The sequence below is a fragment of the Emys orbicularis genome, chromosome 1 (assembly GCF_028017835.1).
Source record: "Emys orbicularis isolate rEmyOrb1 chromosome 1, rEmyOrb1.hap1, whole genome shotgun sequence".
In the NCBI taxonomy this organism is placed as follows: Eukaryota; Metazoa; Chordata; order Testudines; family Emydidae; genus Emys; species Emys orbicularis.
Window position 1 is genome coordinate 173230469 of NC_088683.1, and position 72089 is coordinate 173302557.

At 43.5% G+C, this 72089-nt stretch overlaps 1 protein-coding gene across 1 annotated transcript; it reads left to right on the top strand.

The window, feature by feature from the left end:
• Positions 1-4871: 4871 nt before the first annotated feature.
• On the top strand, positions 4872-35439 carry PLCXD2 (phosphatidylinositol specific phospholipase C X domain containing 2). Its single transcript, XM_065423817.1, has 4 exons — positions 4872-4956; positions 25707-26167; positions 27636-27877; positions 35277-35439. The coding sequence occupies exons 1-4, from the start codon at positions 4872-4874 to the stop codon at positions 35437-35439; spliced, it is 951 nt and encodes a 316-aa protein (XP_065279889.1).
• Positions 35440-72089: the final 36650 nt, after the last annotated feature.

Sequence of the window (72089 nt, forward strand, 5' to 3'; positions counted from 1 at the left end):
ACAGAACAAGAAAAAGAAGTCCTACAACATACTTGCTCGAGCATATGGGTCCTGCTGCATGAGGAGTTAAATCTGTCAGATTTGCCAAATGTGCATCTCTATGCAGATTTGCCAAATATGCATAGAGCAATAAATAAGTAAATAAAAAGGCAGAGATGAAGCAGAATGCAAGTACTTCACAGAAGACAGGCACCTGGCTGACCGCCAAGATGCCATGACCAGCACCAATGAAAAAAATGTAATCCTTGGGGTTCAGAATTCAGGCTACATGAGGCTTTTTAGGAGCCTCTGTGGCAACACGTGAGACTACGAAGAAGAAATGGTGACAGATCTCAAAAGTTACAAGCATTAAGTGGAGGAACTGCAGAATTGGCCTAGTGTCTGGAATATAGAGAATGTGAAGCATTATGTAAGTATTTTTAAGTGCACCTCAACTCCCTCCCATGATGATGGGTAGGTACACACTATATCAGTGATACAGGCGCAGAAAACAGTGATTTGTCTGAGGTCACACAGCAGTGGGATAGTAGAAAAGGCATTAGAATCAACAATCGGTGAATTCCAGACTCTGCTTGTTCCCTGGAGGCTATGCTGCTTCCCATTTGACAAAAGGATAAGTTCTTGAGGGGAGAGCAGGAGTCTACTTAGATGACTTGTATAGTGAGGAATAATACAATACTTAGGATTTGCCTCTTGTTTTGGAAATAGTTTGCTTTATCACAGGCCCAAGAGAGGCTCTGGGAGGACAGCCAGGAAGGGTATTTAAGACATGTTGCAAGAACTCAGTTGGATCTGAAAATAACCGGGATGGCTAACAAGAAAGATATTTCTTTGTTACCTGGCTTATACAGCACAATACTCTAACACAGACTCATATTAACAGCTGCTAAGAAAATTGCTAAGGATTTAAATTTAGCATGTACTTTAACTGATTGCACTATGATCTGAGTTATCTGGAGGTATGTTTTATTGTGCCCACAGAAACGAAGGCTTTCTTGAAGTCTGAAAAGATTTATTGTGGCTGAGGCGGGGCTTGAAATGGACATGGAGGCCTTTGTGACCATATAAGCCTTGTTTTCATTATTAAAAATGTATGCTGTTAGTAAACAATTATGAAGAGTTGAGTTAGCCAGCACAGTGCTGATCATGACTTTGGCACTGTAGACAGTGTTGTCAGCTAGTTGTGCTGCATGATACTAAACACAGGTTAGCCTACTCTATGCTGACCACAGAGTCCTGATCAGTATCATGCGAGTTGATTCAACTTTGCACAGTTGTGTTGTAACCATATAAAATTTTGTACTGAGGACAAGCCAATAGAAATTCTATAAAATGATTTGCTATGTGCTTTTTCTTATAGGTTTCCCATTCCCCCGCCCAGCTGTGTAGCAGGTGAGTGTGGTTTGAGAGAGGCTCTGAAAATGGAAAGTGTGGAAGGCAATGTTAAGAACATAAGAACGGCCGTACCGGGTCAGACCAAAGGTCCATCTAGCCCAGTATCCTGTCTACCGACAGTGGCCAATGCCAGGTGCCCCAGAGGGAGTGAACCTAACAGGCAATGATCAAGTGATCTCTCTCCTGCCATCCATCTCCACCCTCTGACAAACAGAGGCTAGGGACACCATTCCTTACCCATCCTGGCTAATAGCCATTTATGGACTTAACCACCATGAATTTATCCAGTTCTCTTTTAAATGCTGTTATAGTCCTAGCCTTCACAACCTCCTCAGGTAAGGAGTTCCACAAGTTGACTGTGCGCTGCGTGAAGAAGAACTTCCTTGTATTTGTTTTAAACCTGCTGCCTATTAATTTCATTTGGTGACCCCTAGTTCTTGTATTATGGGAATAAGTAAATAACTTTTCCTTATCCACTTTCTCCACATCACTCATGATTTTATATACCTCTATCATATCCCCCCTTAGTCTCCTCTTTTCCAAGCTGAAGAGTCCTAGCCTCTTTAATCTCTCCTCATATGGGACCCGTTCCAAACCCCTAATCATTTTAGTTGCCCTTTTCTGAACCTTTTCTAGTGCCAGTATATCTTTTTTGAGATGAGGAGACCACATCTGTACGCAGTATTCGAGATGTGGGCGTACCATCGATTTATATAAGGGCAATAATATATTCTCAGTCTTATTCTCTATCCCCTTTTTAATGATCCCTAACATCCTGTTTGCTTTTTTGACCGCCTCTGCACACTGCGCGGACATCTTCGGAGAACTATCCATGATGACTCCAAGATCTTTTTCCTGACTCATTGTAGCTAAGTTAGCCCCCATCATATTGTATGGTAGTTGGGGTTATTTTTTCCAATGTGCATTACTTTACATTTATCCACATTAAATTTCATTTGCCATTTTGTTGCCCAATCACTTAGTTTTGTGAGATCTTTTTGAACTTCTTCACAGTCTGCTTTGGTCTTAACTATCTTGAGCAGTTTAGTATCATCTGCAAACTTTGCCACCTCACTGTTTACCCCTTTCTCCAGATCATTTATAAATAAGTTGAATAGGATTGGTCCGAGGACTGACCCTTGGGGAACACCACTAGTTACCCCTCTCCATTCTGAGAATTTACCATTAATTCCTACCCTTTGTCCCCTGCCTTTTAATCAGTTCTCAATCCATGAAAGGACCTTCCCTTTTATTGAGTGTGGGGTTGCCTGTAGCCAACTCTGACCTCGAGGATGCAGGTACTGCTGTGTGAGGGCTCAGGCTGCATTAAATAACTGTTGTGTGTAAGACAGTGTGGTCTTGCCTCATTCATTCCCATTCTCCTGAAGCTACAAAATGATAGTCCAAACAGCCCTATTACTGCACATATGTACCAATGTACCTGTTTGATATCTGAATAAAGTACATTTGAATTTTATACGAGATGGACTATTTCCTGCCTAGTAAGTTAATCTATGCACATTTATTCCATCTCTGTTAGGTTTTTGGACTCCTCAGATAGTTGAGTGGGTTTCATTGTTGAATATTCAGAGAATAATTACTGTGGGGGGGGGATGACAATAAAGGGATGAAGCTTTTGGTGAATGATGGACCAAAGGCCCTTGGCATATAGTACTTGTAAGTGATTCTCATCCTGATGTCAGTATCAATAGGTATTTACATTATGGCAGCCTGTGGCTATGCCTACCCTAGATTGGGAAATTTAATTCCAAAAGCAGTGTGAAGCTATATCAGATGCTCTTCCATGAGCTAGATGGATATGCTCACTTCAGTTTGTATCTTGAATGTGTCTGCATCTATTTCACTATTTAAAAGAAGGATTAATACTTTATTATTTGAAACTGCAGTGAAAGTACAATTTGACATGGGACCATGTAATTTGTTTTCCCTTGTTATGATGAGAGCTGGGCAAGATTTTCTATCCTGCAAAAATCTGAGATTCCAAATATTTTTTCTTTCTGCAGTGGGATGAAAGAAAGCCCTCTTGAAGTTTGTAATGAAAAATGAGAGATGGAGGGAGGGAGGGAGGGAGGAAGAACCAACCCACCCCTGAATAGCCAATCGCTCAGGGTTAGGCCGTTCATTTGGGAGGTTGGAGATCCAGACTCAAATCCCTGCTTCACATCAGGGAACTGAGCTTGAGTCTCTATCCTTCCTCCTCCTACCCTCTATGAGTGCTCTAATCACTGGGTATTGGCCAGGGATGTAATCCCTATTATTTTTGAGAGCAAAAGAGTATCCTTCAGGATGCATAAGTCCCACAATGCATTCCAGCCCCTACCTTGTGGCATTGACTATTTGGTGTTTCTCTGACTCTCCTGTTAGAACTGTTCCACTTTGTATAAACAACCAAACAGAGCCTGACTCTATAGCCCAGTGGCTGTGTTACTCAAACAGGCACACAAGGGACTTGAAACTCCTCCCACACCCCTGGGGAGTGTCCCAATCATGGGCTACTCTTGGGGGGAGTGGAAGGAAGGGATTATTTTTGTTTATTCTTTCTTTTTAACCAGAAATGCCAGCCTGTACCTGAGAAACATTTCCCCTCCCTTCCCCAACCCTTCAAAAAGAAAAAGATGGATTGAAATTGCCACATTCACACATAGTTGCAGTATTGACAAATAAAGCATTTTCTTATGACCACCCCCAGGACCGCTCTGCTGACGTCTCAGGTTTTCCTAGGTTTGGAGATTTCTTACCAACGTGGTTTTTATTAGATGTGAAGTTGTGCTGTCAGAGCTACTTCTTCCCCTTTCTTCCTTAAATCTCTTGCTTGTACTTGTCGGTCGATCTACAAGCGGTTCTTTTAAAAAGGGGAGGGGGGGGGGCTGACACCACGTCTCAGGCCCTCCTGCCGCAGTCGGAAACCGAGCCAGCTGCTGGGCGGAGGCAAATCTCCCCCCTGGCGTTCAGTCTGACCTTGACAAATCGTCTCTAACTTGTCCTGCAGATCTGATCTCTGCGCAGCCAGAGGGCAGCGGGGCTGCTCGCGCCTTCTCCCTGGTGCTGGGCGGGGGCTCGAAGCTGCAGCCCGGCGTGCCCTGGACAGAGCCAGAGGATGTTTTCCAACGGGGCTGGGCGCTGGCAGCGGGCCCAGCGGCTTTATACCTAGCCCCGGCGAGGAGCAGAGCACCTGTTACATAAGCCGGGAGCGGGCCCCTCTGCCGTGTGATTCCTCTCCAGGCGGGGAGGCGCGGGCAGGGCATGTCCGCCGGCTCCTCTGCCCTCTCTGGGGGGCGCGGTACCAAGTTGCGCGCAGCCAGGGCGGCTGAGGGAATTGGTGCCCACGCGGCGGCAAGAGCCGGACGCTGCCCCGGGAGAGGCGAAGGGCGGGCGGCCCCGGGGGAGCTGATGGCTGGCAGCAGGCGAGCCCCGCGGTAGCCGCGAGCACGCAGCCCCGGCGAAGCGGCGGGAGGATGGCAGAGGGCAGCAACGCGGACTGGATGGGCTCCCTCGCCCCCGCCCTCAGCACCTTCCCGCTGGCCCATCTGGCCATCCCAGGTAACGCGTCCTTCTGCGCGCCTGGCTCGCCGCCGCCGGCCGGCGCTGGGAGCCAGGGAAGCTCGGCGCGGGCACGAGCCCCGCGGTGCAGCCAGGGGCGTGAGGTGCCCCGGGAGGGACAGCGCGCGGGTTAAGGCCACCAGAGTTGCCCCCTCCCCCAGTCAGTAACGTGCCCATGTCCCGCGCTAGCCAGCCAGCCACGCGTACCCGGGTGGGGGATGCTGCCCCTTGGACAGGGATGTCGGTCCTGTGGCGGGGCGGGTTGCTCTGGGGCGCGCTCGGTGCTGCACAGGGGGTGACCAGGAGAAAAGGCAGCGCGGAGGAGGGAGCCCATTGCCGGGAGTGCTAGCCCGAGACTGGCTGAGAACTGCTCAGCGCAAGTGGTTCGGGGTGGGCTGTTCCTCTCGGGACAAGTTTCGGCGCCCGAACTGGTTGGTTGAAAAGAAACACTTTGCAAAGCTCGGGGCTGGGCGCTGGGGGGGGGGGGGGGGGGGGCGTGTGAACGCACCTGCGGATTGGTGGAGGGGGGCTGATTGTTTTGGAGGCTGACCCCAAGACAAAGCCCCTGTGCGAGTTGCACTGTTTTTATCACCCAGGTCTAGGAGATGTGAGTACCCCCAAATTACCTTCTCTAGACTTGGCTGGGGGTTGTTTCTGTTTGTTTGGTTTGAAACAACCATACCCAGTGTTGGTTGCCACTTACTGCAAAGTGTGTGGTTAGCTAGGGTAAAATTTAATTTCCGGGGTTATTTTACCACCTTCTGCTCTGGGGTCAGCTGTTCACCAGCTGAGGTCAAGAAACATTCTCTCCTCCCACGCACCTCTATGGTGTATTATTACACAAGTGAGTAAATTATTGAGGAGGGAGTGACCTTCCCTCAGAAGCATCCAGCACCGGCTACTGGTGGAGCCAGGATGCCAGACTAGATGAATCATTGTTCTGCTCTGGTACTGCCTGTGTCTGAACACCTTCCGGAACTGAGGAACCCGTAATCTATGAGAGCAATTGACTGAGTTCAATCTGGGATCTATGTGTCATCTATAGGTAGTAAAATAGGAATGAAGCAGTCTAGCACTTGAGTCTTTCTACTGAAAGCTATATAGGAATTGTGGAGACCACTGTGCCATCAAGTCCAGTACATATTGCTGATCATAGCCAGTACCACCTGCTTCAGAGGATTGTCATATAGTAACATTGGCGTTTACTCCAATCCCCCCAATAGTTAGAAGTTGGTTTATGCCCTGAAGCATGAGTTTGTATCCCTTGCAATGTTATTTATTGTTCTGATATTTATTATGACAATTCTGGGATATTCTTGTTATCCAAGTAAAATGTACTATGTGCGGGTGGGATGGGGTGGGGGAGAAAACTACAGTAATTTGCAGGAAAACACTAAATCTTCCCTCAGTTTGTCAGAAATAGAATTTCAGCAATGTAAAGCAAGTTTTTCTGTTTTAAATAAAGGTTTTACTACTTAAATTTAAGTGAGGGATAAAAAGAGATTTGATGTCTATTATAACAGGAGTTATATTTTTACATGGTTTAAGCAAGATTTGTTTTTTTTTTCTTTTGGAGGTAAAAATTGTGTCTGAATTCTGTTTGTGTGTGTATATATATATACACACTAACAGACTTTTTTAAAAGTAGCATGGGGGAATCTGTCTTTCTGGTGGGATTTGCGGGATCTATGGTTTTTGCAGAAGGGTGCAGGATAAAAATGCAAGAAACTGTGAGCATGGGTGGGAGTGGGTATTGCAGGGTGGGACAGGAATGGGATTTTAAAAAAATAGTCCTGTGCAGGGCTCTGGTTGGGTGCTCGGATCCTGTGGAAATTCAGTGAGATTTGGCAGGAGGCAAGCTTCCTTAAACTGTTTCAGAAATCTCAGCCTGACCTTAGTCCCTTCTAGTTTTGTGAAGAGTTCATGAGTCAATCCTGGCTTTCTTCAAATTTATCAGTCATTCGTAAGGACTGGCCAGACACTTGGCCCAAATAACTTTAGGCTTACATGTGAGGTCATACAACATTTGCTTCCACTAATCATATTGTGTGTTTGGCTGCCTAAGTCACAAGTTAGTATTTCTGTTCCCGAATGACCTGAAAGCTTTTAAAACAGGAGAACAACTAATAATGTACTTTTGTGAAGTATTTTTCAAATGAATTAATCATTCATGCTAAAAATAATGAAACCTGGAATTGAAAAACATTTTCATTGATGCTTGGTGGCTGTGCAAATACCTCTGAATGACAAGTAATATAACCCCATCTGTCACAGCGAACTAGAGCTTAGACTTTTATATAAACAACAGTGCATCTGTCATCTTCCTAGCCTTTGACCAACTCTAGTCCAAGTGAGAGATGTGGCTCCTGTTTGTAAAACAGAAAGAAAAAAATCGAGAAAGAAACCACAGCAAACACCATATTCAGGAACTAAACCTTTCTAGTACTGGCAATGTCTAAAATGGAGTCCAAATATTTAATCAAGTCAGGTTTTGTAAAGGTGAATTCTAGTATTGATATCCGTTTCAGATATGGGAACAGGTGTGAATTTCAAACAGAGATTCAAGCTCTGGAAGAATTGGTATTTATCTGTACTGCCTTCCCTTTCTTCTCCCATACTCTAATACCTTTAATGTTACTTTTGAAATATATTTCTCATGTTGCTAGGTAGGGCTGGAAGCAGGTGATACTTAATTATTAATGCTTATGCTGTTCTTAGCCATGGGCAATACTGATGAGTAATGTAAAAATCATCCCTACTGCATATATTAATTAGTCATTCAATATGAATGCTTTATAGTAGAGACTACTTATGTTGTTCTGTAGAGAAAAGGTCACAATGTAATTGTAAGTCAGCTCACTATTTTTATATTCAGCAGATTCAAGTATAGTGGTTGCCATTAAAATATTGTCTCTTATGCCTATTTTACAGTTTCACAGTCTCATTGTACTTAATAATCCAGTTCTTATATAGCACTTTTCATCTGTAGTTGCCACAGCACTTTACAAAGCGGGTCAGTATCATCATCCCCATTTTACAGAGGGAGAAACTGAGGTTCAAGGAAGGGAAGTGACTTGTCCAAGGTCACCCAGCAGGCCAATGGCAGCCAGGAATTGAGCCCAAGTCCCCTGAGACACAGTCCAGTGCTCTATCCACTAGGCTGCACTGATTATGGAGAGCCTTTCAGCAACATTTGTTACCTGCAAACATCAGCTGTGAAGATTTTAGTGGTAACTGCTATAGATTGTTCCTTATGATATTTCATTTTTGGACTCTGCTCAAGTGCAGCACTGCCAAGTTCCTTGCAATAGTCTCCTAAAGCCATCATAATTTCCCCGGTATGCATGTTGTGGCAAATACATTGACGTTCTAGACATTTTCATGGGAAGCCACTGGGACATGAGGCACCCTAACTGCAACTCCCATGAAGCACCAGAGCACCTCAGCTAGATGCAGTTCCCTGATGAACTGACCCAAAACAAAACATTTTGGTTCATGACTGTCACAATGTGTCATTTTACCAAAAACCTCCAAACAAAATATTTTGACACTTCCAAATCCATATTCTCTGGAATTTTCTATTCCACAAATGTTTTCCCCAAAATTTTCACCCCAGTAACTGACAAAAACAAACTTAGACGTTTCTCAGGAGACAGAAATTCTAATTTTCAACCAGCTGTAGCAAGGGTAATATGCGATAATAATACTAACAACAATAAAGATGCTGCTTAGATGTGTTCGGCACATGTGCCTGCCAAAGGTTGCAGGCAGGATGTGCACCTGCTGTGCTATTCAGTGTATTGGATATGTTGTAACTGTCTATTAATTTCAGTCAAGTGTTGTGAATGGATATTGGCAGCATGGTAGTTGCAGCAGAGGAACCAGAAAAGTTAATGATGGTAGGCTTGGAAACCCCAACATGCTGTACGTTTCCTGATCATAAGACAGACTTTCTGTCTTTCTTGCAACCTTCACATTGTGGATTTGGTGATGAAAGTTGACAGCTAGACACAGTTGCCTGTCATGTAGCCTGTGAATACAGAAGACAGGGAGGGAGTGTGAAGGGAAGGGAAGAGTGGAAAATGCAAATGGACAGCAGCACTCAACAAATTGTTTGTTTGTTTGTTTGTTTTCCATTTCCATCCTACCAAACTTTTGTATGAAATAGAGTATTGGTGTAATCAATGATAAAGCAGCCTGTAAAGGAGCCAAGGCAAGTCAACAGCAGCATGTAAGAAAAGGATCACTTCATGGATCAACATTCCAGCAGTTTACAGCAATGATTGGGTTCATTAAGGAATATTGACTAAGGACTGTGACATGGAGGGAGGCTTTATTAATCTAAATGAGAAATACACATTTCTGCTCCATGTGGTGCTGATGAGGAATAGCTGCCTTGGAAGAGTAACTCTCCTTTTTGGAGAGATGGGGACAAGGGTCTCTGACTATATAAGGATTTGGACCTATTCAGCTCTTGTTTAGTATGTTCAAAATAATGTTGCATTTTTTCACAGAATCATGACATTTATTTAGCAAAAGAGACTCCATTGTTTGGGACTTTTCAAACCAGACAGGACAAAATGCTGGAAAATGTCTGTGGGGAACAAACCTGCATAGACTTGGAGTGGGGTAGATAACTGAAAGATCTAAGCACCTTCAACATATATTAAAAATAAAATCATTCCATTAAAAAATAAATTAGTTTCTAACAAGAACAACAAACCAAACAACCAATACCCTAGAAATCAAGCCAAACAGTAAAGTCCAGGGCTGTTCATGGAGTATATGCTACCAGTAACCCTTTGATTTTAAATCAAGGGGGTACCTAATTTGAGTGCATTTGCTCTTCCCCCCTCTGCCCCCAAACACCCTAGCTTTTGGGACTGCTTGTATTCAGCATTTTAGAGAAGGTAGATGGAAAATTTCTACAAGAACAAAGGGATGTTTAATTAAACTGATAGCTGGAACATTCAAAATGTATAAAAATAAATACTTTTACACACAACACACAGTTAGACAGTGGAGCTCAATTCTCAGATACTTGACAGTATTCAAAAAAGGATTAGACATTTATACAGAACACAAAATATCCAGAGTTTTAACAATAAATACTATCTTTAAAAATAGAAAAGGTTTAAGGTGGATTAACCCTGTTGCTTCAGGGCATGAGACAGCCTCTAGCTATTGAGTGGGCTAGGAAGAAACATTCCCCGGGTACAGGTTATTGCCTGGTTCTGCCTCTGAAGCAGCTGGTAATGGTAATTACATTTTGGAGATGGACCAGCGGTTTGATTCAGTATGGCAATTCCTATGTTGATTTAACCTGCAATCAAGGTAGAACGGACCTTTGAGACATTTGAATCCAGATGTGGATTTTGACCTATGCTGCACAGCTTAGCTGTGTTCACCTCTGGAGTTTCGCTTTAGGCTCTTCTCTTGCTTTTACTAAATACGGAATAGATCTGAAAACCATAAGCATCAAGAATAAAATGCAGCACAATCTAGTATCATCCAGACATAGGTGTGAGATTCCCCGTTATAGTTCATTCCAAGGAAGATACCACGATACCTTTTCGTAGAGAGAGAGAAAAAAATTCAGCCATAGATTAATTAACTCACCATTTTTAATCTATTTTGTGTTATACTCAAGTGGGCTCATTTTGCTGAAAAAAATTATTAATTTAATTAAACTAATTCCCTTGAAAATAAGCCCATTTTAGTAAAAAATGCATCTAGTCCACACGAAGGTGGGTTCAAAATTGGCGTTTTTGAAGGTTAACGTGAACACAAAATATAAAAGGGTATTGTACTGCACAGAACAAAGTGACAAATGTTTCAGTGCAAATATATATATAAAAAATACCAGTTTTGTACACTTCTGTCCCCTTCTACAGCCTCCTAACAAAAATAATTTAACTTTTGTCTTTATTGGTATTCTTATTTTCTCCATTATAAATGTGAGAAGTGATGTATCTGACAAAGTTTTGCTTGTGCTACATTAGTATTCACTGAGCTACTATTCTAGCACAGTAAATAAACCTCCTTTTAAAAGAATTTGCTGAGAATATCTAATCATTGATGAGTTGTTCATTTTACAAAATTCAAAGCAACAGTGGGCATGATTTGTGGTGGTTGCACTTCCAATGAATTGTTTTTCTAAACAATTTCTCCAATATCACAGTTCAGATCTGACATACTGGCTGCAGCCTAGGATCTTTGTTGGTATCTGTGGAATGGTTTAGCTGGATATAGCCTTGCTTCCCAGTTTCATCAGACTGACACAATTCTTTTTATTAGGACAGGCTGAACTTTCTGTTTATTCCCTGACACTCAAGTACTCTCTCCCCCTGCAGTCCTAAACACTTACTCAGATCATGATAAGCTGCTGTGTCCCCATTGTTCAAGGAGCCAGCAAAGCAAGCTAGCAGATGTTCACTTGAAACATTATTGAGCGGTTGGTTAGTCCAGTCTTCCGCACATTGGATCATGGTAATGAGCAAAAGCATTGACTATTTCATTCCTTAGATTAGGGGGATTCATTGAGTTTGGGTGATACCTTAGACTAGAGAATGAAGCACTAGGGCATTAACTTTGTTCTAGCTATTATGTTTTGGCTCAGAAGCATTCACAGCAGGTAGACTTGATTTCACAGAAATTACAAATGGAGAAGACCTATTGTGCCCTTAGCCCAAGTCCCACTGTGATTATTAACTGCAATATCTTTTTCTATTGCACTGGTAGAATTTTAGCCTAAAAATTACATTCCTGATCATTATTTACCTGCTTTCTGAATCAAATTGTGGCTTCTCTAGCAGGGATGCTGTAAAGGAGCACTCACCTCTTGAGTGCCTCCTAGCAACAGGAGGCGGTACCACAGTCCTCCTCTCGCCCATGGTGCTCCCTGCAGGCTGCTGGCCAACCTTTGTGGGTTTTCAGTGGCTTGGCCTTTTGGCCAACTCACAAAGTCCAAGTGAACACCTTCCAGGCTATTAAAGAGTCCATGGATTCATAGATTCTAGGACTGGAAGGGACCTCGAGAGGTCATCGAGTCCAGTCCCCTGCCCTCATGGCAGGACCAAATACTGTCTAGACCATCCCTGATAGACATTTATCTAACCTACTCTTAAATATCTCCAGAGATGGAGATTCCACAACCTCCCTAGGCAATTTATTCCAGTGTTTAACCACCCTGACAGTTAGGAACTTTTTCCTAATGTCCAACCTAAACCTCCCTTGCTGCAGTTTAAGCCCATTGCTTCTTGTTCTATCCTTAGAGGCTAAGGTGAACAAGTTTTCTCCCTCCTCCTTATGACACCCTTTTAGATACCTGAAAACTGCTATCATGTCCCCTCTCAGTCTTCTCTTTTCCAAACTAAACAAACCCAATTCTTTCAGCCTTCCTTTATAGGTCATGTTCTCAAGACCTTTAATCATTCTTGTTGCTCTTCTCTGGACCCTCTTCCAATTTCTCCACATCTTTCTGGAAATGCGGTTCCCAGAACTGGACACAATACTCCAGTTGAGGCCTAACCAGCGCAGAGTAGATCGGAAGAATGACTTCTCGTGTCTTGCTCCCAACACACCTGTTAATACATCCCAGAATCATGTTTGCTTTTTTTGCAACAGCATCATACTGTTGACTCATATTTAGCTTGTGGTCCACTATAACCCCTAGATCCCTTTCTGCCGTACTCCTTCCTAGACAGTCTCTTCCCATTCTGTATGTGTGAAATTGATTTTTCCTTCCTAAGTGGAGCACTTTGCCTTTGTCTTTGTTAAACTTCATCCTGTTTACCTCAGACCATTTCTCCAATTTGTCCAGATCATTTTGAATTATGACCCTGTCTTCCAAAGCAGTTGCAATCCCTCCCAGTTTGGTATCATCTGCAAACTTAATAAGTGTACTTTCTATGCCAATATCTAAGTCGTTAATGAAGATATTGAGCAGAGCTGGTCCCAAAACAGACCCCTGCGGAACCCCACTTGTTATACCTTTCCAGCAGGATTGGGAACCATTAATAACAACTCTCTGAGTACGGTTATCCAGCCAGTTATGCACCCATATGTATAAGTTCAGCGAGCCATTAACTCTGTCTAATGGTTGGTCTCCATTGGCCAGAGCCGCCTCCTTCATGCCTCTGGTCCCAGCTAACAACTGCATGGCTAAGGCCTGGCAGCTCCTTTTATCTGGGCCAGCAGAGCCCTGATTGCTGTTGCTAGCCCCTCTAGCCCTTGGCAGGCCAGGTCTCTCTAGCTTCCAAAATGGTTTCTCCAGAGAGTCCTCTCTCAGCAAACTTGGAGGACCCACCTTTGCTGCTCTTTTCCTCACTGCTTCTTCCAGCGGGGTGTAGTAAGACTGTGAGGGCCCTATCAAGGAGTCACAAAGGCTGACTACACCCTATCACAATCAAACCCTTTCCCATATAAGTGTATGGAGTGGTCATGACTGTGCTGCAGAAAGAGGACTGGCTAGAAGGGCTGTGCTTGGAATGCATTGGCTACATGGAATTCACAGATGTAGTAACTTCTCGTGATCTCTTCATACCCATAGAAAGATGTAACATCTGCAAGCACCATGTCTTGGGAGGTGTATTGTATCTCCTGCCTGGTGTGGCTCCTCCACCCAGTGGAAATATTAAGTCTTGTAATTTTGACACACTTCTAGTGCTACCGCGTGCTTTTCTTTCTTTACTGTGCCAAATCTACTCATTAGTAATTTGAACTATACGTGGTACTCGCTGGAGGCATTGTGCTTGCAGAGTTCTGAGGCAGGCATTGTGTTTAGAGATGAGAAGGCAGCTCTTCAGTTACTGGTTTTGAAGGTGTGCCATGGCCCTTCCTATCGACTTGGTTTTAGACCACTAACTGGTGCATGGGCTGGAGGTGCGCAAGGCTTTGATGTGCCTCAGCCATGTATTTAGAGTTTGGTATGTGTAATGCCCTGGACTTCACTATGACTCTCCTTCCCCTTGAAGTGAAGAAGCATGAGGATTTTGTTTCTCCACTGTGTTAGGAGGAGAAAATTCTATGTACCTCCTGTCTCAGTCCTCTCCACCTTGTACCTGCATTTAGGGATAACCAGGATCTTGCTCCTCTGGTTCTAAGCATGTAAAATAACCATAACATGGCTCAGTGCTAATCATAGTGGCAGACTGGGTGGTTCCAAAGACTGATACTAGGATTTATGCAGCACCTGGAGACTGGTAACGAGTGCTGTTCAAAGGGCTGAGAGAGACAGATCCTAAGAAGCAATATTTTTAGTCAAACTTGATTGCTGAAGGTAGCCTCCAAATTTCATTTCAGGTGCATTGTGGGAGGCCAGGCTAAGGTTAGCGGGCAAGGATAGAACCTAACACACTCGGATCTCAATTCCTGATTAGGAACTATAGGCAGGGTTGGAATCTTTAGACAGATGCCACTACATAAATAATTACACATACAAAAATACATTAAAAGAACATTGCTAAGATTGCAAAGTCAAGCACTCAAAAGGTAGGAGATAGCCAAATTAAGGTCACTTATGCAACCTTATCTTGCCACTATTCCTCCCTCCATGTGTACGTATGCTTTATGATAGTCTTTAAGTGCCAGTTTCCTTGCCCAACCAGTCCCAGCCCTTCTGTCCACCCCCCACCAGTTTCCAGCCTCCCCTGCTCTCCAGGCTCCTCTTTCCAGTCTCTTTGCCCAGCTACTCAGTCAGTTTCTCTCCCCCCATCTCCAGTTCCAGTCTCACCAGACTGCTTGTCCAACTCTACTCCCTGCCTCCTCTGCATTCTAATCATGTGATTTCCTCCTCCAAGCTGCCTGGATATCTGCAGGGGGATCATTGAGAATACCAGAGAATGAGGTCCCTGCTCATAGGTCCAGTGCCTGGGCCCAACTTAGAGCAGGCATTACCTGGACAGTCTGACTTCACCCCTGTACTAGCCTTGGATTGGAGGAAGCATGCTCAATCGCTCTGCGGGAATAGCACATGCTCAGTCCACCCACACAACAGAGTTGTGAGCTGATGGAGCATGTTCAGTGAGAGATTTTAGCTGCTAGAATCCATCTCTAATGAGCATGTGATTTTTCAAAGGCTTATAACCTGGCCCAGTTTGAGGAGATTTTCACAGGGAGGGCAAAAGGCATATCCCTGTCAAAAAGGCCATCTCCTGCCATATTTCAGGCCTTGCTCCAAAGCATGGAGGCGCCCAAGTTGTTAAAAGAAAAAGTTGCTGGAATCTTTTAACATGCACATAACTATGTATTTTTCCCTAGCTGCCTTCTTAGAAATGGCTGAACAATTTTGGCTGAAATTTTCCAAAAAATGTTCAACCTGATGTAGACAACCCAGCCCCAACAATTAAAGTGTGGCAATATTATGAAGGGTCTTACAATGGAGAAAGTGTCAAGCAACCTTAATAGGCAATATTACCAGCCCCACATATAATAAAGTGAGTATGTATTACACAGAACATGAAGGGGTGTACTTTGGTTTATTGAATTCACAAGAAGCTGTTAAAGGAAAACAGTTCCAAATTCTGAATGTATGAAAACATGAAAAAGAGGTCACAGTTGCATATGCTGCTCACAGAATGAGATGTGCATGACATACCTTAAATGGGTGCAACTGTACACAAATATTTCAGTACCTCCCAAAGGTGGGTGTAGCCAAGATTATTTTGATGCATGTGTAATTGCTGACCAAAAGTTGCCTGGGTGGCTTGTGTCTTAACTGGCTAAGTTAAATGAAAGTGTTAGTTAAGAGGAAGCCAGATTAAATTTTTAGGGTGAAAACTTGGAGACAGGTGATTTGGGTTCTGTCCGTGAGACCTGGGAGTCACTTTCTCTGTGTCAGTTTCCCCATCTTCATTTATGAGACCTTTTATGCCCCATGAAAATTTGGCCCCCAAAGAGAAGTAGGTGGCCTTCACCATGTGGCCCCATGCAAGGAGGGAGCAACATGAAACTGCAGCAGGTCTCTGTAGAGGTCCTGATGGAACAGGCTGCTGACTGAGGGGATAATGTCACTGAATCAGTGCATAGACAGCTGAGCTGACCATCTGTTGGGTTAAAGTTTGGACTCGTGTGACAGGTGAGGCATATGAGATTGAAAAAAAAGATCAAAAATAGAGGATGTAAGGCTAACTTCTTAAATCCCCATTCCTTGGCTTCCTGCCCAACTCAGTGGACATTCACCAAGCAATGATGCATCATCCACTAGAGGAAAATAATTTCACAGCAGTGATGAAAACCTGATATGAAATGCTGGATACCAGCTTCTGACTAGTAGGTCTTAAAAAGAGCCTTTCCTGGTAGCCAGGTTATTCCATAACTGCTTACTATGGGGCTTCTTGCACTTCTCTCTATTAGCAGCTGATACTGGCTGCAGTTGGAGACCGGTTATTGGACTAACTGGGCCATTAGTCTGATTCAGCGTGGCAATTCCTGTGTTGATGATACCATTTCTGAGTATAAATTAGAGTGTTGAGCTACACAGATTATATGAAGCATTCAAAAATAGGGTAGAAAAACTAATAAGACAAAAAATGCATGCTCATGAGAATGTAGTCAGTGAAAGCAAGGATCTCTGGATCATAACATCATCTCCAACTTGTCAGTGATGGACACTGCTTTGGTGTAATTGGAAATCTGAGGCAGGAGGACAGCATTGTTGTTACTAGGAAACTTACTAGGTGTAAGAAGTCCCCCTGCTAGAAATAAAAAAAAAGTTCAATGCTTCTGCTTTCTCCCACCTTTCTTTTCAACTCTGCTTCTATTCTTTTTGGAGGGCAGTGGCAAGATGTTATACTAGCTCTTCCTCTCTTTCTCTGGGGAGTATCATAACAAGGAGAGGCTGTTTTCCCTAGGCCCTGTGGTGTAGTACCTCCCTCGTATGCTATCACAAAGTGGCAGAACAGCCTGGAAAGAACTGTGGAACTTCTTAGTAGTGTTATGTATCTGAGGCAGGGCAGACTCTGCCATGCCTGATCACAGCCCGCTGACCCTCACTGTGTCAGAGCACAATGTTGGATCAGTGCAATGTCTCTTCAGACATGTCCCTTTCCACTGAACAGTGTGGTGACTCTGTGGACAAAATGAATACAGACCAGAGGGTCTCACAAGAGGATGAAAACCTACATCAACCAGCTCAGAAGTAAGTCTTTGAAAAATCTCCCCTGTGCAAATACACCCCTTCTAAGTAGTCCAGTGTTCCCTCCCATAGGTCCTTAATTGTGGCTTAGCCTCTGCAGCAACGCATGTCACATATTGCCCAGCCACCCATTGTCTTGGGATGAACTCAGGCCCCTTGCTCTAAGACCTAACTCCTCCTAGTAAGTAGTCAGAAGCAGAAACCCTCCAGCCAAAATCTCTGCTGGCAACATGGGTCACAAGAGCCATTGACTGACTCCTGGCAATGGTGCCACACAGGAATCCCAAAAGCAAGTGTCAGAACTTGGTGGCTCTTTCAGTACAGATATCCTATTGCAATTTATGTAAAGACAAGGTCGTCCCCAGAACATTACAGGCTTTCCTCATGAAAGTAAATTCTGCTTTCCCTATGTCTCTCTGGAAATAATTCTTCCTTGTGTTCAGCATCTCAGGACCCCAAAAAGAGACTTAACTGCAAGGTGAATGGGCATTCACAGCACCTTCCTAGGGAGAAGAGTTAATGCCATCACAAATTAATCTTCCCATCTTCTTTTTCATTCCAACTTCGGTGCTTACTGTTCATTATTTCCCACCACGTAGTAGGGGGAGATGTGACGATCCAGTGTGGAAATCCTGTAGTTTCCTGGTATTTCCACTATTCTAACTGGGAATCAGGAAGTTATTAGATTTCTCACTTCACTTCCCCTGTGGGACAATCCACCCAATCTGCTGTGAGTTAAAAGTTACTATTACTTGGCTTAAGTATTTCTAAATCATTGAATGAACTGGGCTGGTGGGCACAAGTGAGGGACATTGGTTGACCTTAATGTTCCCTAGCAATAATGTTGAGCTGTCTCTGAGTTCCATGCAGGCGAAGGCACAGTCCAGAGCTCACGAACAGGGGAAGATATTAATCACACTGGTACCAAATATTCCATTTTCTCCTGTTGCAATGAAAAGAACTGTGACACTGGAGAGGCAAGTGGAGTTTTTTCAAACTCTGGCCTAGGCTAACAAGATACAGATTCTGTGTTTTTCAAGGAGGATCCAGGGCCAAACATACTCCAAGATTCAAGTCCTCTGTTCACTCACCAAACAGGTACAACGGTGTAAGTTTTTTGCAAACCACTTCCCTACTGAACGTCAGTCCAGGTTCAAGGTCGGGTAGCCTCCATGTCCTGCTCCGCTCCACTGAGACAGCCAGTTGTGGTGGTGGTTTTCATGATGCTGACAGCAATACACTAAGTACTAGACCAGGATCACCAAATCGATTTGGCACAGGCCATCCAACAGCTGACAGCCAATAACAGTGGACTGGATCTGAGATGGTGCAGTAGAAAAGAACGTTAACATACAAGTATTGTGTCTTCGACAACTATTTCTTCAACACCATTCTCCCCCGCCCCCCTAATTATAATACCCTATGCCTGATACTGAAATTACAAGTTTCTAGGAAGCTTTAAGTTACTAGGCTTTGTGTTCCCCCTGTTTAATTGCTATATTACAATTAACTAAGGAATTTTGTTAGAATACTATTCAAAAATGGACATGCTTATCTAGATAGTTCATATGGATCATATAGTCAATCATGGCTAACTCTCTCCCCCCCTCTTGCCTGGTAACAAGCAAGTCAAATGTGCTATTAAATGTGGATTAGTAGAGATGTTTTAAGATGTTAATCTTTTGATTAGAAAATCTGGATTGTTAATGACCTGTATCCAGAAGCCTTCAGGGTTTGTCAGAGGTGCTTCTATCTCATTCAATGTACCACATGGCTGGTACAAAGTAGAGCTTACATTTGCGAAATAGCAGAATATTGTTCTTTCCTTGGCTGCTTCTTAGGTAGCTTTTCCATGATGCTCCCAGATCTGTTATTTTTGAAGCCTGATTGGTGTATTTCCAGATGCTTTTGTTTTTGATTGTGTTTTGTGCTGAATCTATATTTTCTTGATTATAAATGGCAAATGTATTTTAGGTGGAGAGAAAATCTTGCTCTAAGAAGTTTGGCGTCACTGCAGCTAAGGTAATCCTGAGGTGTAATGCCAGAGTCCACAATTGACATTTTAATGCTGTTAATATGCCGGTGCCATTTGTGGACCCAGCCAGCTACCCACTGAAACATTACACATAAAGTTCTTTAGTTTTCAGTAATCATACCTTGTATGTCAGCAATGAGAAAAATCTTTCCACTGATCCAGTCCATTTCCCTGAAAATGTAGCACTGTTCCCCTTCAGTATTGTCTGGTGTTTAAGTCCTGCCTGGTTCTAAAAGTCCTAAGAAAAGGGGTTTCCCCCACTTATTTCGACTAGTCCACAGCCTAATATATCTCACTGCCAGGAAAACTAGATTCGTAGAGATGATGTTAGATATGCTTTTGTCTAAGAAAGGGTATTTTTATATCTATTTCAGTGTGTAGACAATATATTTTGTACTTGAAATTTGTTTTACATTGAAAGATTTCAAATCCTTTTGCGCACACGGTAAGCTTCACAACATCCTGTTAGGGTAAAGTACAGATTAATTAAATGACACGCAGGAAGTCATTAATAGAATAGGACCCAGAATTCTTGCTTCCAGACACCATGTTCTAACCATTATTCAGTGTTCTCTTATTATCAACTTTATGCAGTAACAAGAAAAAGGAATAATTAAAGTCCAGTTCTTGATAACCCACACAAAACAGTGAAAATAACAATTAAGTCTAAGACCAAATAATGCCAATTTTTTTTAATGTAACTGCATTCGCTTGATTTGACTAATTAATTTGATTCTATGATTCTAAGGAACATGAAGAACGTGAAGAATTGGGAATTTAGAAATAGTTACAGATGTGAAGCTAAAAAGCTGCTTCTTAACAACTGAAACAAAGAAAATAGAACAAAAACATTCTTGAATAATGAAAGATAATAACGGCAATAGATTTAACACACAATTAACTTGGGAATTGGCATAGTGGAAGTGAAAAAGGGTTCATGAATGTACAGTTGCACTTGCTAGGGTAAAATTACAAGAGCTATCTATCATAGTAACAATCTGGTGTCAGGAAGGAATTTGAATGCCTGGGCAGACAGGGGAGAGGGTATAGCTTTCCCTGATGTATCCAACCTTTGCTGGTGGAGAGATGGGATACTGGACTAGAGAGACCATTAAATGGTTTGTTCCAGTGTTGTATTTCATAACCTATGCATTCCTATGATTCCAAATTAAGTCTTGACATCTAGGGGTATTTGGCAGTGAGGCTCACATTGAAGCTGCGGCACCAAAGCAGTTCTAATATTGTTGTAATCGGAATACTAACTAACATCTGGTGTCACAAAACTCATAGACTCATAGACTTTAAGGTCAGAAGGGACCATTATGATCATCTAGTCTGACCTCCCGCATGATGCAGGCCACAAAAGCTGACCCACCCACTCCTGGAATAATTCTCTCCCTTGACTCAGCTGTTGAAGTCCCCAAATCATGATTTAAAGACTTCAAGTCCTAGAGAATCCTCCAGCAAGTGACCCCTGCCCCATGCTGCGGAGGAAGGTGAAAAACCTCCAGGGCCTCTGCCAATCTACCCTGGAGGAAAATTCCGTCCCGACCCCAAATATGGCGATCAGCAGAACCCCGAGCATGCGGGCAAGATTCTCCAGCCAGACCCTCATTGACCATTGTTACTAATTACCAGCGATGGCACGTTATTGACCTATTGACTAAAATCACGTTATCCCATCAAACCATCCCCTCCATAAACTTATCAAGCTTAATCTTAAAGCCAGAGAGGTCTTTCGCCCCCACTGTTTCCCTCGGAAGGCTGTTCCAGAACTTCACCCCTCTGATGGTTAGAAACCTTCGTCTAATTTCAAGTCTAAAGTTCCCGACGGCCAGTTTATATCCATTTGTTCTCGTGTCCACATTAGTACTGAGCTGAAATAATTCCTCTCCCTCCCTGGTATTTATCCCTCTGATATATTTAAAGAGAGCAATCATATCCCCCCTCAGCCTTCTTTTGGTTAGGGTAAACAAACCGAGCTCCTCGAGTCTCCTTTCATACGACAGGTTTTCCATTCCTCGGATCATCCTAGTGGCCCTTCTCTGTACCCGTTCCAGTTTGAGTTCATCCTTTTTAAACATGGGAGACCAGAACTGCACACAGTACTCCAAATGAGGTCTCACCAGTGCCTTGTATAACGGAAACAGCACCTCCTTATCCCTACTAGAAATACCTCGCCTAATGCATCCCAAGACCGCATTAGCTTTTTTCACAGCCACGTCACATTGCCGACTCATAGTCATCCTGCGATCAATCAGGACTCCGAGGTCCTTCTCCTCTTCCGTTACTTCCAACCGATGCGTCCCCAGCTTATAACTAAAATTCTTGTTAGTCATCCCTAAATGCATAACCTTACACTTCTCACTATTAAATTTCATCCTATTACTATTACTCCAGTTTACAAGGTCATCCAAATCTCCCTGCAGGATATCCCGATCCTTCTCCGAATTGGCAATACCTCCCAACTTTGTGTCATCCGCAAACTTTATCAGCCCACTCCTACATTTGGTTCCGAGGTCAGTAATAAATAGATTAAATAAAATCGGACCCAAAACCGAACCTTGAGGAACTCCACTGGTAACCTCCCTCCAACCTGACAGTTCACCTTTCAGTACGACCCGCTGCAGTCTCCCCTTTAACCAGTTCTTTATCCACCTCTGGATTTTCATATCGATCCCCATCTTTTCCAATTTAACCAATAATTCCTCATGCGGTACCATATCAAACGCTTTACTGAAATCAAGGTATATTATTCACAAGGAGAGTATTTCCCCAGTACAGTACAGTGGAGAGGGTAGTGAATTGAGATTCAGGAGGCCTGGGTTCTGTTCTCCACTATGCTTCTGGTCTGCAGAAAGACTTTGGGCAAGTCTTAAAATTAATTAATTTTATTATGTATAAAATAATTTATACTCGAGGGTCTTTTATCCACAGTCTCAAAACATTTACTAACATTCATTAAGTCATAGATATAGGGACTTTTAATGTAGCAACATGAAAGAGCTTCTTCTCCAGTTCACTAAGAATCCAGTCTCTAAAGCGTGTATGGAAAAATCATTAAAAAGTTTTAAATATTTCCTATACTGATTTGTTTAAATTGTGAATATACTTGCCAGCCCTCAACAAATTTCCCTTGTTTAGTAATACGTTTGTAGGCGTACATGAGTGCTTGCACTGGATTGGATTCGATGCTCCTGTGCTTTATGACTCCATGTTTACACCTCCATCTGTCTAAAGCCACATGCATGAAGGTAGATTGGAAAACACAAAATTCTGATGCCATTACTTATCTCTAGTTCTGGGAAACACTCCTTTGTCTTGCACTAGTTTCATTTATCCTGTTAAATGCCGCAATCTGCAATGGGATGAGGGTCTTGTAACTATTAAATATATGATCAGACTTGTGGGGGAAGTCACTCTTCAGAGGAAGCAAAGCAAAATAGCTTTGTTTTCTTGAAACTGCAAAATTCTGACGTGCCTCTCTTCTCCCTTATTCCACCACTCTGACTGGGGAAGGAGAGATTCCTCCCCCTCTCGCACACATGCCTGTGTGTGGAGTTACACAATGGAGGGGAACCTCTCATGCTTATTACTGTTGGCGTGCTTTGGAATCTTGCTAACTGATGTTTGACTTGTGAACAGCTTATGCGTCCACATGGATTTAATAACCCTAACAAGGTAATCCTGTTGAGATCATAATCTCATTTACAGCTCTGATGCTGCAGCATGACAGGAAACATATTAGTCTTCAAGTGAGCGCACACACATACACACACAAGAGATGCTTGTCTAATAAATAGGGCACATGAGGTGTTTTTTAAAAAACAAATTTCGAACCTTAATTAGATTTTTACAGAGTACAGATAGAGAGGAGGGAAAAAAAGAATCAGACAAGGAGATTGTGTAGTAGTATTCAGGGAAGTGGCAGGGGAATTGCTGGATTTTCAGGGAGGGGAGAGATGGGAGGCAAGGGGATGTTGGCACTTGTAATATGCTAGAATATTATGTAGTCTGGTGGAGTCAGTGTATGCTTCCTATATTTCAGCAAAGTGGACAGGAACTGAGGGAGCTAGCATTGCCGGGCAGCATCCCTGAGATTCAGACTGGCAGTCGGAGCAGGGCTATTTGGATGTAGCTTGCTCCTTCAATTCCTGCCCTAAGAGCAGGGATCCCTATCTTCTCCAGGGAAATGGTTAGTGGGTCAAGCCCAGCAGAGAAGCTGCAAGCTGTTAATTGGGAGAGTAGAAGGAGCCAGGGAGCGGAGAGGCTAGAACCACTTAGTTGTTTTCCTGGATGGGACTGCAGAGGAAGGATTGTGTCTGCAAAGCCCTAGCGTATTGGCCAGGATGGAGCTCCCTGGGATGGATGTTGGAAATCTAGCTAAACCTGGAGTCTTGGCAGGCAGACTTCTATCCCCAGAGCTGCTTAATGTTGCCTCTGACAGGGGACTCCAGGGTCTCCTCTAAGTACTATGTTCTTGGCCCCACCTCCCCTCAAAGTTTCTGCTCCAATTAAGATCATCCTTCCTGCCCTTGGGTGCTTCGCACTGCCATCAAGTCAGGACTTCTTCAGGGGCTCCCAGCCGCTCTTCTCTTGTATGTCCTGCAAGCAGTAACTAGGGAGACATAATCCACAATGGGTTTTTCTTGATTTCTTTCTTACTAGGTTCTTTTTGGTACCTTTTTATTAGACTTGTGAGGGGTGGAGCTTTATTTATGAGCATTATTTTGTGGTTAGGTGCATGATTTCCCTGCCAGATTCTGTCATGTGTCCATAATGCTGACACCCTGTGTCACAGGCACATGACCATCTCTCCTGCAGAGACTGGGTGGGGCAGTGGGATGATGGCTCAGGTTGTCAGGTGACCGACTATGAGAGAGGGAATCTTTCATTTCTTAGTCACCTTCCTGCATTTTTACAAGGTTAGTAGTGACCTAAAGTCATTGCCAGTAAAAAGCCTGTGCAATAGCCTGTTTGAAATGAGTTTGCTCTCAGTCCTGTTCCTGGAATAGAGGTATCCACAAATACAAAACAAAACAATATCATTACAACTGACACTACCTGCTACCTGGTTGTCAGTATCAGCAGAAAGGCCAAGGACTAGCTGAGCATGGAGATAGTTCAGTCATCTGATGCCTGGTCAGAGCTAAGACTCATTGGCAGTGCATTGCGAGGATTTTCACCCAGCCACAGCCTGAGGTCTCTGTCCCATAGATTAACCAAGAGCTTTGGTGTCTTAGGTTGTTTCCCCACAGTCAAGTGTAATTTTAAGTAACCGTAGAGAGTTATGATAGTAAGGCAAGTGTTGTGGGGCGACGACTCACCGGTGCGGCGCCTCCTGCTGGCCGTCTCATCTCGGGAATTAGCTCTTTACAGCCCGGCGCGCCCTCTGCAGGCCAGTGTCTCGCCTGCCGCTGGCCCCGTGTCCCTAGTGCCCTTTGCCCCTCTGCCCACCCCCTTGCACTGGGTCTCCCCTCCCAGGGGAACCCCCAACCCTCTATCCTCACCTTGCCTCAGTGGCTACTGCCAGTCACCATCTAGCCCCGCTCCCTGGGGCAGACTGCAGTCTGTAAATCACTCATCATCGGCAAGGGGGGTTAGGACCTGCTGCCTGTGCCTATCTCTGGGCTGCCCCTCTGCACCCCAGTACCTGTTTGTAGACCTTTAACTAGGCCTGCAGCCTGGGGTTTTTCTAGGCTGGAGCTCCCTAGCTCCCTCTGCCCTTCCCCAGCACTGCTCTACCCTAACAAGGCCTGCAGCCTGGAGCTCCCTCTGCCCTTCCCCAGCACTGCTTCACCCTAGGTACCCTTCTCAGCTCTCAGGCAGTCAGGCCCTTCTCTCGCAGAAGCTAGAGAGAGACTCCTCCCAACCTCTGGCCCTCAGCCCTCTTAAAGGGCCAGCTGTGGCCTGATTGGGGCGTGGCCCCAGCTGTGGTTGCTTCCCCCAATCAGCCTAGGTTTTCCCCGCCACAGCTCTCTCCAGGGCTGCTTTTAACCCTTTCAGGGCCGGAGCGGGGTGACCACCCCTCTACAGCAAGGAATAAATACAGTATAAAAAGAGAATCTTGGTTCATTCTAGGGCTCAGTGCTGAATTCATCAACAAGCACAAGACCAGCTTCAAACCCCTGTGCCACCACAGTGGAAGAACTGTGAAGGTAGCTTGCTTGTTTCTTCGATGAACAGAGGAGTATGAACACAGGAGAGGATAATGGGACAGAGGATTCTCCTTACTATGGCTATTTATTATTTATATTCTATTAGCATCTAAACTGCATTATGCTGGGAACTGTACAAACACATCTTAAGAGACAGTTGTAACCCTAAAAAACTCCCAGACGTGAATAGATAAGACAAAGGAAGTGGTATTCCCATTTTACAGATGGGGAAACTGAGACTTAAAGATGAAGTGGCTTGCCCAAGGTAACACAAGAAGTCCTGTGTCAGAGCTAAGAGTTGACCCCAAATCTCCTGAATCCCAGTCCATTGCCTTAACACTAGACCTTTGTGCCATACAGGACAAATGAAATATTATTTTCGATGCTATAACATTAAAATGACTATTTTTTTCATCTCTAGGATCACATGATTCTTTCAGCTACTGGGTTGATGAGAAATCACCTGTGGGACCTGATCAAGCCACGGCAATCAAACGTTTGGCTAAAATTTCTTTGGTGAAAAAGCTGATGAAGAAATGGTCAGTGACTCAAAACCTGACCTTCAAAGAGCAGCTGGAAGGTGGGATCCGCTACTTTGATCTGCGCGTATCTTCCAAACCGGGAGAAGTGGGACAGGAGATCTATTTCATACATGGCTTGTTTGGCATCAAAGTATGGGACGGACTGATGGAGATAAACACCTTCCTCACACAGCACCCCAAAGAAGCCATCTTCTTGGATTTCAATCACTTCTATGCCATGGAAGACCAGCACCACATATACCTGATTAACAGGATCCGGGAAGCATTTGGATCAAAACTTTGCACAATGGAATATGTAGAAAATGTGACCTTGCAATATCTTTGGGAGAAGAGTCAGCAGGTGGGGAAAGGACATGTAATGAGTCTAAGCCCAAAATGTTACAATTCAAATTATAAAGAGTGTCTGACTAGGGTTCCAAACATATTATTATTAATTTTATTTTTTGTATTATGGGGGCATCTGGGGATCAGGGCCCTATTATGAAGGAATTCACAAATATGCAACAAAGATACAAGCTTGCATATGTAGTTGATCTTTTGTAAAGTGTTGGCTTGGTGTTTGTGAGGACACGTTGTCCTCCAGTAACTAGCCCACACAAAGAATAAAAACTTTAATTCTATAAATAGCTAATGCATAGTCTCTCATCTCATCTATGTTTTAGGAGCAAACGGTCTGTGTTCTATCCATGTTAGTGCATGAGTGAGCTTTAGTTGATGACTATGGTGTCTGTTGATTGCAGCTCACTCATGCTCAGTCTTGAAGCAAAAGACTCCCAGTGCTTCCATTTAATTCCAAAACTATAAAGTCGTGTGTGTGCAGTCATGCTTTGAGGAATTCCTCTGAACAAGTCCTCTTCAGTCTGCTTCCTGGATTCTACCTGATTAAAGCAAAGAGCCCCTTGTCAATTCAGATAATGAAAGGTGTTCTGTTTTAGATATAGCTAGCTCTCAATAAATCATGTGACACTTTGAAACAAACAGATTGGGATGTAACACTCAATATCCAGATTTGCTAGAGATGGATCCAGATCTGAACTCAAGATCCATTTTCTTTATAAACCTCTAAGATGTTCAGATCCAGATATAGAGGCAAACAGCACACATCTGGCTTGAAACTCCCTGATGGGCTGAACTAGAACACTGAATCCCAATGTAAATATTTAACTCTGGATCTGAAGACCTTTCCCAGATATTCATAGGACTCTCATAAACTGCTACTTCATATGACACCAGGAATAAAACTCATATCTCAGCTTCAGAAGGCACAGTGCAGGTTATAGCAGACAATGAGATTGTCTTTGGTGTTCCATCCAGTAAATGGCATTGGAACGCCAGTATATGAGCCAGCCCAGTATATCACAGCAAGTTAATTTGAATTGAGTTACACAGTATTTTAGTTCCTAACTTGCCACCATCCTTTTCCTGAGATAAAAGTAATTGTGGCAATGCTGTCTGACAAATATTAAGAGTAAGATTAGAGGAATGTTGTTTAAGTAAAACATCTTGGAATGTGATTTCAGTTTCATACTGTAAATTCTCCTTTTTCTATAGTGACATTTGAAACGCTATGCAGTCCTGAATTTGCAACTAATCAAAATGATTTTCTCCTTTATGGCAACACTCCAGTGAATTAATTGTATTCAGTGTACTAGTTTAAAGATAGGAGGCCAGATTCTCACCAGATTATACACACGTGTACTCAGACTTCAATGGGACTGCATGGATATACTTAAATGCAAAATTTGGTTCCAAAACATCATGATTCGATTTAATTTGCATTCTTTTCTATCTTTCTCTCCATTATTTAGGTTCTCATTTTCTACCACTACCCTCTGTATCAGGAATATCCCTTCCTGTGGCCAGGGAATAAAATGCCAGCACCTTGGGCAAACACAACGAACGTGCACAAGCTATTACAGTTCTTAGAGACCACTCTTGGGGAGCGGGCTCAACATGGAACTTTTCATGTTTCTCAAGCTATTCTCACACCCAGGGTCAAAACTATTGCACGGCACCTAATTCGTGGCCTAAAAAATACGCTTGTTCACAGGTAAGGATTTGTCTTGGTTCCACAGCTCCTTGTTTGTAACTTTTACCTTGAAGTTACAATGAATAAGCAAGTAACTACCAGGCCTGTGCTTGAATTATTAACAACATACAAGTAGCTGATCTTTCAGGATATATTGTTACTTATATTTGATGACTGCAAGCATCTCACTCCCTGCAGTTAAGCTAAAACATAAAATATCCCTTTATGTGTAAATATCCACAGAGAACATGTTGGTAGGGTTCAATTTAGGGTATTGATGAGATATCAGATAAGGCTTAGCCATCTTTATTAGTCAAAGACAATACAGCACAACACAAAAGGGAAAGGGTTAATACTTTACCAATCCAATCTGGGAAGTAGAGTCTCACAGCAATCAATCTGCTCCAAAATTATGGACTTACTTCGCTCATATAATACCCTTGTTTACAACAAAAGTAGGGTACACCCAGTTCTTACCAGTTTCTTATCTTAGTTTTCAGGTCACAAAGACATCACGCCAACCATCCTTATTCCTCAGTACCAGCACCTCGTGCAACTTGTTAGGCCTTAACAAGACATGCATCTTATCCCTGACAGCTCCCACATGTACCCAAGGACACAGTTCATACACGCTACTAATACAATTTATTTTAGCTTAAGTACAAAGGATGCTGGGAAAATGCTTCATGGTTTATATATCAAGCATAAGTGCAAAGCCTTTTAGTCATGATATTGGCTGACAAAATGCAAGACCAAATTCATATTCTTTTGTGAGCAGAGAGCAATTTGAAGTGGTGTCGCTAGAGAAAATAAGTCCCCTCAACTCTTCTTGATTTAAAGTGAAGAGGAAAAACAAGCTTATCTCTTACATGAAAACCCAGATTTCATTTTCTGTGGACTAAAATCTGCTCTGAGTTATATGCATACCAACCCCAGTGACTTCCATAACACTTACACACTCATAGGACAAGATTTGACCTTAAATGTGTCTTGCTTCTCCAGACCAAAAAAAAAAAAGAGAGAGAGAGAGATGAATAATAGGAGTTTTCTAATTGTGGCTACATGGTTTATCCATAACTAAGACAACTAATAAAGGGCCTGATTCTGAAAATTGCTGCACCCTTGTTACTCATAATGACTTAAAGGGCAGGTGCAGGGCCCATCATTTCCCAGGATCTGACCCAAATGATTCTGCTGTGTGATATTAACATTGTGTAGCCTATATTCCAAATCACAGAGTGAATAGTGATCCTTTTTGCGGTTTAAGGCCTGGAATCTTACTCCTTAGCTCTACTCATACCATATAATCAACACTTGGATTTGTCAGGGCAACATACAGACTGGCATCCAGTCCTGTGCAGTTAGTAACAATGGTGCTAGCTGCTACTATGAGTCTGATTGTCAAAATGACCATATCACCTACTGAACTGGATATAAAACAACGAAATGGGCAGCACTGGAAACCAGTTAGCATGTGGCCTTTGATTTTCTGGAAAACTCATTGAATCTTCAGTCCCAAGTTAATAACAGCCAGATTCTAGATTTTTGGGGGGAAATCACTGTTTCTTCTAGTGGTATTTATTGCTTTTTTCCTAAAACACCCCCCCACACACACACACACACACACACATCAATTAAAATAGGGAAAGAACAAGGTAAAAATTACTTAGAAAAGTTAGATGGCTTCAAGTCACCAGGTCCTGATGAAATACATCCTAGGAGCTAACTGAGGAGATATCTGAGCCATTAACGATTATCTTTGAAAATTCATGGAAGACAGGAGTGATTCCAAAGGACTGGAAGAGGCCAAATATTATGTCAATCTATAAAAAGGGGAACAATGGCAACCTGGGGCATTACAGATCAGTCACCTTAACTTCAGTACCCAGAAAGATAATGGAACAAATAAGCAATCAAGCAAGCAAACACCTAGAAGATAATAAGGTGATAAGTAACAGCATGGATTTGTCAAGAATAAATAATGTCAACTCAACCTAATAGCTTTCTTTGACAGGGTAACAAGCCTAAGGCCTGGTCTACACTGGGGGGGAGGAGGGTCGATCTAAGTTACGCAACTTCAGCTACGTGACTAATGTAGCTGAAGTCGACGTACTTAGCTCTACTTACCGCGGTGTGTTCACTACGGTGAGTCAACTGCTGTCGCTCCCCCGTCGACTCTGCCTGCGCCTCTCGCTGAGCAGGAGTCGACGGGAGAGCACTCAGGGATCGATTTATCGTGTCTCGATCGCTGCCCGCTTATCCGACATACCCTTAGGGAGGAAGCAGAAGATGTGGTATGTCTTGACTTTTGTAAGGCTTTTGATACTGTCTCGCATGACCTTCTCATAAACAAACTAGGGAAATACAACCTAGATGGAGCTACTATAAGGTGGGTGCATAACTGGTTGGAAAACCATACCCAGAAAGTAGTTATCAGTGGTTCACAGTCCAGCTGGATGGGCATATCAAGTGGGGTCATGCAGGGATCGGTCATGGGTCCAGTTCTGTTCAATATCTTCATAAATGATTTAGGTCAGCGGTTCTCAAACTTTAGCAACCCGAGGACCCCCATTTTCATTTTAAAAAATTTGTGGACCCCCAAGACCTTCTGCTTAGCCTCAGGCCCCACCCCCACTCCACCCCTTCCTCCAAGGCCACATTCCGCCCCACCTCTTCCCACACCCGCTCCACCCATGCCCCTCCTCTTCCCTGCCTCTTTCTACCCTCTCTGCCGAGCGCCCCCTGTCCCTGCTCCCCCTTTCTCCCAGCATCTCCTGCATGCCCCTGAACAACTGTTCCCTGGCATGCAGGAGGTGCTGGGAGGGAGGGGGAGGAGTTGATCAGCAGAGCCAATGGACCCCCTGGAGTGCCCTTGCAGACCCCAGTTTGAGAAACGCTGATTTAGATAATGGCATAGAGAGTACACTTATGAAGTCTGGAGATGATACCGAGCTGGGTGGGATTGTAACTGCTTTGGAGAATAGGATTAAAATTCAAAATGCTCTGGACAAACTGGAGAATGGTCTGAAGTAAATAGGGTGAAATACAATAAGGACAAATGCAAAGTACTCCACCTGGGAAGGAACAATCAATTGCACACATACAAAATGGGAAATGACTGCTAGGAAGGAGTACTGTGGAAAGGGATCTGGGGGTCATAATGGATCACAAGCTAAATATAGTCAACAGTGTAACATTGTTGCAAAAAAAGGTAAACATAATTCTGAGATGGATTAGCAGGAGTGTTGTAAGCAAGACACGGGAAATAATTCTTCCGCTCTACTCCACACTGATACAGCCTTAACTGGAGTATTGTGCCCAGTTCTGGGTGCCACATTTCAGTAAAGAGGTGGACAAATTGGAGAAAGTCCAGAGAAGAGCAACAAACATGATTAACGGTCTAGAAAACGTGATCTATCGGGAAAGACTGAAAAAATTGGCTTTGTTCAGTCTGGAAAAGAAAAGATTGAGGGGGGACTTAGCAGTTTTCAAGTACATAAAAGGTTGTTAGAAAGAGGAGAGAGAAAAATTGTACTAGTTAACCTCTGTGGATACGACAAGAAGCAATGGGCTTAAATTGCAGCAAGGGAGGTTTAGGTTGGACATTAGGAAAAACTTCCTAGCTGTCAGGGTGGTTAAGCACTGGAATAAATTGCCCAGGGAGGTTGTGGAATCGCCATGATTATAGGTATTTAAGAATAGGTTAGACAAATACCTGTCAGGGATGGTCTAGATCAGGGGTGGGCAAACATTGGGGAATAAAAATTGTATGGCGGGCCATGAATGCTCAAAAAATTAGAGTTGCGGTGCGGGAGGGAGTGAGGGCTCTGGTTGGGGGTGTGGGCTCTGGGGTGGGGCTGGGGATGAGGAGTTTGGGGTGTAGGATGGTGCTCTGGGCTGGTATCGAGGGGTTCGGAGGGCAGGAGGGGGATAAGGGCTGGAAGAGGCTCAGGGAGCAGGCTCTGAGCCGCGTAGGGTGACCAGATGTCCTGATTTTATAGGGACAGTCCCGATTTTGGGGTCTTTTTCTTATATAGGTTTCTATTACCCCCCACCCCCTGTCCCGATTTTTCACATTTGCTGTCTGGTCACCCTAGAGCCGCGCTTACCTCAAGCAGTTCCCGAAAGCAGTGGCATGTCTCTTCTCCAGCTCCTACGCATGGAGTGGCCTGCTAGCGCCGGAGCAGGGCCATGCGGGTGCTTCCGGGAGCTGTGTGGTCGGCCCCCAACCTGGTGCCCTGGCTGGAGCGCCTGGCAAGCCCCAAACCCCGCTCCCCAGTGGCAGCTCACTGGCCAGCTTAAAATGTAGTTTGCCCACCCCTGGTCTAGATAAAACTTAGTCCTGCCTTGAGTGCAGGGGACTAGACTAGAAAACCTCTTGAGGCCCCTTCCAGCCCTACAATTCTGTGATTCTATTTTTTTTTTTAAATCCTCTTCAAAGGCCCAGAGGGTCAGAATCTAAAATATCCACATAATAGAACTATTGAAGTTCCTATGGTTGAAGTTAGGACGTGGAGTTCCTGTCTCTTGCCTTTCCACAGAATTTAGTCTGACAGAATAATGTCTAAAGCCAAATAATGAAATAATGTTAGTATCCAAGTAATCTGATCCAAAGATTTTGAACTTCCTGTTTTCCAAGATTGCAGTTTGTTTTTTGTACATTAAACACTAGATGGTGCTAAAATGCTTTCTTTAAGAGTATGTGTAGCGCTATTAGACCGAGGATATTAGAGAGACAAGGTGGGTGAGGTAATATCTTTAAGATTAAGAAACCATTTTAAATTTGTATAGTTTTACTCCTGAAAACACATGACACTTAAAAAAACAAGGTGGGTGAGGTGATATCTTTTCTTTGACCAACCTTTGTTGGTGAGAGACTCAAGTTTTCGAACTTACACAGTGCTCTTCTTCAGGTCTCGGAAACTTACTCAGAGTGTCGCAAATACATACAAGGTGGAACATTTGAGAGCATAGTGATTGTCAGGTTTCACCCACATAGTTGCTACTGTGGCATTTAGTGCACTGGATGAGGTACACCACATGTTGTGATAGGCATGTGTAGGACCCATGGATCTTGAAAGGTGTGCTGTCTCTTGAATGAACTCACACAGGAAAATGATAAAAGACAAAATCATCACATCACCTGTGGGTGAACACTTTTCACAAAAAGGACGAGCTTAAATTCATATTCATATTTCTTGACACTAAAAATCATGTTACAACAACCTATAACCCACTAACAACCCCCACCCAGCTGTTTCTCTTCCCTCCTTTTCCTCCCTATGTCTAGAGGGGTGTTAACAAGCCACTTCACCTAGAGTGGTCCCTTGAGTGTTAACTACTTGTACTAAACAATCTGTTCCATCCTCTATTTAGCTGTCACACTCTGGGTAAGTTTCCCAGACCTGAAGAAGAGCTCTGGCTTGGTCTACACTACAGACTTAAGTTGGTATAACTATGTCCCTCAGGGATGTGGAAATTCACACCCCTGAGCAACACAGTTATACAGATTGAACTCCTGGTGTAGACAGCACGATGTCAACGTGAGGGCTTCTCACGGTGACATAGCTGCCACCTCTCAGGGAGGTGGAGTACTTGTGCTGATGGGAGAAAACCCCTCACCCTCATCATAGATAGTGTCTTTGCTAAGGCGTTGTCTACTTTGGCACTTTCATCGTTAAACCTTTTGTTGCACAGGGGTGTGAAAAAACACTCCCTGAATGATAAAAAGTTTTAACAACTAAAAGTGCCGGTGCGGACTGGAGGTGGTGTGCACAGTGTAGACAACCTAAGTGATACGGCAGTGCAGCTGCATCGGTACAGCTGCGCCGCTGCAGCGCAGTATGTGTAGACAAGCCCTCTGTGTAAGCGCGAAAGCTTGTCTCTCTCACCAACAGAAGTTGGTCCAAGAAAAGATATCACCTCACCCACCTTTCTTTTTTAAGAGAGGCATGCGTTTTAAGGAATAAAGCTCTACACATTTAAAATTGTTTCTTAATCTTAACTGAAGATACTTAATAGAGAGAAAACTTAATTGCATGGATACAATATGGTTCTTCTACAGTATATATTAAATGTGCAATATTATAAGAATGTGTCAAAACTCACATGACCATTCTCATCCTCAAAACGCTTCACAAACATCAATGCATTAATTTTCAAGGCATTTCCAGGAGCTTTAATAATGGTCATATAGAGCAAATCCCTCCTTAAAATTAGTTACTTCCTTGAGGTCTTCCAACAGTAATTCAAATATTAACATTTGTTCCAACAATAATTCAAATACAGAGCCATAATGTGTCATCAGGTTTAAAGCACAACTTTCTAAGGAAGTCACTGAGAAGTTCTGCTTAAACACTGAAGGCTTGAAATGACATACAGTTAAAATCAGAGTCCAAATACTTCACAAATTAAAGCCTGCTTGCACCCTCATGCTCAGTGTTTATACACAGTTGAATGGGAACTGCCTGTTCTGTACATTCAAATTTGGCTGTACAATTTTGTATGGACCTCTGCCTTCTGATTCTGATAATGCTGGCCCTAAACATGAGTATTAAATCATTTTGCATTAAGTTCTAACTAATAGAGAAGAAACATTTGAAATTATTCCACACAATGATTTACAAATGACTGGCTTTTCATGAGAATAACTACTCTTTTGCCCGTATCCCTTTCCTTTTGTTTACTGATGACTTCCTTTGTGGGTTGTTATTACTTTTATTCTTGGGATTGCTAGCTCCAAGGGGCAGACAGCTTGCCTTTCTATCTGCTTGTAAAACAACAGGCACACTATGGCACTCATAGGATTAGTTACTTCTGTCTCTGGCTCCTGTGGAAACCCCATTGCTGTAGTGTTAGAGGAGCACAAAAACCTCTGCAAACCCTTGGTTCAAGTTCTTTTCAAGGACTGACTGAAAAAAAATTCAGTTCTTAGTAATCCAAACCATTTCATCCATCCCTAATTACAATGATTTAAGTAATAACACAAGACCTAATTGCTATGACTTAAGCCTTCAGATCAGTATATACTCAGACAAAACAAGAACAAAGAAACCATTGCAGAACCTTAAATTCTGAGGTCCTAACTGTTCAGCGAATCATTAAGAATCCTATAGTATGTCTTGTAAGAGCAGCGGTTTCCACTGGTGACTTTGGCCAATATTTCTATTCCCCCCTCCCCACCCTCCGATACACACACCAAAAAAAATGGTTGTGCAGTGTGCTGTTTTCTGCCACCCTTCTCCCCAGAGGTGGTTGCATTTTAAGGGTGCAGTATATATTTAGTTTGCTACTTTGGGGTTAAAGGATACTGGGCAAACATGCTGTTCATAGACAAACTGTTACATGTAGAGCAAAATCAAGGTGCTTCCATACCAGTGTGTTATATTGGTTAACATATTTATCCTTCTTTTTTCTTTAGGAACCTGCCTATGATTTTGAACTGGGTAAAGACACAGAAGCCAGGCGTTATGGGCGTTAACATAATTACATCAGACTTTGTGGAGCTGGTTGACTTTGCTGCCACGGTTATTGCATTAAACGACCTCCTTTTAGAAGGGCACCGAGCTGTGACTAAATCCTGACTGTTTTGTCTCTCACTCTAAGATCAGCGCTCATCCACTGAGATGAGGATTTGGCGTCTTTCATACACGTCAACAGCTTTCAATGTAAATCTCAATTTAGGTGTTTTCGATTTTGTTTTTTAACAAACAAAAACCTAGTTTCTGAGAAAAACGTGCTGAAAATCATTCACGTCAGGATCTATCGCTGCATGGATCTGACCTGAACACTAAGCAGTGTCTGAGTGCTGCTGACTCTGTTATGCACACATCTGCTGCAGTACAGCAATCTGTTGTCTGCCTGCCAGTAGGAGGCCGGACACTACAGCAGATGTAACCAATTGGCAGCAGTGTCTCCCCTGGCAACTAAACTCCCTGTGGGTGTGCATCCTGTGTGTTATTGAACCCCGGTGTCAGGCTAAGAATTGGTGTTGATCCTCAGGAGCAGTTCTACCAGACCAGCCAAAAGGGATCCTCCACCTGGCTACATAAGTCAGAGCTGTGCTGGTCTCAGCTAGCAGTTGCTATTGTATCTCTTATGTCGTACTGGAAGCTACCTCTGACTTTCTTAAAAAAACAGCATCCCCATTGTTCAGAGGGAAGCTTTGATACTGTGTTCAGTGGTTTAAATAGAGATGGGCCCGAGGTGCGGAGATTGGATCTAAACTTATAACTCTCAGGGGCTTTTGACTCCAAGGTTTTGTTTTCGGTCTCTCTCTCTTATTTTAAGGGACTTCCATTAGAGCAGGATGCAGATGCACTTTACTTAAGTTTGGGGGGGGGGGGGAAATCAGTTGAGTTTTCTTGAAAGGTTGTGGGTGGGGGGGAAGCTCTGCACAAAAGGCTGCTATGTGCACTTGTTAGTAACACAGCAGGCTTTGTTCATTGTATGTAGCTTTGAGACACAATGTAGCAAACTATAGAGTGAAGTTTAGTCAAAACTTTGGTGGTTTCATTCGTGTGGACCTTACCCCCTACCCCAATTTCGATTCACTTGGTTTTTCATTCCCTAGGCTTCATTTTGGGGGGAGGGGTGAAACTGGGACAATTGTTTCTTTTTTGTTTGGCATCTGGTCATTTTTCACATCATTTTGTGCCCAAACACTTGAACCTACCCAGGTTTGCTCAAAACCCACCCTAAAGTCACTGTGAGGTTTGTAGTCACCTGAGACTTTGAGTCCCTGATCTGAGTTTCAGTTTACTCTCTGGGAGGCAAATTGGGATGCAGGGAGTGGAGGGGTGGGAATAACTGGTAGAATTCTCCCAAGCTGCACCCACTTGTGATGGCAGAATAAGATGCTGCTCACAGATTGTGCCAATCCTCATTACATGATCATACACTTTTTTAAATTGTTTGTTTTGATCAGCAGCAAAATGTTGACAATTTATATTTTAAAATTATGTTTCAGCATTGACACTCCACTGATGAATTAGGGGAAGTTAACAGATTTGAGCGGAAATGTCTCAGGCTCTCTGTTGAGTCAGGCAGACACCACTGGATAAATTTGCACTCAGTTCATAATGTAAAGGTTATCTTTTAAGCCAGGAGGGCTAGAGACATTTAAAAATGAAGAATTAGATTCTAGAGGAACAGGGAAATGTGTTGGTTCACTGGCCCAATCTGTTCGTAATGAAAACTTTGCACAATTTAACTGAACATTGAGGGCTCTGTTAGCACACTTTATATTAAGAGTAACTACTTTTGGGCATTAAGTAGAGATGGGCAAAGCTTTCATTATGGCCACAGTAGTACTATACTTATGCACAAAAAGTTGCTTCTTTCAAGACAAATCCAGACAAATAAAACAGCTGGAGGGCTGGGTAGCTCTCAACAGGAGTACACGTACCCCTAGGGGTATGCAGAGGTCTTCCAGGGGGTACATGAACTCATCTAGATATGTGCCTAGTTTTACAACTGGCTACATAAAAAGCACTAGCAATGTCAGTACAAACTAAAATTTCATACAGACAATGACTTGTTCATACTGCTCTATTTACTATACACTGACATGTAAATACAATATTTATATTCCAATTTATTTATTTTATAATTATATGGTAAAAATGAGAAAGCAAGCAATTCTTCAGTAATAGTGTGCTGTGAAACTTTTGTATTTTTATGTCTGATTTTGTAAGCAAGTAGTTTTTAAGTGAGGTGTAACTTAGGGGTTCGCAAGACAAATCAGACTCCTGAAAGGGGTACAGTAGTCTGGAAAGGTTGACAACCACTGATCTACAGTTCAAAACATTGTGTAATTATGCAACATCATAGCATGAAGAGGTTACTCTTTTGCAGCATGGATGTCCAGAATAAATTCAGCACTTCGATTATCCCATGAAGCTGATGCACTTACAGTCTTTCAGAGAGTTGTGCTTTACCCCCAAAATAACTGGGCAATTGGTGGCTCATCTGCTGTTCAGTCACCTTTCTACAAACGGCTGCTAGTGAACTAATTATCAGTGGGTTTAAGAATAACTGTTAAGACTTCAGTTTATTTTGTTTATAAGAAAAGTGATTGTTTTTACAAACAGTTAAAAAAAATTTATCAACCTAACCATCCCCTCAACTTCTGGATCCCTCACCCAGTCTGATAGTAGCTGCAGCTTTTTCCATGCTGTTTCTCCCATGATGGTGGCTCTATATTTAATACGCCAAACCACATAGAGATCACTTGCTTTTGTTCTAAACTCAGAACTCTGCTAAGGTTCATCTAAAGGTTTGCAAACCTTCCACATGTGAACCTTGGCCAAGTTCTTAACAAACTTTAATATGATTTATCTGTTTGTGTTGCATGGTTTTAATTAGTACTGTTCAAAATGTTTTTCCAGCTAAACCTTTTTTATTAAAAACTGAAAGGTTGACTTTTTGTGTCTTCCCCCACCATCACCATGCCTTTTTCCTTATTTTCTAGTGGAAAAGGGTGAGAGAAAATGGCGTAAATATATATATATATTTTTTTGAAAAAACGAAATCCACAAATTTAAGGTTTTGTTTAACTAAAACAATTGCACAAATAGTTCAAACAAAAGAAATATTTTGTTTCCTTTTAATGTTTTGCAGCAAATATATGTCTTTTGACCGGCCCTACTTTTAATGCCAAGCCATATGCAACATGATGGCTTCAATTGAGTTTCACTTAGAGATTTGAATTTTGCAGCTAGCACAAATTCTCTAGTAGATCAAGTCAAAACCCCACAATCAGAGCAAACTTTGGGGTCTATACTTTGTGGCTTAGGCCCACTTCTAGATATAGAGATTGTCTGAGCACAGAAGTCAAAGCAAAACTCATGCAGTGTGAATACAAATGAAACAGGAATGAAGAAAATATTTGCATGATCACTAAATGACTGAATTACACACAGGCAGGGTTTAAATTCTCAGAGTATTTCCCAGAGGCTCTTCTCCCCTCACCCCCCACTCGCCTCCCCATATGCTATAAAAACTCTATGGGGTCTGAAAATACTTAGCAGAGCTCTGGTCTGGACAGCTCTGGCTGAATTAAAGCCCTGCACACAGATATATGTATAGCCTTGTATTTGTATTAGTTCTTAATCTGCTAATCTGTTGTACTGTATGTACCTACCTCAAAAAAGAATTATCAAGCTTAGAAGGTAATATTTTTATAGCGTATTCAGAGTAATGGATCTGTGCTATTAGCCCTCCTAATGTATTTATTTAAATAGAAAAGTGGATGGTGGGAACCAAAGGTTCTGTTTTGTTTTGTTTTTTCTTTATGTATTCAAGAAACTTTTGGATTTATCTGCTATTGGCTGCTCTGTGTTGACATACAGGGCTCGAAGCACTAGTGAGAGTGCAGGCATAAGGTTGGTGGCATGGCAAAAAGAAATTTTAAATGGAAAATTATTTGAATCCATGGTGATTGAAATGTCACTAATATCTGGCTGCTGTTTGGCCCTGTGTCGAGGGATTGGGTGGTCTCAGCACAGTTCCCAGGGGACAGGTCCCCACGTGGTAAAACCCACTATCACAGCTGACAGTAAACCCTTGGCTGAACGCTGAGACTGCCTCCCTGGAAGTGGGTTGAGGCATGCTGGTGGGGCAGTGTGGGGGAAGCCTGTACCCCCATTGCCTGTGTTGTGTATGTGTTTTAGTGGATATATAGCTGTCATGTACAGGGCTGCATCTTTTCTAATCCTGCATTTTTACAAAGCACTAAAATTTACTTGTAAAAAGGTAAAACATCTGCATGATCACAAGGGAACTGCTGTGAAAGCTGCCATCATGATGACAGTATGGGTGTGGGTGCTCAGCGCAGAAAAGAAGCTCCACAAGGCTGTGTGTGCATGTTTATGTGGTTAAGTCTTGCATTAACTACCTTATTATTTCAATCACTTCATGCCCTGAATTGGGTTGTGAATGTTCATTGCAAACAATGGAGAGGCCATGGCACAAAGGGACTGAATAGTGTTATGTGTTTGACTTATTCTTCTATGTATAAAAAGTTGCATAGAATCTTACTGGCAGCTGTGTGGGGTATAATATTTCAATGAAATGCAGTTTTTAAAGAATAAGAATCTGTGTAACAAAACCATCAAAAGCAATGTACTTGTACATAGATAGACGTACTATTATCACTGTCTTCATGAGGTGAGACTTGTTAACTCAAAGTTTATTAACTTGTTTATGACATAGGTCACCTCTCTCCTGGCATTTCCTGATGGTGCAGACCACCTCCCTATTAACATGCCTGAAGCACTGACAGCATTTATGTATAAGGAAAAGAAATATTATGAAAGTATATATTTTAGGTTCTTCTTAAGGTGGGTCCACAGGTGGAAACAAGGAGAGTTAGTGCCATGGGATTAGCCAGCTTTTGCAAACCCAACAGTGTTCCATGGCCCACAATTTGGGAACAACTGCCCAAAATCATTTGTGGCTTTGTCACTCAGGGGTTACTCATAAAGACAGATGCAATGTTAGTCACAGACAATAGGCACCTGGGATGTCACAGCTCAGGCACTTTATTAATGTGTCAGTGTGTGTACATATTAGAGATGGGCCTGAGTAGCAAAGCTAAAGGATGTTTTGGATCCAGGATTTTGGTTAGGCCCATAATAGAGATTGGATCTGTGTCTAGATCCAAGGTTGGATTTTCTTCCTATCTAGTGTTGTCATGTATTTATTTTCTATACATATGTGTGTTACAGGTAGGGACAGCCTATACATGTTGTAACAAACAGGTGAAGCTTTTGGATTGTTAGTGTGTAACTATAGGACATAAATACTTAGTTTGGTAATAGACTACAAATGAAAATTGATAGGCGAATGTGTTGTGTGTGTATTAGAATCAGACTTGTCACCTTGCTATATAGAATATGTATCTATTTCTATTTATTTTTACTGAGCCTCAGGTATCAGAATATGAGTTTACTCCTTCCCGTCCTAACTCAACCAAAGACTTTTACCAAGGGTTCAGTCCCCAAGGCAAAAGTTAGGGCAATTTTGAGTGGAGTTTTTAGCAGGAACAGATGAACTGATTTGGACAAAATAAGAAATAACCTAAAACTTTACCCAAAATTTGAACTGAGTTAAAACTTTTTTTGTTGGATTTTTTGGGAGGGGAAGAAAGAGAAGGAAATTCTCATTTCTGCCTTTTCTGGTTTGGGTGAGAAGTGAAATACTGTACCGTAATCTGGCAATCAAAACCTGAAAGTGTTGGAAATCTGAGAAATTTTTGTGCTTGTGAGATTCCCAGCCCTATTTTCAGACAAATGAAATGTGAATAAGATTATTAAATGCTTACACCACTTAGTCCTGCCTCCTCTCTTTGCGTTCAGGGAGAGAAGGGCCTGGCTGCAGGGAGCTAGACATAGGGTACCTGTAGTGGAGCAGGGCTGGGGAAAGCCTGGGGAGCTCCAGCCTGGATAGCCCCAGGCTGTGGCCTGGTAGGAGGCCAAGGGGTACTGGGGGTTGCAGAGGGCAGCCCAGGGCTAGTCCAAGGCAGCAGGTCCTTGCCAGTGATGAGTGGCCTATACTGCAGTCTGCCCCAGGGAGCGGGGGCTAGTTGGTGACTGGCAGTGGCCTAGTACTAAGGCAAGGTGGGGATAGTGGGTGGGGGTTCCCCAGGGAGGGGAGACCCAGATCTGTGGGGTACTGCCAGGGGGCAGCATTCCAGTAATAGGGGCACCGGGTCCTGGGTGGGACACGGCGGCCAGAGAAGAGGACAAGGCGGATCACCAGCCTGCAGAGGGCGCTCCAGGGGCTGGTGAGCTAATTCCCTGGACGACCAGCAGGAGGCACCGCAGGGGTGTGTCCGGACCTCTACAGTAAGATAAACAGAAAACAACCCAAGTGATTTCAGAGTCCTGTGTATTAGATGTGCTGTACCACATTATCTACCAGTAATTTGCTGGTCATTATTGAAAACCCAATACTTTCTGGCCGGGGGGGGAGCAGAAGGGGGGGCATGAGCGTTTACCTGCTCAATCTTCGGTTAACATGTGCTTACTTTTATAATAACCATTTTCAATTAAATTTGGGTTTTAGAAAGAATTATATGCCAATGCATGTGTTTGGAATTGAAGCAGGATCATTTTTCCCATTTGGCTTCTTGGTTAAAGATTCAGTAGCTTCAGCTGCTGGAGCATGGGTAAGAAAACACCATGCTCATACTCCAGTTGAAAATGAGATGCTAATGACTTTGAAATTTGGGCCCTGGTTGATTGGAAGGAGCCCCCTACTGATACCGTCTGTGATAGTCTTAGGGCTCGTCTACACTGGCAATTTACAGCGCTGCAACTTTCTCGCTAAGGGATGTGAAAAAACACCCCCCTGAGCGCAGCAAGTTTCAGCACTGTAAAGCGCCAATGTAAATAGTGCACCAGTGCTGGGAGCCGTGCTGGTGGAGGTGGGTTTTTTGGAGCATTGGGAGAGCTCTCTACAATGACTACACAGTCTACGTTGCCAGTGTAGACTAGCCCTTAGTGATCTAGATTCTGCTCCCCCATTCTGAACTTGTGGGAGGTATTCAGTGTGTGGAATAAACCAGCTTCCCCACAAGTTTATTTTCAGTATCTGCAGATGTCTGCCAGAAGCTGGGAGTGGACAATGGGATGGATCACTTGATGATTGCCTGTTCCATTCATTCTTTCTGAAGCACCTGGCATTGGCCACTACTGGAAGACAGGATACTGGGCTAGATGTACCACTGGTCTGACCCAGTATGGCCATTTTTATGTTCGAGGTTCCTTACCAGTAGCTTGCAGTTTCAGCATTTTAATAAAACTAAGAATATAGAAGATGGAGAGTGGGGGGGAAGGGATTAAATGACTGGGGAATAAAAAAGTATTATCTAGAGCCTATTACCTTGTGGTAAGTGGTTACAGTCCAGGCTGGGTTAATAGTGACTGAATAGATTGCTACAGAGGCCTGTCTGAAATGAGCTGGGGGGAGGGGCGTTCTTAACCTAATTTTCACTGAATGGATGCCCATGTCAAGTAAGATCACCATGTATAGCATTAGCCACTGCTAAGCAGAGAGGTCAGTCACTGAATAGCCCATGGCAACTTAATTATCCTTTCGCTCCTAAAGGTGTTCCTCCAGAATGGGTTTTTGAGGCACACTGGTGGGAAGAACTTGCCCTACAGATGCCTGTATCTCTTCTGTGGATGGACAGTAGACATGGCTTTCTGTGCCAGTCAGATTGGCACAGTTCAGCAGCTCTAAATTCACACACATGTCAGAAAAATATAGATAAACTTTACTAAGAATATAACAAACCTACAAAAAAGATTTGTTCTGTAACAAATTATATTTACCTTGAAGAAGAGGATTTTGCTGTTGCCATAAACCTGTGGTTGGCTGTTTAAACATGACCACATTCCTGAATTACACATGGCTGAAATACTTGCCACTTAAGATAGGCTGCAGCACACAGGTCTTAGCTGGGGCGGGTAAACACTTTCATGTCGTCTGAAGGAAAGCCAACTTGAAACCTGGGGTGTGATTGCCAGCTGTTCTCGTTCCACATGTAGCCTGGAGGTAAGAAAAATATTGGAAATCTCTGAAGTTGAGTAACACTTACTGTTAGTGATTCTTCCACTTGCAGTCAGGTGACAGAGAGGTCAACCATTCACATAAGACTGGGCTTTTTGATTGAAACCTAACCTAGAGCTGAAAAGGAGTAATTGGGAGCAGACATCTCATCTTGCCGAGGTCCAAAGTGAAGGGCAGCACAAGGGGGGAAAAAAAGTAAAGCAAGTGGCTTTAATACCATGTGGGATTCAGTTACCTAATCTAGACCTGCATATGCTTATCAGTTACCTGAGTTTCATGAACATGCATTTCTGCTCCACACTATGTGTAACAAAGTGTGTCTGCGGCAAATAGAGGTGAACTTGTATCTCTATTCAGGAACAGTTGAGAAGAATGATCGGGATAGTCAAAAAGTGACTGGCTCATAGAGTTGTTCTAAAAGAAGGTTGATTTCAAATTTAATTCTCTCATGCTCTGAAATTAAAGAGGTTTATACGTAAAGCTGCGTGTTAGAGTGGTACGAGCCGAGGACTGGGAGTCAGGGGTCCTGGCTTCTGTCCCCTGACCTGCCACTTGTTAGGTAACCCGAACAAGTCCTTTCCCCTCTCTGTACTTCATTTTCTCCATCTGAAAGTGGGGATAACAGTGTAACCCTTCTGCCCATCTAAGTTGGCAGCAACAAGAGCCGGGTTCTGTATCTAGGGGTTCCATTTCAATAACACAATGCAAAACCGGCTCGAGCCCCCACCCTGGGACAATTACATACCACCCCCCTGGGTGCCTCTAAGAGGCAATACTTCCCCTCTCGCAAGCATGGAGTCTGAGTGTAGCAGAAAATGTTTAATAACATGAGGTAAACGACATCAGCATTAAATTGGAAAAACACCACAAACAGGATTCATAACACAAACCATGAGCAAAAAACCCACCGCAGCAAATTGGGCTGTGTCCTTTCCCTTTGGTTCTTGAATCCAGCAACCCCAAAATCACCCAGAGTCCCCAAAGTCCAACACCCCCAAAGTCTCTTGAGTCCAGCAACCACCCAAAGTCCCAAAAGTCCAACTTCATTGCAGCCCCCGAATAAAAGTGGGGGGGCATGCAGGGTGTTAAGAGGCACCTTACGTGATCCGAGGCCGGCCAGCCGTCTCTCCATGGGGTTCTGCCACAGCCTTCACCACGAGCCAGTCCACTTCCTGCCGTCCCACGAACTGCTCTACTCTACAAGCTGCTCCGCTCCGCTCCCCGACCTGTGAGCCGCTCCAGCCGTCCCCGCAAACAGCTCCGCTCACCGTTCCTTGGGCCGCTCCAACCGGCCCCACAAGGCTCCGCGCCGCTCGATGCTCCTCCAGTCGTCCCCACAAATTGCTCCACCAGCTGCTTAGCAATATAGCTTCAGGCTCCCCCACTAGTTAACACAGCACTCAGTGATCTCAGCTCTTAATAACTTTAGCTCTTTCATGATTTCAGCTCCTAGCAATTTCAACTCATAGTAGGGGAGCCCGAGTGCTGGTGCACCATTAGCCCAAAGTGAATTCAGCTCAGTAGCCTGTAACTAGACTCCTAATGGAATCAAAGCTAGCTCTGACATTCAACAGTGGAGCAATGAGATAGTGCAATTGGTGTTTCAAACCCTCAGAGGGGGACCTATACCATCAGGTACAAATACCTGTCCCCATCCTCTCTCAATTCACTGGGTTTTGTAACCCATGCCCCTTGTCAAGCAAGTGCTACTTAGGTAATGGTGAAGGACTCACTCAGTCCTTCTGTCATACAACAATTCCACTGGCCTTGATTCACAGAATCAGGGTAACAAAACTTTATTCTTCCTGCCCCAATAACAGAGAAACTGGGGATCCCACACCAGCCAAAGTAACCACTTTCAGTTGCTGTTGTTTCATGCCAGGCGAGTGGGTGTGCCTATGCAAACAAGATCAGCCCCTGGAGTTCTTTTCCACACTCACCATAATTCACCACCAGATGTCAGGGTAGAGCTCATCCTGACTTTGCTTACAACAGTACATACCTTCCAAAGGTATCATGATGTTTAATTGAATAATGCTTATAAAGCACATGGAGATGCTTGATAGAAGCACAATAGCATGATGCAAGGTGTTCAGGTGAGAGAGAATGAATTATTGGGTAAATACCTAGGTATAGTAGTATTTATACATTTACATAGGGTTACCATATTTCCACAATCAAAAAAGAGGACACTGGGGGGGGGGGGTGGAGCCCCGCTCTAGCCCCGCCCCCATCCACTCCCTCCCACTTCCCACCCCCTGACTGCCCCCCTCAGAACCCCCAACCGCCCCCTGCTCCTTGTCCCCTGACTACCACCTCCTGGGACCCCTGCTCCTAACTGCCCTCCAGAACTCCACCCCCTACCTAAGCCTCCCTGTTCCTTGTCCCCTGACTGCCCCCTCCTGAAACCCCCCCCACCCTAACTGCCCCCCTAGGACCCTACCCCCTACCTGTACCCTGACTGCCCAAAACCTTATCCACACCCCCAGACAGACCCCCCCCGAACTCCCGACCCATCCAACCCCGCTCCCTGTCTCTTGACTGCCTCCTCCAGAACTTCCCTGCCCCTTCTCCGACCCCCTGGCCCCCTTACCGTGCTGCTCAGAACAGAGTGCTGCGGAGCGGCGCGCTGGGCAGCGTGGGGGGGGAGCAGGGGGAGGAGCTCCAGACTGCCGGAGGCCCGATGCGAACGGTCGGCTGGCGATCTGCGAATGCAGGGAGGGGGAGGGAGGGAGCGAGAGGAGGGGAGTGATTTCAAGCTGCAGGGGAGAGGAGGGGGAAGTGGAGGAGGGGCTCTGGCTCTCGGAGCCCCATGCAAGTGGCACGATCCTGCCGGCCTCCCTGTCAGCCGCGCGCGCTCTGCATGGGGGGGAAATCCGGACATTTACAAATTCCCCCCGGATGCTATTTTTAACTCAAAAAAGCCGGACATGTCCGGGAGAATCCGGACGAATGGTAACCCTACATTTACATCCATAGAGTTAAGAGAACTTAACACGAATGGGTAGGTATTATTGTTATTCCATTAGATGATGAACAGAGATGGTGAGTTGCCCACATGGACTCACGTAGAAGACTTGTGAATAGAATCCAGGTCTTCTAATTTAGGAGGAAATTTCAACCACACTTCTGCATTTGCTAAAAATTCAGAGCATGATTTATCAACTTGGATGTTGAATTAATACCCAGTGGTACTTTTTAAGAAACAAATATTAGATGAATAACACAACCAGCCTGGTTGACTTACTGTTTTGAAATAACATTGTTATGAAATGAAAAACATGAGACCCTATTTAAACACAGAACTGATACAGGGTGACTCTTCCACTGCTACTTTGGTGCTGTTTTTTATTTTCTGTCCTTAGGCAAGAAGTCTGTACGTGAAAGAAGGGAAATGATGAACACACCTTAAGAACTTATATGATGATTGTGGTTAGTCAGATGATGATTGCAAAAGAGGCAGCTGTATAACTCAACACCAATTTACAGGCTCATCCTACATGCAAGTCCAATGCCTTTGTTGCCACATACTGCACATCTCTTTTGATTCAGGTCTAGTGAGTCAGAAAGTCTACATGGAATGAGTTAGTGCACAGAGGTAAGGTGTACATGCAAAGACTTGCAACTGTCGCTGACAGCATAATACATATGAAACATGCATAGTGTCTTCTACACAGACTCGAGGAATGATATGGGGCAATTTCTATAGCCTGTGTTAAACAGACTAGATGATCACAATGATCCCTTTGGACCTTGGAATCTATGAATATAGATTGGTCAGTATGAGAGAACACTGTTTAATTAGCCTATCTCAGCCACCACTCACAGACACAGAGCTGTAAATGTCTTTAGCTTCAATCTTTGTTAAACGCAAGTAGAGGCTCTAAGGCTAGGTTAGTAGGAATGAGCTTTTGGGTTGTTCTGCACAATGTGTAATTGAAAGACAGACTGGATGACCCATCTCACTTATCCTGGCCCTACTAACTTTGGATTTCAAATGGCCACTTTGTGCCCCTCAACTATAAGATGAAATTCCTTGTAGGCTAAAACTTGACATGTTTGGCCTCCAAACGTAATTATGGAAGAAAATTATTAGTTAAAAGCAACAGAGGGTCCTGTGGCACCTTTAAGACTAACAGAAGTATTGGGAGCATAAGCTTTCGTGGGTAAGAACCTCACTTCTTCAGATGCAAGAAGTGAGGTTCTTACCCACGAAAGCTTATGCTCCCAATACTTCTGTTAGTCTTAAAGGTGCCACAGGACCCTCTGTTGCTTTTTACAGATTCAGACTAACACGGCTACCCCTCTGATAATTATTAGTTAGTTATTAGTAACAAGATTGTCTGAGACTGAATGAAACATACTCTTTCACCACACTCGCTGCAACGTCACACACCACAAGCATATTTATGCAGTGACAGGCTTTTCTATTTCTAAAGATGCCTTCATCCTGGTGTGCTGGACAAATAAGCACATGTGGATATAATCACTGGAGAGCTGTGAGAAATGTTGACAACCAAACCTGGAAACCGGCAAATCTTGCCCAGCTTCAGGTTTCAGAGTGAAAACAGAACTTGGCCTAAGTGTGCTGAAAACATCCTTTTAGTTCCACTGCATTTCCAATCAGATGGAAAACTATCCGCCTCACTCCACACACATAGTTGACCATTTCCACAATATGCCCTGGGTTCCTTTCTCACTGTTCTCCCCAGCTCTTTAAAAGGCATGTGAGAACAATACAGAGCTCTAACAGTATTTGATACTGCTATATGGTTTTACAGATTCAAAAAACTGTCACCAAGAAATAGTTAGCTTTAGCAATACTGTGTCTGAAAAGAGTATTGTTGGTGAAATCAAGATTCCACGTACAGTGATTTGGGATATCTGGAAAGTTATTCTGGAATTCAGACAATTCAAAAGTACTTGTTAGAGACTTTAAATACAAAAGGGGAATGATCTCCAATACTGATTCTCATCTTATGCTTTTCAGTCTTTGGGGTTTTTTGCTGTCATTTATCTCCTTCACTTGGCTTGGGGCTGATTGTTTCCATTCCAAGGTTGAAGGATAATGTATGGGGTTAAATATATTATCTTTATGCACCATGAAACCAGTTTATAGTGAACTCTGTTATAGCGAAACTCTGCTTACTGAGAAGTGGTGTGAAAGTCTAAATGTATTCCGTGCAGCTAAGTGGCATTTACTCTGCTCAGGCTGAGACAAAAATTCCCACTGGTTCTACACTGGATGGGAACCTTAGTGCAAAGAAGGCTCCACTGGCTTCCAGTGATGATTTATCAAAGAGTTAGTTAAACCTTTTGACAAGCAGCTACCAGAGCCTTGTGTTGGGTAGGGCCCCAACTCAGTAGCAATGCCAGTGTTAAGTTTTGCAAATAGTGCTAATATAGATCGATCATGAGAGATGAGCCTGAAGACTTCAGCCCCTAGCATGCTCCATAGGAGACACGGGGTGGAGGGGCGTGAAATCCTCTTCCCTCTGCTAGTCTGCTATGCTATGCTCATCCTCTTCAGGCCAGTGGATCTACATGCTCACAGATGCACTGCCCTAGGCCCTTTACCCTCCTGCATGGTGTGGAAGGAGCCCTATGGTCTGAGGGTCCCAGAAGGTGCAGTCCCCCACCTGTGCTCCCAGCATCCTGCCTCCCCAATACCAGTTCAGTGGAACCACATTAGTTGTGCTGCAGTCAGTGACCTTTGTGCTTGTGGAGTTGGCAGGAGGGATTTGCTCTTTCCAGGAGGAGGACAAGGAGGAAGAGATGTGCAGCCATGCAAAGGTTTTGACGCTGTAAACTGAGCTAGATAGGGTGTCGTCATGTTTAGGGGTACATCTGACCCAGTCCCTGTCTGCTAAAAACAGCTCACCAGGCTGTTGTTCGTTAATGCTTGACAGATGCTCAGATACTATGGCGATGAGGGCTATAGGAATATTTAGCTATCTACTGACACTGGTCTCCCACTGCCACACCCTTTCTCTGTGTGCAAATGGAACACACCTCTCTGGGTGTGACATCCTGCCTGGGGTACCCAACATTGTGAGCCACTGTGTTACCCTTCTCAGCCTCACCAGATGAGAGTTTTGCTGCTGCTAAGCTCCCTGACACATTCACTCATCTGTCTTGCCAGCAAACTCTTCAAGACTGCCAGTCCAAACCTTGCCTTGCAGGTAGCAATCAGTGAACCTAGTTCCCAAGTTCCCCAGAGGCATCTCCCTGCAGTGTCCCTCTCACTGGACACTCAAAGACATCGCCAAGTTTGCTATCTCCAAATGAGACAGAGCCTAGATCAGACTGCTAGGGTAGCTGAAGATTCACTCTTCATTTTAAGACACAGCACTGAGATGGTTTTGTAATAAAACAAGAATAAGTTTATTAATAAAGCATGGAGATTTAAGTGATACTAAGCAAAAGAAAAAGAGACAGATATGGTTACAAAAAAAAACCCAGAACACTCTTGCTAGTGACTAAAACTTAATCTTAGCAAGTGACAACCTTTTGCCTAAACACTTTTCGTACTTACATTGGGTTACAGTATCCCTAGCCCTCAAGACTAGGGAATCCAACTTTCACAGGCTCAAAGGGTGCTTTTCACTCTGTCCCATCAGTGATGGATAACTAAGGGTTTCTTTTCCCCTTTTTATAGTTCAGTAAACTTTTGAGGTGTCTGGACCCTGATTGTCACACTGGGGAACGTTGCATCCTAGGTCTAAGTTAAATATGCTGTCTGCTGGGAGATTTCGCCATGTATGACATTCAAAGGCAGCCCACCTAATTTTTTTTTGCTAGAAGGTTGAAACTAATTCTGTCCCTGATATGACAGGAGGAAGTTGGCTAGAAGGAGGTTTTCCTTGTTCATAATCCCATTCCAGAGCAATTGCTGGACTTTAGCCTTTTTCTTTAGTTTCTGGCTGATTGTCTTTCGCCACCAGCCCAGAGGTGTCTACCTATTCCTTTGCCCAATGGCGGTCATTATTGCTCTTGCTCTTGATGTTTTCCCATCTCAAGGGAAGCTGGCATGTGTGGACACGTACCCTGGAACATTCTAATTAAGTCAGTTACACGTTCAGCCTCCAGACTGAGACAATCTTTCGGGGGCTGATTATTTTTTTAATTGTTCACTGGTCCAGGACCAACGGATAAAATGGTTTATTAGTTCCAAAAACTTTTCTACCAGCCCACTACATAATAAGCCTTGGCAAGACACAGCAACACAGCATAGGTGAATTTCATTTGAATTCACAGACTTTCAGATTCTTCCCCCCCCCGACCCCCAATTTTTTGTTTTGCTGATTGTTAACTTCAGATGACATTTTGCAGCTTCACAGAAGTGAAAGTGCTTCCTCCTAGAGATGGGGCACATTGGTGGAGTACCTGGGGGCATAATATGCACTGTTGCTCCCTGTGCTTTTCTGTGGATAGAGTACCTCAGTCTCCAGGGATGTCAAGCCAGCACCTTTCACGGGCACTAAAATTCAGTTTAAAACAGGGGAGGGCGGGGGAGGAGTAGAAAATGCAAAGACTCATGCTACTTTTATTACAAGTACCTGGGAGTGAGAAGGTAGCATCTTAACAACTTTTCCCTTTATATTATGGTTTCCTGAGGGAAAAAATCCACTTATTTGGTTTGCTAGCAGTCCTAGGTAGGGTATTCCAGACTTTGATTATCTTCCAATCTGTTTAAAAAAAAAAAAAAAAAAAAGTTGATATTTGTTAAATTCCATTTGTGACCCTAGGTTATTAGCTTATCTGGTTTGGACATACCTTAGCTGGCCTGCATACTGAAGCACTGTTCAAGATTGCAGGCACATGGAACAAAAAACATCCTCCCTTTGAAATGATCCTTGTGATGAGACACTTGAAGTTTGTTTACTTAGCGGCGGCAACAGCTAAGGCTTTGCAAGGAACTGAGCTTTGGATGGTAATTTTGAGGCCTGGTTGAACCCAATTTGGAAAAGCTGCGGATGTCTTAGAACAGAGGCACCTTCTGTTACACGTGGGTGGTTCACTATCCCCCTGCCGCCCGCACGTTGACTTCAGTACGATTGCTTTAGAAGTAGCTGGGCCACTAAGTGGAGCATATTTGAAGGGTTTTAGAAGGCTGTTGAAATCAAGCCACCATCTTGGATTTGCTCCACTTGAGGAGTGGATCAGCTGGGACAGTTTATTAAGCTTTAAACGCTGAGCTAATTTTTAAAAAAACATGCTTCCTATACAACAGCCTAAAGCAGAATGGCTTGCTTAGTCAGTGTTTAATGCCTAAGCAACTAACAAATAGTGATAATCATAATAACAGATGCTCATGTTGTTGGGGTAAACAGGGAGGCCAAGAATTATAAAGACCATTGTGACGGAACTCTCTTCTCACATTCAAAACTGTTCTGTCCTGGTCAAAGCTGGGCAGGTGTGGAGCAGTGTGGAGTAACTTGTTCCACTTATGGGCAAACAGGTTTTTACCAATTAAAAACAAACCCATGAAGTTCAGAAAAGGGGCAGTAAAAAAAAATCTAATGGGTTTTCCATGATTTCAGTAAAATGTGCTTAGTTTAAGGAATATATATAATGTGTATGTGTATATCTATTGACTGCAAACCCTACTAATTCAAACTGGCCTTCAAGAATCAAGCTAGGTTATTCCTGTCCCATGCATTCTTATCAGTAATAGTGTTCCCATAGCCCAAATTATCCTCATGACACTTGTTTTCTTCACATTTTTCTCTCGGTTACACCTGGACCAACTCTTGGCTGCTGGATGGAAAGATGAACGTTCCTCCCACCCAGTTCCCAGTGGAGGTATACCAGACCCCTAGATTGCTGATGCGTGTGGAGAGAAGAGTCTCTAGAGGTGGCTGACCACTTCCAGAGAGTGTACCCTTCATGTGTTGATCCTAATGGTACAGTGGAGTCCGTTGTTAGCCATTTTCTAGAGTAGCTCAGCAGACAGCCAGTTCTTGGGGACTCAGGTATTGACCCAAAGAACTTCTAAGCACTGAATTGGATAGAAAAGGTTCCCAAATCCCAGGGGTGGCTTTCGGATGGGTTCAGTTTCACCCGCAGAAATCATGAAACCAAAGGTGCCAAACTTGAGTGGCACTGCAACCCCATGCGCCAAGTCACAGCACCCAGAGTGGGGAGTTGGGCCCAGCCCAATGGGGCAGGAGCTGCCGATGTGGGATCAATGAGGAGTGGGCTCCCTCCCGAGGCCTCCCCTCCTCACTGGGCCAGGATTAGGGTTGCAGTGCTGGAGCAGAGGTTGCTGTTGCAGGTGGTTGGTGTCCCGCTTGACTACAACTTAAAATCATGTTGAAGAAATGTTTAGTCCATAGTGCACCCATTGAATCGGATGGCTACATCTGCCCCTAATAAAACCAATAGAGAAAAAAATTCATTGAAAAGGGATCCAAACATATATTTTCAAAAAATACTGCTATGGAAAATGGGTGTTTTGTTAAGAGATTTAAGGGTCGGTTGGTGACAGGTGGCAAATTGCATCCTAGAGGCTGAAGCTTCTCCCATATTGTCTGGACAAGCACCTGGGGGATATAGAGAAACAACAAGTTGCTTTGTTATTTGGGCCTTTGTGCTTGTTGGTATTATGACCTTAGCATCTGAGATTGATGGATAGTTGTTAAAGCCAGGAAGGGCCATTATGATTAGAGACTCTGACCCTATGTGTAACACCGATCATGGAATTTTATCAGTGTCTCCAGAAGATATTTACAAGATCTAGCTGGTTATCCTTTCTTTCACCTACCCTTGAATGTATACCTCCTAAAAGAGTTAGGAGAATGTCAATGTGATCTAATGGTTGGAACACAGAGATTCAGGACAGCTTGGATTCTGGTCCCTGCTCTGGCAGTGACTCACTGTGGGGTCGTGGGCAAGTCATTTCACCTGTGTGTTTGCCATTTTCAAAGTGGGTTCAGTATGTACTTACCTCACAGGGGTGTGATGAGGCTTTATAAAGCAGTTTGAACATAACACCACTTGCCAGCCATATCGTGTTTTTATTTTTATTTGACTAATGAGTTTCCCCTTACAAACATTTAGGTAAAAGCCATTATTTATTACTACTTTGTTTCAAATTTTGTTTTTCCTTAACTGTGGTATTTATCCTGAGAATGAAAAAATAACAAATGTTATACAAAACCTCAGCACATCCCAGAAGAGCGCTACAGTGTTCAATATAGCAGTAAGAACAAACAAATGATTTCAACAACCCTCATGCACATTCCAAAGCCATGAGAACAGATTGCTCAGTGGTTGATAAAATGCCTGTCCAATGATTTTGTAGGGCAGATTCAGGTAAGATGCAAAGTAATATTCTCCTTAATCTTTGCAGCTAAACATGAAAATGTGCTTTGTTTCCTTATTTTGAATCCAACATCCAGCTTTTCATTTTAAAATTCTGAAACAAAAGCTATGGTGCAAAAGATCTTAAATGTAATTTGTATATTTTGTGTTTGTTGACTTGGCAGAAGTGACCACACTTGGATGAGGAAGCTCTCAATTGCAACTTTAAAAAAAATCTTTACGGGCTGAAACTGCAGAAATGTTCTTTTGAACATGTCATAGCTTTGTTGGAAACTGTAAAAATGTGTGTATATATATTTTTTGCAACAAGCTAGTGTGCACTGATTACGCTGCAAGCAAGCTGGGAGGCCCAGTAAACAGAAGCAGCTGAGTATACCTGTCAGCTTTTCAAAAAGCGGACAAGTGTGATCTGTCTATAACATCCCATGGGATACAGGTTTGGAAAGAGGGTTATTATTTCCTCCAAGTCCAAAGCTAGAAAAGCTCTGAGCTGTTCTTTGCCAGGAACAACTAAACCATCATTAAGTCATTAAAAACAAACCTTTTATAAAACTAAACAACACAGTCTCCTTTAGGTTTTATTTGATTCTTTCTTTCCCGTTTCTCTCACTGATTTCCTTTCTCTTGGTGTATCTTGACTACAATGTTATAGTTGGAATTTTTCCATGTTACATACTTTTTTTAGAGGTTTCCATTGATACTTTCATCTCACGCCCTGTCTCTTTTTAAGAACTGGAATTTGATAGTGACTGGGCTACAAGGGAGGGGAAGCAATGGGAAGGTTACCCCAGTGTCCAGTGAAAATTCCAAACTGGAAGGCTTAATATGGCAGAGAAGGAATGGGAGGAGCTAGTGGGAGTCAAGTCTAGAGATAGGGGATGACTAGCCTCCATTAGATATGTGCAAAGTAGAGAGGGGCCCGTAGCAAAATCATCAATTCCAACATATTGACGTTCACATTGGACACTACCTCCTCTGTAATGTTCAAGCCAAAAACCTAGGTCTGATCACTGTCTGACTCTGGGTAACTTAAGAGCTGGATTGGATTCTGTGGTTTAGGCCCTAGTTGAACATAGATGGCACAAGTGTATAAGCCAGTTTAATGGGGGGAATTTTGTCAAGCTTGAAACGAAGGCTCTGATTTAGCTAAGTACTTCATCATCAAACACACAGAGTCTATTGGTGCCATTGTGCCAGCCAGAGTGACCAGGGTTGATGGTGTTGCCCCAGGCATTGTGTAGTGAAGTTCAGAGCTCTGGCTCAGTCCTGAGAATCCATGAATCTCTGAGGCAGCCCCGTGGATGGTGGCAGGTTGGATCAAGGCATGCATCCCTTTGTGCATCGATGAAGAATTTGAGAGCGGGGTGGGCTGGGGTGTTTTGGTCCATCCTGATGACATGGCTGAAGAACATGCCAAGCTGCTTTTGAATATAATGAGTGATTGGAGGAAGGCCAGATCTCTGCCTGACTGTGACACTTCACAAAAAGTCAAAGCACTTTATGCTCAGGTACTTCAGCACATGCTTAACTGGAACCTAATCCTACCCCTACTCAGTGAAGCGTCTAAGCATCTGCTTACAGCTAAACATGTATTTAAGCTGTTGGCTGCAAACCAATAAACCAGTATTGCCACTCGTGTCCTTCATGGGGCAACGAGATGAGGGCTCTGCCGTAACAAGTTTTAAAAAGGTTTATTTGTTTCTAAGTTTTGACATAGCCAGTGTCACGGTAGTATCTGAGCACCTCCCAAAATTATAAAGTACGCACAAAGATATATTTATCTGCTTTTTCTCCAGCCAGCAGGGTTAGGATTTGGTTTGTTCTCCATGTATTTTTGGTTTGGTTTGGTTTCCTTGGAGGTTTATTCATGTTGTTCTGTGGTATTCTCATGGGAAATCTAGGTCAAAGAAAGGGGTTTGGTCATTTGCTGTGAAGGAGCTGAGGGTCACTGTTGCCTTTACTTGTTCCAGATTGGGCCAGTAGAGGAGAGAGCTCTATCTGCTGCCCATGCCGGTTTCTCTCTACACTAGCAGTTACATTGTTATCCAGGAAGCAGCTGATGTGGGAGGTTATGATCACATGTGGTGAAGTGGTACCTCAGGTAACCTGGGCCAACCCTGTTTAGGTCTTTGAAGCTGAAGAGCCTGTTGGTCACAGATAGGACCCTATAATTCTTCTGGTTCTCACACATCAAATCTAAATATAGACCAGAATTGCCACACACGGCAATTTTAAGTCGTGGGCTAGACTGGGGAGGGAAGGGAGTGTTAATGACATATTCTGCATTTCATTTTATTGGCATGACTTACTACTTCCCAGCCAACCCAATTTTAAAAACCAAGATAACACCTCAGATAACAGTGGCTGTAATGACTAAAGCTGTGTAAAACCCATTTCACAGCAAAGTCTGTTTCAATTCAAGCCCTGAGTTTTGCTTTGAGTTAGGGCTTACGCAAACCTAAAATCGCAAAGCAAAACTTCGTTCAAGCCTTGAGTTTCATGTAGGTTTGATACAAAGGCATAAATTGTACCAGGCTGTTTATGAATCTTCGCATGTCCTTGATGAGAGTTCAAAATTTTGTAACAAAACCCAGGGGAGTTTTGTGCTGTTTCAAGTTTAGTTTCAAACAAACACTGATCACAGCTTTAGTAACACACACCCTCATCCACATGCTTTGGGACAGAAGGGAGGAGCTGCCTCTTGTTTTGTTCCTTTTACATTAAGTTTTGCACATTTTAATTTACATGAAATACTCGTGTTTTCTATGCCTTTGGCTAAAAATGGACACAAGCCACACACTGAGGTGTGTATTTTAAGCTGCCCTGTGCAACTCCCACTCCACAGATCAGCAGCAGAGCTGAGAATGTCTGGGATGGGCAGACAGGAGAAGTTGGCCTCTCTACTTGTCTAAATCCCTGTATGGCCAGAAAGCAAACAGAAAATCCTGCCTCTACTTTCTGCTGCCAGTTCTCCCTACTGGACGATGGGATTGCAATTCAAGAAGGGACTTCAGGCTGCCAGAGAGGGCATTTGATGCTGATGCTGGAAGGACACAACACTGCTCTCACTTGTTTACAGAAAAAGGAATGATTTCTGTGTGAATTCCTGCCTCCCCAAAGTCTGTCAGATGGGACTCCACACCAAAGCAAGTAGTGGGAGTTTGGAAATGACTACAAGCAATGTGAGTCCTTGTAAGTGTGTGGGACTCACCCCTGCAGTGCCTCCTGCTGGTCATCTCTGGGAATTAGCTCATCCAGCCTCCGGAACGCCCTCTGCAGGCCGGTGTCCCGCTGCCGCTTGGCCCCCGTGTCCCTCCCGGACCCGGTGCCCCGTTATCTGGGGTGCTGCCTCTTGGCAGTAACCCCTTTCTCTCAGGGTCTCCCCTCCCCAGGGAACCCCCACCCACTATCCCCACCTCACCTCAGTATAAGGTTACTGCCAGTCACCACTAGCCCCCACTCCCTGGGGCAGACTGCAGTATAAGCCACTCATCACAGGCAAGGGGTTTTTGGACCTGCTGCCTTTCTCTACAACCCAGTACCTCTATGGGGCCTTGGACAAGGCCCTGCAGCCTGGGGAGTTGCCAGCCTGGAGCTCCCCAGCCCCTCTGGCCTTTCTCCAGCCCTGCCTTACTCTAGGTACCCTGAGCTTCCCAGCAGCCAGGCCCCTCTCTCTCTGAAAGGAGAGAGAGACTGACTGCTCCCTGGTCCACTGCCCTCTTATAAGGGAGGGCTGCGGCCTGATAGGGGCATGAGCCAGCTGTGGCTACTTCCCCAATCAGCCCAGCCTAAGGCTTCCAGCCCCAGCCCTCTCCCAGGGCTGGCTTTTAACCCCTTTCAGGCCAGGAGCGGGTGACCACCCCGCTACAGTCCCCATTACACTCCCCAAGTTCAGGAAGGTGGTGCAAACCTTGGCTTGATTCAAGGGGAAGACGGAGGTGGATCACTCCCACTGCCTTGTTCAATACACTCCCCTAAATGGACCACTACTGGAGACAGGATTCCAGGAAAGATGGACCACAGTCGGACTCAGAATGGCAGTTCTTGTGTTCATTATAGTGCTAGTGGCACCATTCAAATCCAAAACTATGTTTGGATCTGGGAGACCACCACAAAATTCAGGAGTCTGTAGAGAACACATATGGGAAGTTTCTTCCTAACTCCCATTAGTTAGAGGGTATGCCAGGAAGCATCAACGTGTAGTTCCTTTCCAAACCTCATGGCTTTGGCTGAGGTTTTTTCACTTTGGGTTTTGAATCCCTGTAACACTGGATGTTCTCATTTGTCCATATACCTATCCAATTGCTTTCTAAACTCTTGGCCTTAATGATACCTTGTGACAAACAGTTCCACAGGCTAATTGTGCATTATGTGGAAAGGGCTGTTTCCCTGTCATATTTAAATTTGTTACCCTTCTTTTTCACTGAATGTGCACTTGTTCTTTATTTTGAGAGGAGAATAGAAGTGCTCATGCTCTTTCCCTGTACCATCCACATTGACCAAGTCGATCACAAGGTACTGCTAACATGTCTGCTACGGGGACACAGCAGGAGAGAATGGCCCAACACTACGGAATGGCTGCAATTGTTCCTCTTCAGCACAACTGAGATTGCGGTGATGGATAATTGTTCTTTCTCTCCAAAGGTACTCATCTGCCAGGTCCTGCAGGGATCAATACTATCCCTGCTTCTTTTCAATAACTACGTGAGACCAGTCGGAGACAGAACGTGAGACGACTAAAATGTCAGAATGCCTGCAACAAATTAGATCTTGGATGTTGAGCAGCTGGCTCATACTGAACCCAAGACCAAAGTCATGCTAGCTGGAAAGGGGAAACCCTTTGAAGGACTGGTCGAGACCTTATGTCCCTCTTCCACTGAAAGTGTATAGCCCCCCATTCATGAAAGTGGTGGGAAGCCTTGAGATCCACCAGGTAGCATTGGTTTCTAAAAGTGCCTTTCACCTCCAGCTTGCTGGAAACTTGGTCCCTTCTTCACAGGTGAAGACCTGGGCACAGTCACAATGCATCCATCCCCATCCGGCTGGATGACTGAGATTTACTGTGTCTAAAGCTGAATGTTGCGGCAATGCAGAGGCTCCAGTTCATATAGAATATAGCTGCTCACTTGCTGCATGTCTCAGCCTCTGTGAGCACATCAGGCTTGTGCTCAGCAGTCCCTTCATTGGCGGCCAGGGAGCTTTGGATGCCATTTTAAGCACTTGGTTCTAATTTTCAAAGCAATAAATGGCTCCAGCCCCAGCTACATTAAAGACCAAATTTTGATTTATGACCCACTGCGATAGCTGTGCTCCTCTGGGGCAGTGCTGATCACAGAGCCCAGGATGAAGTGCCTGAGAACTAGGGATAAGGCACTCTTGGTTGAGGGGATCCAGGTCTGGAACAAACTTCCCAAGGAGATCAGGTGAATCCAGTGTCTGACCGTCTTTAGAAAGTGCTGCAAAACCTGTCTCTTCCAGAAAGCCTTCCCATCATGCCTCTTAGCCAATAAACACACACAAAAAGAATGAAATAAAATCTCAAAAATCAAAAGCCCAATCCCAAACAGAGTTTTTACCCCAAAAAGGGATACTCTGTGGAGACCACTAGGAACTTGGCAATTGCTATTTATTTTTACATGGAGGCTCTGAGATACTAGGATGGGCAGCAGCATAAAATTCTGAAATGGATGTAAGCCCCTTGGGGTAGGGACCATCTTTTTGTTCTGTGTTTGTACAGCGCATAGCACAATGGGGCCTGGTCCATGACTGGGGCGCCTAGCTGCTGTGATAATACAACTGATAAATAGTTTGTCTACTTTTGTCGTGTCACTCTGATTTGACTCTTTTTTCCTAAGGTAAACGCTCCTAATCTTCTCAAGCTATCTCCATATGGAAGATGTTCATGCCTCAAATCACTCAACACCTGCCTGTGAACCAGTCCCTCTGAATTTTTTTTTTTTTTTTTTAATATAGGGAGACCAGAATGCAATACAGTAACTGGGTCACAGGTACAGCTGCACCACTGATTTGTATGATGTTACAATTTTCATTATTGTTCCCTATCCCCATCCCTCTGCATCCCAACACACTGGATAAAATTCACACATGTGCTACAGTATATATTGGAGATTAGTTATGCAGGGGAGAGTAATAAAATCAAAGGTTTGCAGCATCCTCAGATGTTCAACAAAAGGTTTCTCAAAACCTAAAAATAGCTTCTTGGAGTTGGGGGGATTTCAGGCCAGGTTTGCATTTTTAAAATTCTTGCTTTCCCTTATTTGGACATGCAAAATGGAATCCAGAGTCCCCGGGGATTCAACTGTACTGGGGTTGAGCTGTGTTGAGATGAAAGTAAATGCTTTCTATGTCTTAGACACATTGCTAAATATGGGCTGCATTAATAACAAATGAATCAGTTTTCTGGCAGAGCTGAATACAGTTTTCCAATGTCTCCTAAGTTAAGAAAGGCAGCAGCTCTTTTGTGTCAAACTAGGTAACCAGAGAGCAATTATATCCAGAACTGGGGAACTATGCTGTTCACATCAATGGCAAAGCTCTTGTTGACTTCAGTGAGAGCAGGTTTGGGCCGAAGACTGATACAATTATATAAAGGAAGATTTAAAGCTAGACTGGACAAACCAAAGAATCAGGCTTTTATTATTAACTGGCTCCTTTGATCATATTACTTTTTAAATGTTTAAATGTAAACAGCTAACTTAAGTTTGAAAAATAGAAGCTGAGGGAAACAGCAAGCTTCTACAGAAAGCTCAGAAATGTTTCCAAATAAAATATTTGTTTTTCCTCACTTTCCCTTTTTAAAAAAAAATTTCTCCACCTTTTCCTTGGAAAAGAAGGGGAGAAAAAAATAAAGGGTTGGGGCAGAGAACCCATATTTCCAACAACAGAAATGAAACAAAATGAAAAATTCATTTTGAAATGAACATTTTAAATTTCAAATATCATGTCAAAAATTGAACTTCCTTGGGGGGAGAGGGGGAAGAGAATAGTCTTTTTTTTTTTTCCAAACTCCATTCACAGTGGTGCTGAACACTTAGTTAATGTCTGTACAGTGCTTTTGAAAATATAAAGCACTACAAAGACGTTGTTATTTTGACTGTTAATGGTACTGAGCCTTCTTTATAAATTGCTTTGAGATATACAGATAAAAAGCTCTGTATAATATCTATTCTGCCTTTGGCATGCAGTTTTGACTTTGGCATGCAAATGAGACATATTAGTAATAGAATTACAGAATCATAGGACTGGAAGGGACCTCGAGAGGTCATCTAGTCCAGTCCCCTGCACTCAAGACAGGATTAAGTATTATCTAGACCATTCCTGGCAGGTGTTTGTCCAACCTGCTCTTAAAAATCCCCAATGATGGAGATTCCACAACCTCCCTAGGAGCAATTTATTCCAGAGTGGTTAAGCCCTGGAATAAATTGCCTAGGGAGGTTGTGGAATCTCCATCATTGGGGATTTTTAAGAGCAGGTTGGACAAATACTTGCCAGGGATGGTCTAGATAATACTTAGTCCTGCCATGAGTGCAGGGGACTGGACTAGATGACCTCTCGAGGTCCCTTCCAGTTCTATGAGTCTATGATTATATTATTATTATGTCTCATTTGCATGCCAAAGTCAAAATTTTCAGAAGTGGCCACTGATTTTAGGTGCCCAACTTTGGCACATCTTGATTTTCAGGGGTTGCTGAACATCTGAAGGTCTAAATGATTGCAAGTTGAATTATCTATGGTTCAGCTCTTGCTAAAAATTATGCTCCAGGCATTTTAAGTTGTGCATGTAGAATCAATGACTGCTTTTGGAAATTTTCACCTAAATTTAATGGCATGTCCCGTTATTCCTTTTGTCATCTGAAGGCAAATTGCTATTACAAATGGGTAGCTGCTTAGGAAAGGTGTACCATACACCACAGTAATTTTTAACTTGAAATATGTGTTATGGCCTGGGCCAGATATAGATAAGAGCATTGGATGGTTGAGGGTGAGAATGCCCTAAGTTTCAGAGTGGTAGCCGTGTTTGTCTGTATCAGCAAAAACAATGAGGAGTCCTTGTGGCACCTTAAAGATTAACAAATTTATTTGGGCATAAGCTTTCGTGGGCTAGAACCCACTTCATTATGCCCAAATAAATGTGTTAGTCTCTAAGGTGCCACAAGAATGCCCTAAGTGTGCAGTTTGAAAGGGCCTTGGATTTTCATCTTTCATACTTTCATCATGCATCCAGTACAGAAAGGCTTCCTCCTGCTGTTGTGAGATGCACTTTTTTTTTGTCCCCCAATTACCCATTCCGTTCAGAGACAACCTTACATTTTACATCTTCTCATGCATTCTGGGGTGTATAAGTTTGCAGGGGTGGGAAAGCAACTGGGATGTGGCACATACATTACTTCACACAGGGTCAAGCTGTGCATCAGAAATGAAACCGCTTCTGTAATCCCAGTGGGTTTTTAGTGAACTTCAGTTACAAAGTTACCAGCTCTCTGGAATTTTAGTTTCTCCATATGTGCTGCCTCTTTTCTGTTTGTGAGCACAACCCACATTCTCAGTATCTGGAGACACTTAGCCAGGCTTTCTCCATGCAGCCTGGCTGTGCCCACATATTGAGATGCAGTGAGACAATGCTTGGATTCATTTCTGGAATGTTTAAGGCATGCCATCAAACCCACTCCTACTCTGAATTTGTTTGGAGAAAGCACTTGCAGACCAAAGGGCCTCTCTGCCTCTGATAAACGTGTGCCTTTATGGCTAAAATATTTATGGGGTGGAATGTGCCTCCCTTTCAACATTTGACCTGTGATGAGAAGCTATGTTTGAAGCATTGTTTTAGGAGAAAATAGGATTGAGTGTCCATCCATAGGCCAGAGGTTTTGTATGATACGTTGTCAGTGCTCCTTTATAACATGCAAGCTTCTTTACTGTCATTTAATATATTTATTAGCAAAAAAACACTGAAGCTTTCATACAAAATCATTGGACATAAATGTCCTTGCTGAGCCCTGGTTCAAATCCCTTCAAGTCAAGTCTCAGTATTTTGTTTTGTTTTAGCAGCACTGCTGCTAATTATAGGCAGTCTTAATAGGTATCCTGTATCTATTATCCTTTTACATGCCCTCCATCTAATGGAGTGATGGGAGCAGTTCCATTCCCACAGTCCATCAGTGCTACTTTCTGTCAGCGAAAGGATGACACTGGAGAGGAAGAAATCCAGGTTGAGTTATAAGTATGCTCCTCAGACAGCTACAGCTGAAAACACCACAATGGGAGAAACAATTGGAATGAAGCTGAAGGAATTATCTGATGGAAGGAGGATTGCTACAGTGTGGGGGTCTTACAGGGTGGGAAGTAGATTGAGGGAAGGGAATTGGGGCCTGTGTACACATAAATTAGTTCAGATTAATGGTAGAGTGTGAATTTAAAGTGGAATACCTTTTCTAGAATAGCTCCATGTAGACAATGCCTTATAGGGTTTTTTGAAGTTGAGATAGATGGACACAAGAAATGAGCAGAAGGAGGGGGAAACATGCTTTCTCCTTGGAAACAATAATACAGGTTTAGGAATATCAGACTGTGGCTATATTTAGTCAGATACAATAGCCATCAGTCAGCTGCACTCATAGGCTATGTCTACACTGGCAATTGAACGACAAAACTTTTGTGTTTCAGAGGTGTTAAAAAAGAAAACCCCCGAAAGACAAAAGTTTTGCAGCGACAAGTGCCAGTGTGAACAGCGCATTGTTGGCAGGAGCGCTCTCCTGCCGACAACACGAATGCCGCTCGTTGGAGGTAGAAGTTTTTTGTCGACAGGAGAGCCAACGAACAGCAGCTACACTGCGCGCTTTTAGCGGCACAGCTGTGGCCTCACAGCCATGTCACTAAAAGCTGTGTAGTGTAGACATAGCCATAGTGTAAGGGACAAAACTCACAGTGCTCGAGGCTCTGAAACAAACCTGGCTTCCAGTCCACTGGCCTCAAGTGGCAACTGTGAATAAGGCACTGGAGCAACACCAAGTTAATTGTGGCACATTAACTATGATTACAACTACAGCTGGTGAAAAAAAGTTTGATACAGCAGATTTGTCCAAAACAATGCAGTTGTGTCAAAACTGAAACATTTCATGGGAATGTGTCTCTTCCAAGGACATTTTTTATGGGAAAAGAGAATGATTCATTTACACTTTCTCAATTCTTTTTGGTAATGTCAGACCAATTTGTTTTGATAAGATAAAAATATTTCATTTCAATAATGTGTCATTTTGATAAAGTAAAAAGAACAGGAGTACTTGTGGCACCTTAGAGACTAACAAATTTATTAGAGCAAAAGCTTTCGTGGGCTACAGCCCACTTCTTCGGATGCATATAGAGTGGAACATATATTGAGGAGATATATATATACACACATACAGAGAGCATGAACAGATGGGAGTTGTCTTACCAACTCTGAGAGGCCAATTAAGTAAGAGAAAAACTTTTGAAGTGATAATCAAGATAGCTCAGTACAGACAGTTTGATAAGAAGTGTGAGAATACTTGCAAGGGGAGATAGATTCAATGTTTGTAATGGCTCAGCCATTCCCAGTCCTTATTCAATCCTGAGTTGATTGTATCTAGTTTGCATATCAATTCCAGCTCAGCAGTCTCTCGTTGGAGTCTGTTTTTGAGGTTTTTCTGTTGTAAGATAGCCACCCACAGGTCTGTCATTGAATGGCCAGACAGGTTAAAGTGTTCTCCCACTGGTTTTTGAGTATTATGATTGCTGATGTCAGATTTGTGTTCATTAATTCTTTTGCGTAGAGACTGTCCGGTTTGGCCAATGTACATGGCAGAGGGGCATTGCTGGCACATGATGGCATATATCACATTGGTAGATGTGCAGGTGAATGAGCCCCTGATGGTATGGCTGATGTGATTAGGTCCTATGATGCTGTCACTTGAATAGATATGTGGACAGAGTTGGCATCGGGCTTTGTTACAAGGATAGGTTCCTGGGTCAGTGTTTTTGTTCAGTGATGTGTGGTTGCTGGTGAGTATTTGCTTTAGGTTGGGGGGTTGTCTGTAAGCGAGGACAGGTCTGTCTCCCCAGATCTGTGAGAGTAAAGGATCATCTTTCAGGATAGGTTGTAGATCTCTGATGATGCGCTGGAGAGGTTTTAGTTGGGGGCTGAAGGTGACAGCTAGTGGTGTGCTGTTATTTTCTTTGTTGGGCCTGTCTTGAAGGAGGTGACTTCTGGGTACTCGTTTGGCTCTGTCAATCTGTTTTTTCACTTCAGCAGGTGGGTATTGTAGTTTTAAGAATGCTTGATAGAGATCTTGTAGGTGCTTGTCTCTATCTGAGGGATTGGAGCAAATGCGGTTATATCTTAGAGCTTGGCTGTAGACAATGGATCGTGTGGTGTGTCCTGGATGGAAGCTGGAGGCATGTAGGTAAGTGTAGCGGTCAGTAGGTTTCCGGTATAGGGTGGTATTTATGTGACCATCGCTTATTAGCACAGTAGTGTCCAGGAAATGGACCGCTTGTGTGGACTGATCTAGGCTGAGGTTGATGGTGGGATGGAAATTATTGAAATCATGGTGGAATTCCTCAAGGGCTTCTTTTCCATGGGTCCAGATGATGAAGATGTCATCAATGTAGCGCAAGTAGAGTAGGGGCGTTAGGGGACGAGAGCTAAGGAAGCGTTGTTCTAAGTCAGCCAGAAAAATGTTGGCATACTGTGGGGCCATGCGGGTACCCATAGCAGTGCCGCTGACTTGAAGGTATATATTGTCCCCAAATGTGAAATAGTTGTGGGTGAGGACAAAGTCACAAAGTTCTTCACCAGGTTAGCTGTGACATCATTGGGGATACTGTTCCTGATAGCTTGTAGTCCATCTTTGTGTGGAATATTGGTGTAGAGGGCTTCTACGTCCATAGTGGCCAGGATGGTGTTTTCTGGAAGATCACCGATGGATTGTAGTTTCCTCAGGAAGTCAGTGGTGTCTCAAAGATAGCTGGGAGTGCTGGTAGCGTAGGGTCTGAGGAAAGAGTCCACATAACCAGACAAGCCTGATGTTAGGGTGCCAATGCCTAAGATGATGGAGCATCCAGGAATCCAGGTTTATGGATCTTGGGTAGCAAATAGAATACCCCTGGTCGGGTTTCTAGGCATGTGTCTGTACAGATTTGTTCCTGTGCTTTGTCAGGGAGTTTTTTTTAGCAGATGGTGTAGTTTCTTTAGGTAATCCTCAGTGGGATCAGAGGATAATGGCCTGAAACCCCCTTGGGAGCTGCCACCCGATGTACCAAGACTACCCCTGTTCCTGTTTTCCCTGCCAGCTCAGGACTCCAGCACCCTGTCTTGCTGAGCCAGACACTCCAGTCAGCTGCAACACAGACCCAGGGTCTGAATCACTTGCCCCAAAGCTGCAAGTTTACCTGAAAACAGCTCACAGAAGTGTACTTGCCTTTAGCACTCAGATGCCTAACTCCCAATGGGGTCTAAACCCAAATAAATCTGTTTTACCCTGCATAAAGCTTATGCAGAGTAAACTCATAAATTGTTCGCCCTCTATAACACTGATAGAGAGATATGCACAGTTGTTTGCTCCCCCAGGTATTAATACATACTCTGAGTAAATTACTAAATAAAAAGTGATTTTATTAAATACAGACAGTAGGATTTAAGTGGTTCCAAGTAGTAACAGACGGAACAAAGTAAGTCACCAGGCAAAATAAAATAAAATGCGCAAATCTATGTCTAATCAAACTAAATACAGATAGTTCCTCACCTGTTCCAGAATGCTCCCTTTTACAGGCTAATCTCCTTTTAGCCTGGGTCCAGCAATCACTCACACCCCCTGTAGTTACTGTCGTTTGTTCCAGTTCCCTTCAAGTATCCTGGGGGCGTGGAGAGGCTCCTTCCTTAGCCAGCTCAAGACCAAATGGAGGGGTCTCCCACGGGTTTAAATAGACTCTCTCTTGTGGGTGGATACCCCCCTCCTCCCTCCTATGCAAAGTCCAGCTCCAAGATGGAGTTCTGATAAAGTAAAACCTTTCATTTTGACTTTGTCGTGTCAATTTTTTTACTTTTACTGTATTATACTATATAATAGTACTTGAATATAATAGAAAAGTCAAAATGATGACGTTAAAACAATGTTTTACTTTATCAAAATGACATCGTTTTTATTTAAATGAAATTATTTGACATTATCTACTCAGGATGTTTTGATAGGACCAAATCAAAATTCAGGTTTCTGGCCAGCTCTAGTTATGATGAAATCTCGGTGTCTAATATTTTTAGGCTAAAGTGCATTCAGTGTATTTTTTTTTTAATTGTAAGGGTCAGACATGGCAGTTTGGCCTAACAAAACTTGAAAAAATGCAATACTAAGGGAGCTAGAGGAGATGTCTGAAGACAAGGATAGTGACATGCTAATCTTATGATAAAGCGCTTAGCTTTTGATGGGGTCAGGTGGGGTGGGGGATAACAGTGGGACTCACCCAAGTTCCGCCTACAGAATGTGCTCTGCCGATCTGAGTGATGAATATTTGATGCTGCTCACTGTAACTTGTGCCAATATGTAAAACGGGACTGTGTTGATGCTTGGCTCTCCTTGAGCTCTGTCCTACCTCAGTGGAGATTCATATGCCCAAGGGCTCTTCTGGGCTCCTTAGGTTTGGTTTGCCTCTTAATTGGGGTGGGGAGGAAATAAGTGGTGGTATTTTACACACACAATCCTCTTGCAGAACCAAATTGAGATGTCACTCACAGTGAATTGTGCAGATCTGTGACCCTCCCCCTCCCTTCTTTCATGAGGAATGAAATTGTTAGCCATGTTAACATTTAAATAATCATCACTGGGCCTCTGAATAAACTTCTTTCTCAGAAAAATGCGACAGTTCACTCTTCTCGGAGTTCTTGTGCTGAGCTTTCTGCAGGATCCTCTGTACATTGGTGGCACTTGGTTCACCTTTTTTGATGGGGAAGGGAGTGCATTTCTTTGCAACTTTAACAGCTAGAGATATTTTAAAAATGATAGCTGAGACTCTGGAGAACAAACAATAGCTTTGGAGAGGTGTTGGTGTGGCATATACACATGTACTGGCTGTTTCCAAGGTCTGGCCTTTAAACAGTAAATAATTAGCACCATGGCAAAATGGATGTAATCTTTTTTTTATTAATGGTTCCTTCTAATTCACAATCCTTCTCAGTTTATGCTCAACTTGCTTAAAATACACATAGAACATGAGTGAATTGGTGCTTGAGGAATGTCTTAATGGATGGAAAAATCAGGAGATTAGAAGATTAAATAATTAACATATTTCTGCTGGGAAATTAATAGTGAGAGAAGAGAAGTGAAGTGGGAATCAGAACTCATTGAACTACATACCTAATTTTACAATAACTAAGAGCCAGTTCCCAAGAGGTACTGAGCACCCACAACTGCCAGTGGATCAGCCCCCAGGAGACTTAAAAAATATTCTGGGATTATGAGTGTGGAGAAAAAACATTAGGGCCTGAGAAAGGGCATATTTCTCCAGTGGAGTTTGAGAGCTACTTTCCTCTCTCTGTTTTCATCTTGCATAAAAATGCTTGAATTGGAGCCAATCTGTGGCCACTTGAATGCCAGACAATATTGCATATTTCACATGTGCCAGCTTTCTGTTTTTGTGTTAGTTTTTGGTGGATAGGTCCAAAACTGAGGCTTCATTTGAAAAAGGGAGATCTGGGGTTATGAACCTTCATATGACTAGAAATGGTTTTCTATTCATTTCCCCCCCCCCCCCCTTTTTTTTTTAAACATACCCCTTCAACATTGGAACACTAAACAAACCAACATTGACTTCGTACAGCACACCCACAAAGTGAAAAAGACTGTAAGCAAGACCCAAAAGGACTAGCCTGGTTTCATTGCCTGTGAAATACAAAAAGTAAACAAACACCATCAATAATGACAAAAATGAATTTTTAATAAGAGTATTTAGTAAACTAGGGAATTGCTATATAAACAGGTAGTAGCATCAATGAAGGAGTGAGCTGAGACCACATATTTAAAAAGAAAATCCAACACACTTGAATGCAGCCAAAGTCCTCATATGCTACTGTGCCTACCTCCCATGCATTTTATAACAGGTGGTCCCACCCTCAAAAGAACGTTTAGTTTCAATTTCCATTACTCCAGGAGCTCTCTGTACCTGCAACCTGGTTGGTGGGGGAGAGGAATTATATACATGACTTTTATATTCAGCGTCCTTTTTAAGAACTATGGGGCAAATCTAGCTTTCACCTCTGTATCTCTAGAGATTCCCACATTCTGATAGCATAACTTTTGCCACATTGGGGAGGAGCTGAGGTGGCCACTAAGATGGTGCACGGAACTCAGCCCCATCTTGTTGGGGGTCCCTATGTGGTGTGTGCAGGACAAACACAGCAAACATTATGGCTCCTAGAGCTTAAGCAAGCAGAGTGTTAGATACCTGAACCTGTTTGGTAAGAGGTGGAACTCTGTTTAATCTAAATGGATGCTCTTATTTTAAGTTTATGGACTAAATCCTGCCCTGATACACAAGGCAGAGGGATGGAGACTTTAAACCATTTCTTTCCACCATGGGCAAGTGTAGCTCACTGGTCAGTTAACTCAGGGCCGGTGCTACCATTAAGGCAAACTAGGCGGTTGCCTAGGGCACCAAGATTTGGGGGCGCCAAAAAGCGGTGCCCCCGATTTTTTAGCTCCTCCCGCCCCCCACGGCAGCTCCCCACCACAGCTCATCTCTGCTACGCCCCCTCCCCGAGCACGCCGTCGCCGCTCCACTTCTCCCGCCTCCCAGGCTTGCGACGCCAATCAGCTGTTTGGTGCTGCAAGCCTGGGAGGAGAGGAGAATTAGAGTGGGGACGGCGTGTTCGGGGAGGAGGCGGAGCAGAGATGAGCTGGGGTGGGGAGCTGCCGCATGGCTCCGGGAGGGGGAGCTGCCACGGGGGGGTGCCTCAGGGCAGAGGGGGGGGAGCTGCTGCGAGGGGGGGCACCTCAGGGCGGGGGGGTGGGGAGCTGCCGCAGGGCTGGGGCGGGCGCAAGGTGGAAGTTTCACCTAGGGCGCGAAACTTCCTTGCACCGGCCCTGAGTTAACTGCATAGCAGTTACACAACCTGTAGGGCAGGATCTTGAATTCTAGGCTAATATACCAGCTAACAGACCAGCCTGTGCATCAGGCACACTGTGAGCATGGGGTCTGAGTGATGTAGGGTCTCCACTTAGGATGGACCAAAAGAACCAGACAGGGAAATATTTGTTCTTCTTTAGAGGAGCAGCAAAGTGCACCTCCCTCATCCATGCTGAGGATTGCTGGCCCGTTAAGCACAATATCTTTAGCTGAGGATGCTACAGCATGTCCACTCTCTGCTATTGCTACTGGCAGGGCAGCACTGGGCATCTCTTCTGAATACTTGAGTAGTTTACATCAGCCTTAAAGGTAGAAGCCAGTGTGAATGTATTCACTTGTTTTTATGAAAACGCAGCTCACCTTTCAGTTGACTTGGAAATACCTAGCCAATGCAAATGTGAACTTCCCACCTCTACTTGCTTCACATCTCCCTCATCCCTCTCCTTCATTTCCCCTCCCTCCCATTGTTTGTTGTGTCTACTTGTTGTCATGGCTTATTAGATTGTAAGCTTTATTGGGGCAGGACCATGTCTACCTGTGTGTTCGTATAGCATCTAGCACAATGGGAATCTGATCGTGACGGGGGCCTTTGCGTGCCACCTCAAGATAAAGAATAATAGTGGTAACTATGGACTATTCAGACCAGAGCAATCTGAAGTGATTTGTTTAGTTATTTGGTTATAAAGGGCTCTCCAGAGCATAAGTGCTAACTGAGGCCAAGAAACTTTGGCATGAAAATCAATTATGTGCTAGGATTTAAGTAGCAAAATTAGATATGCTCCATGGAGGCAGCACATAAATTTCATGGAGAATGAATCATGGTAATCCTATTGTGTGAAATTTATGTGCTATCTTCATAGGTAACAGAAAGATGGCAAAAACTGCAACAAAGTGAGAGAAGAGCAACAAACACAATACCAACTACGACTGAAGGAGCTGATTTGGAAGGAGAGGAAGATATGAAGGGTGAATAGGACAAGCTGGAGGGAAGTTCTTGTGGAAGTCTCAAGGTGAAATAATTAGCAATAATGGAATGAAAGTGAGCAAAAGATTATTTAGGTAGGATATCAGGAAGAATGCCCTAGGCTATGGAGTGGTCGCTCAAGGGAAATTATGGCAGCTTTGTTGTCAGAGACAATTTAAAACTGGACTAGATGGAGCAGTGAAGACTATAGTATGGGAACCAATAATGCACTGTCCGGATGGGTGGACTAGATGACATAACAGGTCTTTCCCATCTTCCAATTCTATGATGCACTAACATAGGAATTGGCTAAGCTTGAATGTTCCTGCCAAATCCTGCCCTCCATGTTGGCATAGATGAGCATGTGTTATATGATTATTCACATCAGCTGCCATATTAATAGAATGCTTTGCCTAACTGGCAACAGCTGAAGAGCTATTGCCATTTTGAATGGGTGTTGCACAGTCTCCTAAAGCTGTGGAGACATTCCACACTGTACTGATGGGGAAGTATTCCCTCAGAACAGGGAGCTTCCACAGCTGCTGACCCACAGAGTCTTTCAGAGCTGTTGAGGGCCAGCAGCTCTGGCAGGTATTTTGGATGGTGTAGGACACTGTACTGCAATGTTCCTAAAAACTTCAACAATAACAGTTTTAAAAGCATCTAACTCACACTTGTGATAGAAAAGGAGCAGCAGGTAGAGGGGGAATGGCCTCTGGAGAAAAAATGTTACAGTGCATCTGTCAAAAGCCAATGGCTGAAGGAACTTGAATCCAAAAGCACAGGGCAAGGGCTAAAATGTCCTAAAAGGATTGCCAAATCTTAATCTGAAATGGGAACCAACCTGATCTAAAATCCATGTACAAGAAAAGCATTTTCAAGAGTTCCTAGGGTGGTCAAAGCTGCTCTCCTAATGCATTCTGGCCAATGGAGGTGAGACAGTTTGGGGAATCTGTCCATATAACTTCTGAATTGTATGTGAGATTATTAAATCTCTTTGTGTCGATCACAGGCCCCATTTTGAATATGCAGCCTTTTGCCTTCTCTGTTCTCCTTTTTGAAATTCTTTCAAAGGGTAGTGATCCACAGCTAACAGAGTCATTAAATCTCAATGGTCCTCCATTCAAATACAAACATCCTAGAGAATAGGTTGGCTCCCACCTGGAGGAACTGGTTTGGCAAGGAAGAGGTCACATAGCAATGATGTCATCT

Bases quoted from the DNA above. Each gene is read 5' to 3' on its own strand.
- PLCXD2 (XM_065423817.1), top strand. From the start codon at position 4,872: ATGGCAGAGGGCAGCAACGCGGACTGGATGGGCTCCCTCGCCCCCGCC. The intron at 4,957-25,706 runs GTAACGCGTCCT...TTTCATCTCTAG, and splicing joins GGCCCATCTGGCCATCCCAG to GATCACATGATTCTTTCAGC. The intron at 26,168-27,635 runs GTGGGGAAAGGA...TCCATTATTTAG, and splicing joins TTTGGGAGAAGAGTCAGCAG to GTTCTCATTTTCTACCACTA.